The following is a 71,932-nucleotide window of genomic DNA, read 5'->3' as shown; positions in this document are numbered from 1 at the left end:
TTGGCTATGTCCACTGACTCACGGCAGACGGGCAGGCAGGGCGCAGTGCGGATCTGGCTGTGTCCAATCACCCACAGCAGACGGGCAGGCAGGGCGCAGTGCGGATCTGGCTGTCTCCACTCACCCACGGAAGACGGTCAGGCAGGGTGCAAGCGTATCTGGCTGTGTCCACTCACCCACGGGAGACGCGTATTCAAGGCGCAGTGTGGATATGGCTGTGTCCACTCACCCACGGGAGACGGGCAGAGAGGGTGCTGTGTGGATCTGGCTATGTCCACTGACCCACGGCAGACGGGCAGGCAGGGCGCAGTGCGGATCTGGCTGTGTCCACTCACCCACGGCAGACGGGCAGGCAGGGCGCAGTGCGGATCTGGCTGTGTCCAATCACCCAAGGCAGACGGGCAGGCAGGGCGCAGTGAGGATCTAGCTGTGTCCTCTCACCCACGGCAGACCGTCAGGCAGGGCGCAATGCGGATCTGGCTGTGTCCACTCACCCATGGGAGACGGGTAGGCAAGGCGCAGTGTGGATCTGGCTATGTCCACTGACCCACGCATACGGGCAGGCAGGGCGAAGTGCGGATCTGGCTGTGTTAACTCACCCACGGTAGACGGGCAGGTAGGGCGCAGTGCGGATCTGGCTGTGTCCACTCACCCACGGGAGACGGGCAAGGGGGTGCTGTGTGTATCTGGCTATGTACACTGACCTACGGCAGAAGGGAAGGCAGGGAGCACTGCGGATCTGGCTGTGTACACTCACCCACGGCAGACGTTCAGGAAGGGCGCAGTGCGGATCTGGCTCTGTCCACTGACTCACGGGAGAGGGGCAGGCAGGGCGCAGTGCGGGTCTGGCTGTGTCCAATCACCCACGGCACACGGGCAGTCAGGGCGCAGTGCGGATCTATCTGTGTCCACTCACCCACGGCAGACGGTCAGGCAGGGCGCAGTGCGGATCTGGCTGTGTCCACTCACCCATGGGAGACGGGTAGGCAAGGCGCAGTGTGGATCTGGCTGTGTCCACTGACCCACGCAGACGGGCAGGCATGGCGCAGTTCGGATCTGGCTGTGTTAACTCACCCACGGCAGACTGGCAGGCAGGGCGCAGTGCGGATCTGGCTTTGTCCACTCACCCACGGGAGATGGGTAGACAAAGCACAGTGTGGATCTGGCTGTGTCCACTCACCCACGGGATATGGACAGAGAGGGTGCCGTGTGGATCTGGCTATGTCCACTGACCCAAAACAGACAGGTATGCAGGGCGCAGTGCGGATCTGGCTGTGTCCCCTCACCCACGGCAGACGGTCAGGCAGGGCGCAGTGCAGAATTGGCTGTGTCCACTCACCCACGGGAGACGGGTAGGCAAGGCGCAGTGTGGATCTGGCTGTGTCCACTCACTCATGGGAGACGGGCAGAGAGAGTCCTGTGTGGATCTGGCTATGTACACTGACCCACGGCAGACGGGCAGGCAGGGAGCAGTGCGGATCTGGCTGTGTCCAATCACCCACGGGAGATGGGCAGGCAGGGCGCAGTGCGGATCTAGCTGTGTGCACTCACCCACGGGAGACGGGCAGGCAAGGCGAAGTGTGGATCTGGCTGTGTCCCCTCACCCACGGGAGACGGACAGAGAGGGTGCTGTGTGTATCTGGCTATGTCCACTGACCCAAGGCAGACGGGCAGGCAGGGCGCAGTGCGGATCTGGCTGTTTCCAACCACCCACGGCAGATGGGCAGGCAGGGCGCAGTGCGGATCTGGCTGTGTCCACTGACCCACGGAAGACGGGCAGGCAGGGCGCAGTGCGGATCTGGCTGTGTCCACTCACCCATGGGAGATGGGCCGAAAAGACGCTGTGTGGATCTGGCTATATACACTGACCCACGGCAGACGGGCAGGCAGGGCGCAGTGCGGATCTGGCTGTGTCCAATCACCCACGGGAGAAGTGCAGGCAGGGCGCAGTGCGGATCTGGCTGTGTCCACTCACCCATCGCAGACGGGCAGGCAGGGCACAGTGTGGATCTGGCTGTTTCCATTCACCCACGGGAGACGGGTAGGCAAGGTGCAGTGTGGATCTGGCTGTGTCCACTCACCCACGGGAGATGGGCAGAGAGGGTGCTGTGTGGATCTGGCTATGTCCACTGACCCACGGCAGACGGGCAGGCAGGGCGCAGTGCGGATCTGGCTGTGTCCACTCACCCATGGCAGACGGGCAGGCAGGGCGCAGTGCGGATCTGGCTGTGTCCACTCCCCCACGGGATACCGGTAGGCAATTCGCAGTGTGGATCTGGCTGTGTCCACTCACCCATGGGAGACGGGCAGAGAGGGTGCTGTGTGGATCTCTCTATGTCCACTGACCCACGGCAGACGGGCAGGCAGGGCGCAGTGCGGATCTGGCTGTGTCCAATCACCCCCGGCAGACGGGCAGGCAGGGCGCAGTGCGGATCTGGCTGTGTCCACTCACCCACGGCAGACGTGCAGGCAGGGCGCAGTGCGGATCTCGCAGTGTACACTCACCCATGGGAGACGGGTAGGCAAAGCGCAGTGTGGATCTGGCTGTGTCCACTCACCCTCGGGAGATGGGCAGAGAGGGTGCCGTGTGGATCTGGCTATGTCCACTGACCCACGGCAACGGGCATGCAGGGCGCAATGCAGATCTTGCAGTGTCCCCTCACCCACGGCAGACGGTCAGGCAGGGCGCAGTGCGGAATTGGCTGTGTCCACTCACCCATGGGAGACGGGCAGAGTGAGTTCTGTGTGGATCTGGCTATGTCCACTGACCCACGGCAGACGGGCATGCAGGGCGCAGTACGGATCTGGCTGTGTCCCCTCACTCACGGCAGACGGTAGGCAGGGCGTAGTGCGGAATTGGCTGTGTCCACTCACCCACGGGAGACGGGTAGGCAAGGCGCAGTGTGGAACTCGCTGTGTCCAATCACCCACGGGAAACGGGCAGAGAGGGTCCTGTGTGGATCTGGCTATGTCCACTGACCCCCGGCAGACGGGCAGGCAGGGCGCAGTGCGGATCTGGCTGTGTCCACTCACCCACGGCAGACGGGCAGGCAGGGCGCAGTGTGGATCTGGCTGTGTCCACTCACCCACGGGAGACGGACAGGCAAGGCGCAGTGTGGATCTGGCTCTGTCCACTCACCCACGGGAGACGGGCAGAGAGGGTGCTGTGTGGATCTGGCTATGTCCACTGACCCACGGCAGTCGGGCAGGCAGGGCGCAGTGCGGGTCTGGCTGTGCCCCCTCACCCATAGCAGACGTTCAGGCAGGGCGCAGTGCGGATCTGGCTGTGTCCATTCAACCACGGGAGACGGGCAGGCAGGGCGCAGTGCGGATCTGGCTGTGTCCACTCACCCACGGCAGACGGGCAGGCAAGGCGCAGTGTGGATATGGCTGTGTCCACTCACCCAAAAGAGACGGACAGAGAGGGTGCAGTGTGGATCTGGCTATGTCCACTGACCCACGGCAGACGGGCAGGCAGGGCGCAGTGCGGATCTGGCTATGCCCCCTCACCCACAGCAGACGGTCAGGCAGGGCGCAGTGCGGATCTGGCTGTGTGCACTCAACCACGGGAGACGGGCAGGCAGGGCGCAGTAAGGATCTGGCTATGTTCACTCACCCACGGCAGACGGGCAGGCAGGGCGCAGTGCATATCTGGCTGTGTCCACTCACCCACGGGAGACAGGCAGAGAGGGTGCTGTGTGGATCTGGCTATGTGAACTGACCCACGGCACACGGGCAGGCAGGGCGCAGTGCGGATCTGGCTGTGTCCAATCACCCACGGCAGACGAGCAGGCAGGGTGCAGTGCCGATCTGGCTGTGTCCACTCACCCACGGCAGACGGTCAGGCAGGGCGCAGTGCGGATCTGGCTGTGTCCAATCAACCACAGCAGACGGTCAGGCAGGGCGCAGTGCGGATCTGGCTGTGTTTACTCACCCACGGGAGACGGGCAGGCAAGGCACAGTGTGGATCTGGCTGTGTCCACTCACCCACGGCAGACGGGCAGAGAGTGTCTGTGTGGATCTGGCTATGTCCACTGACCCACGGCCGACGGGCAGGCAGGGCGCAGTGCAGATCTGGCTGTGTCCACTCACCCACGGCAGACGGTCAGGCAGGGCGCAGTGTGGATCTGGCTGTGTCCACTCACCCACGGGAGACGGGCAGGCAGGGCGCAGTGCGGATCTGGCTGTGTCCACTCACCCACGGGAGACGGGCAGGCAAGGCGCAGTGTGGATCTGGCTGTGTCCACTCACCTACGGGAGACGGGCAGAAAGGGCGCTGTGTGGATCTGCCTATGTCCACTGACCCACGGCAGACGGGCAGGCAGGGTGCAGTGCGGATCTGGCTGTGTCCACTCACTAACGGCATACGGTCAGGCAGGGCGCCGTGCGGATCTGGCTGTGTCCATTCACCCACGGCAGATGTTTAGGCAGGGCGCAGTGCGGATCTGGCTGTGTCCACTCACCCACGGGATCGGGTAGGCAAGGCACACTGTGGATCTGGCTCTGTCCACTCACCCACGGGAGACAGGCAGAGAGGGTGCTGTGTGAATCTGGCTATGTCCACTGACAAACGGCAGACGGGCAGGCAGGGCGCAGTGCGAATCTGGCTGTGTCCACTCACCCACGGGAGATGGTTGGGCAAGGCGCAGTGTTGATCTGGCTGTGTCCACTCACCCACGGGAGACGGGCAGAAAGGGCGCTGTGTGGATCTAGCTATGTCCACTGACCCACGGCAGACGGGCAGCCAGGGCGCAGTGCGGATCTGGCTGTGTCCAATCACCCACGGCAGAGGGGCAGGCAGGGCGCAGTGCGGATCTGGCTGTGTCCACTCACCCAAGGCAGACGGTCAGGCAGGGCACAGTGCGGATCTGGCTGTGTCCACTCACCCACGGGAGACGGGCAGTGAGGGTGCTTTGTGGATCTGGCTACGTCCACTGACCCACGGCAGACGGACAGGCAGGGCGCAGTGCGGATCTGGCTGTGTCCAATCACCCACGGCAGATGTTTAGGCAGGGCGCAGTGCGGATCTGGCTGTGTCCACTCACCCACGGGAGACGGGTAGGCAAGGCACACTGTGGATCTGGCTCTGTCCACTCACCCACAGGAGACAGGCAGAGAGGGTGCTGTGTGGATCTGGCTATGTCCACTTACCCATGGCAAATGGGCAGGCAGGGCGTAGTGCGGATCTGGCTGTGTCCACTCACCCACGGGAGACGGTCAGGCAGGGCGCAGTGCGGATATGGCTGTGTCCAATCACCCACGGGAGAAGTGCAGGCAGGGCGCAGTGCGGGTCTCGCTGTGTCCAATCACCCACGGCAGACGGGCAGTCAGGGCGCAGTGCGGATCTATCTGTGTCCACTCACCCACGGCAGACGGTCAGGCAGGGCGCAGTGCGGATCTGGCTGTGTCCACTCACCCATGGGAGACGGGTAGGCAAGGCGCAGTGTGGATCTGGCTGTGTCCACTGACCCACGCAGACGGGCAGGCATGGCGCAGTTCGGATCTAGCTGTGTTAACTCACCCACGGCAGACTGGCAGGCAGGGCGCAGTGCGGATCTGGCTTTGTCCACTCACCCACGGGAGATGGGTAGACAAAGCACAGTGTGGATCTGGCTGTGTCCACTCACCCACGGGATACGGACAGAGAGGGTGCCGTGTGGATCTGGCTATGTCCACTGACCCAAAACAGACAGGTATGCAGGGCGCAGTGCGGATCTGGCTGTGTCCCCTCACCCACGGCAGACGGTCAGGCAGGGCGCAGTGCAGAATTGGCTGTGTCCACTCACCCACGGGAGACGGGTAGGCAAGGCGCTGTGTGGATCTGGCTGTGTCCACTCACTCATGGGAGACGGGCAGAGAGAGTCCTGTGTGGATCTGGCTATGTACACTGACCCACGGCAGACGGGCAGGCAGGGAGCAGTGCGGATCTGGCTGTGTCCAATCACCCACGGGAGATGGACAGGCAGGGCGCAGTGCAGATCTGGCTGTGTCCACTCACCCACGGGAGACGGGCAGGCAAGGCGCAGTGTGGATCTGGCTGTGTCCCCTCACCCACGGGAGACGGGCAGAGAGGGTGCTGTGTGTATCTGGCTATGTCCACTGACCCACGGCAGACGGGCAGGCAGGGCGCAGTGCGGATCTGGCTGTTTCCAACCACCCACGGCAGATGGGCAGGCAGGGCACAGTGCGGATCTGGCTGTGTCCACTGACCCACGGCAGACGGGCAGGCAGGGCGCAGTGCGGATCTGGCTGTGTCCACTCACCCATGGGAGATGGGCCGAAAAGACGCTGTGTGGATCTGGCTATATACACTGACCCACGGCAGACGGGCAGGCAGGGCGCAGTGCGGATCTGGCTGTGTCCAATCACCCACGGGAGAAGTGCAGGCAGGGCGCAGTGCGGATCTGGCTGTGTCCACTAACCCATCGCAGACGGGCAGGCAGGGCACAGTGTGGATCTGGCTGTTTCCATTCACCCACGGGAGACGGGTAGGCAAGGTGCAATGTGGATCTGGCTGTGTCCACTCACCCACGGGAGACGGGCAGAGAGGGTGCTGTGTGGATCTGGCTATGTCCACTGACCCACGGCAGACGGGCAGGCAGGGCGCAGTGCGGATCTGGCTGTGTCCACTCACCCATGGCAGACGGGCAGGCAGGGCGCAGTGCGGATCTGGCTGTGTCCACTCACCCACGGGATACCGGTAGGCAAGGCGCAGTGTGGATCTGGCTGTGTCCACTCACCCAAGGGAGATGGGCAGAGAGGGTGCTGTGTGGATCTGTCTATGTCCACTGACCCACGGCAGACGGGCAGGCAGGGCGCAGTGCGGATCTGGCTGTGTCCAATCACCCCCGGCACACGGGCAGGCAGGGCGCAGTGCGGATCTGGCTGTGTCCACTCACCCACGGCAGACGTGCAGGCAGGGCGCAGTGCGGATCTCGCAGTGTCCACTCACCCAAGGGAGACGGGTAGGCAAAGCGCAGTGTGGATCTGGCTGTGTCCACTCACCCTCGGGAGACGGGCAGAGAGGGTGCCGTGTGGATCTGGCTATGTCCACTGACCCACGGCAACGGGCATGCAGGGTGCAATGCGGATCTTGCTGTGTCCCCTCACCCACGGCAGACGGTCAGGCAGGGCGCAGTGCGGAATTGGCTGTGTCCACTCACCCATGGGAGACGGGCAGAGTGAGTTCTGTGTGGATCTGGCTATGTCCACTGACCCACGGCAGACGGGCATGCAGGGCGCAGTACGGATCTGGCTGTGTCCCCTCACTCACGGCAGACGGTAGGCAGGGCGTAGTGCGGATTTGGCTGTGTCCACTCACCCACGGGAGACGGGTAGGCAAGGCGCAGTGTGGACCTCGCTGTGTCCAATCACCCACGGGAAACGGGCAGAGAGGGTCCTGTGTGGATCTGGCTATGTCCACTGACCCACGGCAGACGGGCAGGCAGGGCGCAGTGCGGATCTGGCTGTGTCCACTCACCCACGGCAGAAGGGCAGGCAGGGCGCAGTGCGGATCTGGCTGTGTCCACTCACCCACGGGAGACGGGCAGGCAAGGCGCAGTGTGCATCTGGCTCTGTCCACTCACCCATGGGAGACGGGCAGAGAGGGTGCTGTGTGGATCTGGCTATGTCCACTGACCCACGGCAGTCTGGCAGGCAGGGCGCAGTGCGGGTCTGGCTGTGCCCCCTCACCCATAGCAGACGGTCAGGCAGGGCGCAGTGCGGATCTGGCTGTGTCCATTCAACCACGGGAGACGGGCAGGCAGGGCGCAGTGCGGATCTGGCTGTGTCCACTCACCCACGGCAGACGGGCAGGCAAGGCGCAGTGTGGATATGGCTGTGTCCACTCACCCAAAAGAGACGGACAGAGAGGGTGCAGTGTGGATCTGGCTATGTCCACTGACCCACGGCAGACGGGCAGGCAGGGCGCAGTGCGGATCTGGCTATGCCCCCTCACCCACAGCAGACGGTCAGGCAGGGCGCAGTGCGGATCTGGCTGTGTGCACTCAACCACGGGAGACGGGCAGGCAGGGCGCAGTAAGGATCTGGCTATGTTCACTCACCCACGGCAGACGGGCAGGCAGGGCGCAGTGCATATCTGGCTGTGTCCACTCACCCAAGGGAGACAGGCAGAGAGGGTGCTGTGTGGATCTGGCTATGTGAACTGACCCACGGCACACGGGCAGGCAGGGCGCAATGCGGATCTGGCTGTGTCCAATCACCCACGGCTGACGAGCAGGCAGGGTGCAGTGCCGATCTGGCTGTGTCCACTCACCCACGGCAGACGGTCAGGCAGGGCGCAGTGCGGATCTGGCTGTGTCCAATCAACCACAGCAGACGGTCAGGCAGGGCGCAGTGCAGATCTGGCTGTGTTTACTCACCCATGGGAGATGGCAGGCAAGGCACAGTGTGGATCTGGCTGTGTCCACTCACCCACGGCAGACGGGCAGAGAGTGTCTGTGTGGATCTGGCTATGTACACTGACCCACGGCCGACCGGCAGGCAGGGCGCAGTGCGGATCTGGCTGTGACCACTCACCCACGGCGGACGGTCAGGCAGGGCGCAGTGTGGATCTGGCTGTGTCCACTCACCCACGGGAGACGGGCAGGCAGGGCGCAGTGAGGATCTGGCTGTGTCCACTCACCCACGGTAGACGGGCAGGCAGGGCACAGTGCGGATCTGGCTGTGTCCACTCACCCACGGGAGACGGGCAGGCAAGGCGCAGTGTGGATCTGGCTGTGTCCACTCACCTACGGGAGACGGGCAGAAAGGGCGCTGTGTGGATCTGGCTATGTCCACTGACCCACGGCAGACGGGCAGGCAGGGTGCAGTGCGGATCTGGCTGTGTCCACTCACTAACGGCATACGGTCAGGCAGGGCGCCGTGCGGATCTGGCTGTGTCCACTCACCAAAAGGAGACGGGCAGGCTGGGCACAGTGCTGATATGGCTGTTTCCACTCAAGCCACGGGAGACGGGCAGGCAGGGCGCAGTGCGGATCTTGCTGTGTCCACTCACCAACGGGAGACGGGCAGGCAAGGCGCAGTGTGGATCTTGCTGTGTCCACTCACCCACGGGGGACGGGGAGAGAGGGTGCTGTGTGGATATGGCTATGTCCACTGACCCACGGCAGACGGGCAGGCAGGGCGCAGTGCGGATTTGGCTGTGTCCACTCACCCACGGGAGACGGGTAGGCAAGGCCCAGTGTGGATCTGGCTATGTCCACTCACCCACGGGACACGGGCAGAGAGGGTGCTGTGTGGATCTGGCTATGTCCACTGACCCACGGCAGACGGGCAGGCAGGGCGCAGTGCGGATCTGGCTGTGTCCACTCACCCATGGGAGATGGGCCGAAAAGACGCTGTGTGGATCTGACTATATACACTGACCCACGGCTGACGGGCAGGCCGGGCACAGTGCGGATCTGGCTGTGTCCAATCACCCAAGGGAGAAGTGCAGGCATGGCGCAGTGCGGATCTGGCTGTGTCCACTCACCCATCGCAGACGGGCAGGCAGGGCACAGTGTGGATCTGGCTGTTTCCATTCACCCACGGGAGACGGGTAGGCAAGGTGCAGTGTGGATCTGGCTGTGTCCACTCACCCACGGGAGACGGGCAGAGAGGGTGCTGTGTGGATCTGGCTATGTCCAGTGACCCACGGCAGACGGGCAGGCAGGGCGCAGTGCGGATCTGGCTGTGTCCACTCACCCACGGCAGACGGGCAGGCAGGGCGCAGTGCGGATCTGGCTGTGTCCACTCACCCACGGGAGACGGGCAGGCAGGGCGCAGTGTGGATCTGGCTGTGTCCCCTCACCCACGGGAGACGGGCAGAGAGTGTGCTGTGTGGATCTGGCTATGCACACTGACCCACGGCAGACGGGCAGGCAGGGCGCAGTGCGGATCTGGGTGTGTCCAATCACCCCCGGCCGACCGGCAGGCAGGGCGCAGTGCGGATCTGGCTGTGTCCACTCACCCACGGCAGACGGGCAGGCAGGGCGCAGTGCGGATCTCGCTGTGTCCACTCAACAACGGGAGACGTGTAGGCAAAGCGCAGTGTGGATCTGGCTGTGTCCACTCACCCTCGGGAGACGGGCAGAGAGGGTGCCGTGTGGACCTGGCTATGTCCACTGACCCACGGCAACGGGCATGCAGGGCGCAATGCGGATCTTGCTGTGTCCCCTCACCCACGGAAGACCGTCAGGCATGGCGCAGTGCGGAATTGGCTGTGTCCACTCACCAATGGGAGAAGTGCAGAGTGAGTTCTGTGTGGATCTGGCTATGTCCACTGACCCACGGCAGACGGGCATGCAGGGCGGAGTACGGATCTGGCTGTGTCCCCTCACTCACGGCAGACGGTAGGCAGGGCGTAGTGCGGAATTGGCTGTGTCCTCTCACCCACGGGAGACGGGTAGGCAAGGCGCAGTGTGGATCTGGCTGTGTCCACTCACCCACGGCAGACGGGCAGGCAGGGCACAGAGCGGATCTGGCTGTGTCCACTCACCAACGGTAGACGGGCAGGCAAGGCGCAGTGTGGATCAGGATGTGTCCACTCACCCACGGGTGATGGGCAAGGGGGTGCTGTGTGGATCTGGCTATGTACAATGACCCACGAGAGACGGGCAGGCAGGTCGCAGTGCGGATCTGGCTGTGTCCACTCACCCACGGGGGACGGGCAGAGAGGGTGCTGTGTGGATCTAGCTATGTCCACTGACCCACGGCAGACGGGCAGGCAGGGCGCAGTGCGGATCTGGCTGTGTCCACTCACCCACGGGAGACGGGTAAGCAAGGCGCGGTGTGGACCTGGCTGTGTCCACTCACCCACGTGAGACGGGCAGAGAGGGTGCTGTGTGGATCTGGCTATGTCCACTGACCCACGGCAGACGGGCAGGCAGGGCGCAGAGCGGATCTGGCTGTGTCAAATCACCCACGGCAGACGGGCATGCAGGGTGCAAAGCGGATCTGGCTGTGTCCACTCACCCACGGGAGACGGGCAGAGAGGGTGCTGTGTGGATCTAGCTATGTCCACTGACCCACGGCAGACGGGCAGGCAGGGCGCAGTGCGTATCTGGCTGTGTCCACTCACCCACGGGAGACGGGCAGGCAGGGCGCAGTGTGGATCTGGCTATGTACACTGATCCACGGCAGACGGGCAGGCAGGGCGCAGTGCGGATCTGGCTGTGTCCACTCACCCACGTCAGACAGTCAGGCAGGGTGCAGTGCGGATCTGGCTGTGTCCACTCACCCACGGGATACGGGTAGGAAAGGCGCGGTGTGGATCTGGCTGTGTCCACTCACCCACGGGAGACGGGCAGAGAGGGTGCTGTGTGGATCTGGCTATGTCCACTGACCCACGGCAGAAGGGCAGGCAGGGCGCAGTGCGGATATGGCTGTGTCCCCTCACCCACGGCAGACGGTCAGGCATGGCGCAGTGCGAATCTGGCTGTGTCTACTCACCGACGGGAGACGAGTACGCAAGGCACAGTGTGGTTCTGGCTGTGTCCACTCACCCACGGAAGACGGGCAGAGAGGGTGCTGTGTGAATCTGGCTATGTCCACTGACAAACGGCAGACGGGCAGGCAGGGCGCAGTGCGAATCTGGCTGTGTCCACTCACCCACGGGAGATGGTTGGGCAAGGCGCAGTGTTGATCTGGCTGTGTCCACTCACCCACGGGAGACGGGCAGAAAGGGCGCTGTGTGGATCTAGCTATGTCCACTGACCCACGGCAGACGGGCAGCCAGGGCGCAGTGCGGATCTGGCTGTGTCCAATCACCCACGGCAGACGGGCAGGCAGGGCGCAGTGCGGATCTGGCTGTGTCCACTCACCCAAGGCAGACGGTCAGGCAGGGCACAGTGCGGATCTGGCTGTGTCCACTCACCCACGGGAGACGGGCATTGAGGGTGCTTTGTGGATCTGGCTACGTCCACTGACCCACGGCAGACGGGCAGGCAGGGCGCAGTGCGGATCTGGCTGTGTCCAATCACCCACGGCAGATGTTTAGGCAGGACCAGTGCGGATCTGGCTGTGTCCACTCACCCACGGGAGACGGGTAGGCAAGGCACACTGTGGATCTGGCTCTGTCCACTCACCCACGGGAGACAGGCAGAGAGGGTGCTGTGTGGATCTGGCTATGTCCACTTACCCATGGCAAATGGGCAGGCAGGGCGCAGTGCGGATCTGGCTGTGTCCACTCACCCACGGGAGACGGTCAGGCAGGGCGCAGTGCGGATCTGGACGTTTCCACTCACCCACGGGATACGGGCAGAGAGGGTGCTGCGTGGATCTGGCTATGTCCACTAACCCAATGGAGACGGGCAGGCAAGGCGCAGTGTGGATCAGGCTTTGTCCACTGACCCACGGGAGAGGGGCAGAAGGGGCGCTGTGTGGATCTGGCTGTGTCCCCTCACCCACGGCAGATGGTCAGGCAGGGCGCAGTGCGGATCTGGCTGTGTCAAATCATCCACGGCAGACGGGCATGCAGGGTGCAGTGCGGATCTGGCTGTGTCCACTCACCCACGGGAGACGGGCAGAGAGGGTGCTGTGTGGATCTAGCTATGTCCACTGACCCACGGCAGACAGGCAGGCAGGGCGCAGTGCGTATCTGTCTGTGTCCACTCACCCACGGCAACGAGCAGGCTGGGCGCAGTGCATATCAGGCTGTGTCCACTCACCCACGGGAGACGGGCAGGCAAGGCACAGTGTGGATCTGGCTGTGTCCACTCACCCATGGGAGACAGGCAGAGAGGGTGCTGTGTGGATCTGGCTAAGTACACTGACCCACGGCAGACGGGAAGGCAGGGCGAAGTGCGGATCTGGCTGTGTCCAGTCACCCACGGCATACGGTCAGGAAGGGTGCAGTGTAGATCTGGCTGTGTCCACTCACCCACGGGAGACGGGCAGGCAGGGCGCAGTGTGGATCTGGCTGTGTCCACTCACCCACGGCAGACGGGCAGGCAGTGTGCAGTGCGGACCTGGCTATGTGCACTCACCCTCGGCAGACGTTCAGGCAGGGCGCAGTGCGGATCTGGCTGTGTCCACTCACCCACGGGAGACGGGTTGGCATGGCGCAGTGTTGATCTGGCTGTGTCCACTCACCAACAGGAGACGGGCAGAGAGTGTGCTGTGTGGATCTGGCTATGTCCACTGACCCACGGCAGAAGGGCAGTCAGGGCGCAGTGCGGATCTGGCTGTGTCCACTCACCCACGGCAGACGGTCAGGCAGGGCGCAGTGCGGATCTGGCTTTGTCCACTCACCCACGGGAGACGGGTAGGCAGGGCACAGTGCTGATCTGGCTGTGTCCACTCACCCACGGCAGACGGGCAGGCAGGGCACAGTGCGGATCTGGCTGTGTCCACTCACCCATAGAGGACGGGCAGGCAAGGCGCAGTGTGGATCTGGCTGTGTCCACTCACCCACGTGAGACGGGCAGAGAGGGTGCTGTGTGGATCTGGCTATGTCCACTGACCCACGGCAGACGGGCAAGCAGGGCACAGTGCGGATCTGGCTGTGTCTTCTCACCCACGGCAGACGGGCAGGCAGGGCGCAGTGCGGATCTGGCTGTGTCCACTCACCCATGGGAGACGGGCAGGCAAGGCGCAGTGTGGATCTGGCTGTGTCCACTCACCAACGGGAGATGGGCAGAGAGGGTGCTGTGTGGATCTGGCTATATACACTGATCCTCGGCAGACGGGCATGCAGGGCGCAGTGCAGACCTGGCTGTGTCCACTCACCCACGGCAGACGGTCAGGCTGGGCGCAGTGCGGATCTGGCTGTGTCCACTCACCCACGGGAGACGGGTAGGCAAGGCGCGGTGTGGTCCTGGCTGTGTCCACTCACTCACGTCAGACGGGCAGAGCGGGTGCTGTGTGGATCTGGCTATGTCCACTGACCCACGGCAGAAGGGCAGGCAGGGCGCAGTGCAGATATGGCTGTGTCCCCTCACCCACGGCAGACGGTCAGGCATGGCGCAGTGCGTATCTGGCTGTGTCCACTCACCCACGGGAGACGGGTACGCAAGGCGCAGTGTGGATCTGGCTGTGTCCACTCACCGACGGAAGACGAGCAGAGAGGGTGCTGTGTGGATCTGGCTATGTCCACTGACAAACGGCAGACGGGCAGGCAGGGCGTAGTGCAGATCTGGCTGTGTCCACTCACCCACGGGAGACGGGTGGGCAAGGCGCAGTGTTGATCTGGCTGTGTCCACTCACCCACGGGAGACGGGCAGAGAGGGTGCTAGGTGGATCTTGCTATGTCCACTGACCCACAGCAGACGGGCAGGCAGGGCGCAGTGCGGATCTGGCTGTGTCCACTCACCCACGGCAGACGATCAGGCAAGGCGCAGTGCGGATCTGGCTGTGTCCACTCACCCACAGGAGACGGGCAGGCAGGGCGCAGTGCGGATCTGGCTGTGTCCACTCACCCACGCGTGACTGGCAGGCAGGGCACAGTGCGGATCTGGCTGTGTCCACTCACCCACGGCAGACGTGCAGGCAGGGCGCAGTGCGGATCTGGCTGTGTGCACTCACCCATGGGAGACAGGCAGGCAAGGCGCAGTGTGGATCTGGCTGTGTCCACTCACCCACGGGGGACGGGCAGAAAGGGCGCTGTGTGGAACTGGCTATGTCCACTGACCCACGGCAGACGGGCAGGAAGGGCGCAGTGCGGATCTGGCTGTGTCCACTCACCCACGGGAGACGGGTTGTCATGGCGCAGTGTTGATCTGGCTGTGTCCACTCACCCACGGGATACGAGCAGAGAGTGTGCTGTGTGGATCTGGCTATGTCCACTGACCCACGGCAGACGGGCAAGCAGGGCGCAGTTCGGATCTGGCTGTGTACACTCACCCACGGCAGACAGTCAGGCAGAGCTCAGTGCGGATTTGGCTGTGTCCACTCACCCCCGGGAGATGGGCAGAGAGGGTGTTGTGTGGATCTGGCTATGTACACTGACCCACGGCAGACGGGCAGGCAGGGCGCAGTGCGGATCTGGCTGTCTCAATTCACCCACGGCAGATGGTCAGCCAGGGCGCAGTGCGGATCTGGTTGTGTCCACTCACCCACGGGAGACGGGCAGGCAGGGCCAAGTGCCGATCTGGCTGTGTCCACTCACCAACGGGAGACGGACAGGCAAGGCGCAGTGTGGATCTGGCTGTGTCCACTGAACCACGGGAGACGGGCAGAAAGGACGCTGTGTGGATCTGGCTATGTCCACTGACCCACGGCAGACGGGCAGACAGGGCGCTGTGCAGATCTGGCTGTGTCCAATCACCCACGGCAGACGGTCAGGCAGGGCACAGTGCGGATCTGGCTGTGTCCACTCACCCAGGGGAGACAGGCAGGCAAGGCGCATTGTGGATCTGGCTGTGTCCACTCACCCACGGGAGACGGGCAGAGAGGGTGCTGTGTGGATCTGGCTATGTCCACTTACCCAAGGCAGACAGGCAGGCAGTGCGCAGTGCGGATCTGGCTGTGTCAAATCATCCACGGCAGACGGGCATGCAGGGTGCAGTGCGGATCTGGCTGTGTCCACTCACCCACGGGAGACGGGCAGAGAGGGTGCTGTGTGGATCTAGCTATGTCCACTGACCCACGGCAGACGGGCAGGCAGGGCGCAGTGCGTATCTCTCTGTGTCCACTCACCCACGGGAGACGGGCAGGCAGGGCACAGTGCGGATCTGGCTGTGTATTCTCACCCACGGCAGACGGTCAGGCAGGGCGCAGTGCGGATCTTGCTGTGTCCACGAACCCACGGGAGACGGGTAGGCAAAGCGCAGTGTGGATCTGGCTGTGTCCACTCATCCACGGGAGACGGGCAGAGAGGGTGCCGTGTGGATCTATCAATGTCCACTGACCCACGGCAGACGGGCAGGAAGGGCGCAGTGCGTATCTGGCTGTGTCCACTCACCCACGGCAACGGGCAGGTAGGGCGCAGTGCGGATCAGGCTGTGTCCACTCACCCACGGGAGATGGGCAGGCAAGGCACAGTGTGGATCTGGCTGTGTCCACTCACCCATGGGAGACAGGCAGAGAGGGTGCTGTGTGGATCTGGCTAAATACACTGACCCACGGCGGACGGGCAGGCAGGGCGCAGTGCGGATCTGGCTGTGTCCACTCACCCACAACAGACGGGCAGGTAGAGCGCAGTGCGGATCTGGCTGTGTCCACTCACCCACGGCAGACAGGCAGAAAGGGCGCTGTGTGGATCTGGCTGTGTCCACTCACCCACGGCAGACGGGCAGGCAGGGCGCAGTGCGGATCTGGCTGTGTCCACTCCCCCACGGCAGACGGTAAGGAAGGGCGCAGTGCGGATCTGGCTGTGTCCACTCACCCACGGGAGACGGGCAGGCACGGCGCAGTGCGGATTTATCTCTGTCCCCTCACCCACGACAGACGGGCAGGCAGGGCGCAGTTCGGACCTGGCTGTGTCCACTCACCCACGGGAGACGGGCAGGCAAGGCGCAGTGTGGATCTGGCTGTGTCCAATCACCCACGGGAGACGGGCAGAAAGGGCGCTGTGTGGATCTGGCTATGTCCACTGACCCACGGCAGACGGGCAGGCAGGGCGCAGTGCGGATCTGGCTGTGTCCACTCACCCACGGCAGACGGTCAGGCAGGGCGCAGTGCGGATCTGGCTGTGTCCACTCACCCACGGGAGACGGGCAGGCAGGGCGCAGTGCGGATCTGGCTGTGTCCACTCACCCACGGGAGACGGGCAGGCAAGGCGAACTGAGGATCTGGCTGTGTCCACTCACACACGGCAGATGGGCAGGCAGGGCGCAGTGCAGATCTGGCTCTGTCCACTCACCCACGGGAGACGGGCAGAGAGGGTGCCGTGTGAATCTGGCTATGTCCACTGACCCACGGCAGATGGGTAGGCAGGGCGCAGTGTGGATCTGGCTGTGTTCCCTCACCCACGGCAGACGGTCAGGAAGGGCGCAGTGCGGATCTGGCTGTGTCCAATCACCCACGGGAGACGGTCAGCCTGGGTGCAGTGCGGATCTGGCTGTGTCCATCACGCACAGGAGACGGGCAGGCAGGGCGCAGTGCGGATCTGGCTGTGTCCACTAACCCACGGGACATGGGCAACGGGGTGCTGTGTGGATCTGGCTATGTACACTGACCCACGGCGGACGGGCAGGCAGGGCGGTGTGCGGATCTGGCTGTGTCCACTCACCCACGGCAGACGGTCAGGAAGGGCGCAGTGCAGATCTGTCTGTGTCCACTCACGCATGGGAGACGGGCAGGCAGGGCGCAGTGCGGATCTGGCTGTGTCCAATCACCCACGACAGACGGGCATGCAGGGTGCAGTGCGGATCTGGCTGTGTACACTCACCCACGGGAGACGGGCAGGCAATGCGCACTTTGGATCTGGCTGTGACCACTCACAAACGGGAGACGGGCAGAGAGGGTGCTGTGTGGATCTAGCTATGTCCACTGACCCACGGCAGACGGGCAAGCAGGGCGCAGTGCCGATCTGGCTGTGTTAACTCACCCACGGCAGACGGGCAGGCAGGGCGCAGTGCGGATGTGGCTGTGTCCACTCACACACGGGAGACGGGTAGGCAAAGCGCAGTGTGGATCTGGCTGTGTCCACTCACCCACGGGAGACGGGAAGAGAGGGTGCTGTGTGGATCTGGCTATGTCCACTGACCCACGGCAGAAGGGCAGGCAGGGCGCATTGCGGATCTGGCTGTGTCAATTCACCCACGGCAGATGGTCAGCCAGGGCGCAGTGCGGATCTGGTTGTGTCCACTCACCCACGGGAGACGGGCACGCAGGGCCCAGTGCCGATCTGGCTGTGTCCACTCACCAACGGGAGACGGGCAGGCAAGCCGCAGTGTGGATATGGCTGTGTCCACTGAACCATGGGAGACGGGCAGAAAGGGCGCTGTGTGGATCTGGCTATGTCCACTGACCCACGGCAGATGGGCAGACAGGGCGCAGTGCGGATCTGGCTGTGTCCAATCACCCACGGCAGACGGGCTGGCAGGGCGCAGTGCGGATCTTGCTGTGTCCACTCACACACGGGAGACGGGCAGGCAGGGCGCAGTGCGGATCAGGCTGTGTCCACTCACCCACGGGAGACGGGCAGGCAAGGCACAGTGTGGATCTGGCTGTGTCCACTCACCCATGGGAGACAGGCAGAGAGGGTGCTGTGTGGATCTGGCTAAGTACACTGACCCACGGAAGACGGGCAGCCAGGGCGCAGTGCGGATCTGGCTGTGTCCACTCACCCACGGCATACGGTCAGGAAGGGTGCAGTGCAGATCTGGCTGTGTCCACTCACCCACGGGAGACGGGCAGGCAGGGCGCAGTGCGGATCTGGCTGTGTCCACTCACCCACGGCAGACGGGCAGGCAGTGCGCAGTGCGGATCTGGCTGTGTGCACTCACCCTCGGGAGACGGGCAGAAAGGGTGCTGTGTGGATATTGCTATGTCCACTGACCCACGGCAGACGGGCAGGCAGGGCGCAGTTCGGATCTGGCTATGTCCACTCACCCACGGGAGACGGGCAGGCAAGGCGCAGTGTGGATCTGGCTGTGTCCAATCACCCACGGGAGACGGGCAGAAAGGGCGCTGTGTGGATCTGGCTATGTCCACTGACCCACGGCAGACGGGCAGGCAGGGCGCAGTGCGGATCTGGCTGTGTCCACTCACCCACGGCAGACGGTCAGGCAGGGCGCAGTGCGGATCTGGCTGTGTCCACTCACCCACGGGAGACGGGCAGGCAGGGCGCAGTGCGGATCTGGCTGTGTCCACTCACCCACGGGAGACGGGCAGGCAAGGCGAACTGAGGATCTGGCTGTGTCCACTCACACACGGCAGATGGGCAGGCAGGGCGCAGTGCAGATCTGGCTCTGTCCACTCACCCACGGGAGACGGGCAGAGAGGGTGCCGTGTGAATCTGGCTATGTCCACTGACCCACGGCAGATGGGTAGGCAGGGCGCAGTGTGGATCTGGCTGTGTTCCCTCACCAACGGCAGACGGTCAGGAAGGGCGCAGTGCGGATCTGGCTGTGTCCAATCACCCACGGGAGACGGTCAGGCTGGGTGCAGTGCGGATCTGGCTGTGTCCATCACGCACAGGAGACGGGCAGGCAGGGCGCAGTGCGGATCTGGCTGTGTCCACTAACCCACGGGAGATGGGCAACGGGGTGCTGTGTGGATCTGGCTATGTACACTGACCCACGGCGGACGGGCAGGCAGGGCAGTGTGCGGATCTGGCTGTGTCCACTCACCCACGGCAGACGGTCAGGAAGGGCGCAGTGCGGATCTGTCTGTGTCACTCACGCATGGGAGACGGGCAGGCAGGGCGCAGTGCGGATCTGGCTGTGTCCAATCACCCACGGCAGACGGGCATGCAGGGTGCAGTGCGGATCTGGCTGTGTACACTCACCCACGGGAGACGGGCAGGCAATGCGCACTTTGGATCTGGCTGTGACCACTCACCCACGGGAGACGGGCAGGCAGGGCACAGTGCGGATCTGGCTGTGTCCACTCCCCCACGGGAGACGGGCAGAGAGGGTGCTGTGTGGATCTGGCTGTTTCCCCTCACCCACGGCAGACGGGCAGGCAGGGCGCAGTGCGGATCTGGCTGTGTCAATTCACCCACGGCAGATGGTCAGCCAGGGCGCAGTGCGGATCTGGTTGTGTCCACTCACCCACGGGAGACGGGCAGGCAGGGCCAAGTGCCGATCTGGCTGTGTACACTCACCAACGGGAGACGGACAGGCAAGGCGCAGTGTGGATCTGGCTGTGTCCACTGAACCACGGGAGACGGGCAGAAAGGGCGCTGTGTGGATCTGGCTATGTCCACTGACCCACGGCAGACGGGCAGACAGGGCGCTGTGCAGATCTGGCTGTGTCCAATCACCCACGGCAGACGGTCAGGCAGGGCACAGTGCGGATCTGGCTGTGTCCACTCACCCAGGGGAGACAGGCAGGCAAGGCGCATTGTGGATCTGGCTGTGTCCACTCACCCACGGGAGACGGGCAGAGAGGGTGCTGTGTGGATCTGGCTATGTCCACTGACCCACGGCAGACAGGCAGGCAGTGCGCAGTGCGGATCTGGCTGTGTCAAATCATCCACGGCAGACGGGCATGCAGGGTGCAGTGCGGATCTGGCTGTGTCCACTCACCCACGGGAGACGGGCAGAGAGGGTGCTGTGTGGATCTAGCTATGACCACTGACCCACGGCAGACGGGCAGGCAGGGCGCAGTGCGTATCTGTCTGTGTCCACTCACCCACGGGAGACGGGCAGGCAGGGCACAGTGCGGATCTGGCTGTGTCTTCTCACCCACGGCAGACGGTCAGGCAGGGCGCAGTGCGGATCTTGCTGTGTCCACGAACCCACGGGAGACGGGTAGGCAAAGCGCAGTTTGGATCTGGCTGTGTCCACTCACCCACGGGAGACGGGCAGAGAGGGTGCGGTGTGGATCTATCAATGTCCACTGACCCACGGCAGACGGGCAGGAAGGGCGCAGTGCGTATCTGGCTGTGTCCACTCACCCACGGCAACGGGCAGGTAGGGCGCAGTGCGGATCAGGCTGTGTCCACTCACCCACGGGAGACGGGCAGGCAAGGCACAGTGTGGATCTGGCTGTGTCCACTCACCCATGGGAGACAGGCAGAGAGGGTGCTGTGTGGATCTGGCTAAATACACTGACCCACGGCGGACGGGCAGGCAGGGCGCAGTGCGGATCTGGCTGTGTCCACTCACCCACAACAGACGGGCAGGTAGAGCGCAGTGCGGATCTGGCTGTGTCCACTCACCCACGGCAGACGGGCAGAAAGGGCGCTGTGTGGATCTGGCTGTGTCCCCTCACCCACGGCAGACGGGCAGGCAGGGCGCAGTGCGGATCTGGCTGTGTCCACTCCCCCACGGCAGACGGTAAGGAAGGGCGCAGTGCGGATCTGGCTGTGTCCACTCACCCACGGGAGACGGGCAGGCACGGCGCAGTGCGGATTTATCTCTGTCCCCTGACCCACGGCAGAAGGGCAGGCAGGGCGCAGTTCGGATCTGGCTGTGTCCACTCACCCACGGGAGACGGGCAGGCAAGGCGCAATGTGGATCTGGCTGTGTCCAATCACCCACGGGAGACGGGCAGAAAGGGCGCTGTGTGGATCTGGCTATGTCCACTGACCCACGGCAGACGGGCAGGCAGGGCGCAGTGCGGATCTGGCTGTGTCCACTCACCCACGGCAGACGGTCAGGCAGGGCGCAGTGCGGATCTGGCTGTGTCCACTCACCCACGGGAGACGGGCAGGCAGGGCGCAGTGCGGATCTGGCTGTGTCCACTCACCCACGGGAGACGGGCAGGCAAGGCGAACTGAGGATCTGGCTGTGTCCACTCACACACGGCAGATGGGCAGGCAGGGCGCAGTGCAGATCTGGCTCTGTCCACTCACCCACGGGAGACGGGCAGAGAGGGTGCCGTGTGAATCTGGCTATGTCCACTGACCCACGGCAGATGGGTAGGCAGGGCGCAGTGTGGATCTGGCTGTGTTCCCTCACCCACGGCAGACGGTCAGGAAGGGCGCAGTGCGGATCTGGCTGTGTCCAATCACCCACGGGAGACGGTCAGGCTGGGTGCAGTGCGGATCTGGCTGTGTCCATCACGCACAGGAGACGGGCAGGCAGGGCGCAGTGCGGATCTGGCTGTGTCCACTAACCCACGGGACATGGGCAACGGGGTGCTGTGTGGATCTGGCTATGTACACTGACCCACGGCGGACGGGCAGGCAGGGCGGTGTGCGGATCTGGCTGTGTCCACTCACCCACGGCAGACGGTCAGGAAGGGCGCAGTGCAGATCTGTCTGTGTCCACTCACGCATGGGAGACGGGCAGGCAGGGCGCAGTGCGGATCTGGCTGTGTCCAATCACCCACGGCAGACGGGCATGCAGGGTGCAGTGCGGATCTGGCTGTGTACACTCACCCACGGGAGACGGGCAGGCAATGCGCACTTTGGATCTGGCTGTGACCACTCACAAACGGGAGACGGGCAGAGAGGGTGCTGTGTGGATCTAGCTATGTCCACTGACCCACGGCAGACGGGCAAGCAGGGCGCAGTGCCGATCTGGCTGTGTTAACTCACCCACGGCAGACGGGCAGGCAGGGCGCAGTGCGGATCTGGCTGTGTCCACTCACACACGGGAGACGGGTAGGCAAAGCGCAGTGTGGATCTGGCTGTGTCCACTCACCCACGGGAGACGGGAAGAGAGGGTGCTGTGTGGATCTGGCTATGTCCACTGACCCACGGCAGAAGGGCAGGCAGGGCGCATTGCGGATCTGGCTGTGTCAATTCACCCACGGCAGATGGTCAGCCAGGGCGCAGTGCGGATCTGGTTGTGTCCACTCACCCACGGGAGACGGGCACGCAGGGCCCAGTGCCGATCTGGCTGTGTCCACTCACCAACGGGAGACGGGCAGGCAAGCCGCAGTGTGGATATGGCTGTGTCCACTGAACCATGGGAGACGGGCAGAAAGGGCGCTGTGTGGATCTGGCTATGTCCACTGACCCACGGCAGACGGGCAGACAGGGCGCAGTGCGGATCTGGCTGTGTCCAATCACCCACGGCAGACGGGCTGGCAGGGCGCAGTGCGGATCTTGCTGTGTCCACTCACACACGGGAGACGGGCAGGCAGGGCGCAGTGCGGATCAGGCTGTGTCCACTCACCCACGGGAGACGGGCAGGCAAGGCACAGTGTGGATCTGGCTGTGTCCACTCACCCATGGGAGACAGGCAGAGAGGGTGCTGTGTGGATCTGGCTAAGTACACTGACCCACGGAAGACGGGCAGGCAGGGCGCAGTGCGGATCTGGCTGTGTCCACTCACCCACGGCATACGGTCAGGAAGGGTGCAGTGCAGATCTGGCTGTGTCCACTCACCCACGGGAGACGGGCAGGCAGGGCGCAGTGCGGATCTGGCTGTGTCCACTCACCCACGGCAGACGGGCAGGCAGGGCGCAGTGCGGATCTGGCTGTGTGCACTCACCCACGGGAGACGGGCAGAAAGGGCGCTGTGTGGAACTGTCTATGTCCACTGACCCACGGCAGACGGGCAGGCAATGTGCAGTGCGGACCTGGCTATGTCCACTCACCCACGGCTGACGTTCAGGCAGGGCGCAGTGCGGATCTGGCTGTGTCCACTCACCCACGGGAGACGGGTTGGCATGGCGCAGTCTTGATCTGGCTGTGTCCACTCACCAACAGGAGACGGGCAGAGAGTGTGCTGTGTGGATCTAGCTATGTCCACTGACCCACGGCAGAAGGGCAGTCAGGGCGCAGTGCGGATCTGGGTTTGTCCACTCACCCACGGGAGACGGGTAGGCAGGGCACAGTGCAGATCTGGCTGTGTCCACTCACCCACGGCAGACGGGCAGGCAGGGCACAGTGCGGATCTGGCTGTGTAAACTCACCCATAGCAGACGGGCAGAAAGGGCGCTGTGTGGAACTGGCTATGTCCACTGACCCACGGCAGACGGGCAGGAAGGGCGCAGTGCGGATCTGGCTGTGTCCACTCACCCACGGGAGACGGGTTGTCATGGCGCAGTGTTGATCTGGCTGTGTCCACTCACCCACGGGATACGAGCAGAGAGTGTGCTGTGTGGATCTGGCTATGTCCACTGACCCACGGCAGACGGGCAACAGGGCGCAGTTCGGATCTGTCTGTGTACACTCACCCACGGCAGACAGTCAGGCAGAGCTCAGTGCGGAATTGGCTGTGTCCACTCACCCACGGGAGATGGGCAGAGAGGGTGTTGTGTGGATCTGGCTATGTACACTGACCCACGGCAGACGGGCAGGCAGGGCGCAGTGCGGATCTGGCTGTGTCCACTCACCCATGGGAGACGGGCAGGAAAGGCGCACTGAGGATCTGGCTGTGTCCACTCACCCACGGCAGATGGGCAGGCAGGGCGCAGTGCGGATCTGGCTGTGTCCACTCACCCACAGGAGATGGGCAGGAAAGGCGCACTGAGGATCTGGCTGTGTCCACTCACCCACGGCAGATGGGCAGGCAGGGCGCAGTTCGGATCTGGCTGTGTCCACTCACCCACGGGAGATGGGTTGGCAAGGGGCAGTGTTGAACTGGCTGTTTCCACTCACCCACGGGAGACGGGCAGAGAGTGTGCTGTGTGGATCTGGCTATGTCCACTGACCCACGGCAGACGGGCAGGCAGGGTACAGTGCGGATCTGGCTGTGTCCACTCACCCACGGGAGACGGGCAGGCAGGGCACAGTGCGGATCTGGCTGTGTCCACTCACCCACGGGAGACAGGCAGGCAGGGCACAGTGCGGATCTGGCTGTGTCCACTCCCCCACGGGAGACGGGCAGAGAGGGTGCTGTGTGGATCTGGCTGTGTCCCCTCACCCACGGCAGACGGGCAGGCAGGGCGCAGTGCGGATCTGGCTGTGTCAATTCACCCACGGCAGATGGTCAGCCAGGGCGCAGTGCGGATCTGGTTGTGTCCACTCACCCACGGGAGACGGGCAGGCAGGGCCAAGTGCCGATCTGGCTGTGTCCACTCACCAACGGGAGACGGACAGGCAAGGCGCAGTGTGGATCTGGCTGTGTCCACTGAACCACGGGAGACGGGCAGAAAGGGCGCTGTGTGGATCTGGCTATGTCCACTGACCCACGGCAGACGGGTAGACAGGGCGCTGTGCAGATCTGGCTGTGTCCAATCACCGACGGCAGACGGTCAGGCAGGGCACAGTGCGGATCTGGCTGTGTCCACTCACCCAGGGGAGACAGGCAGGCAAGTTGCATTGTGGATCTGGCTGTGTCCACTCACCCACGGGAGACGGGCAGAGAGGGTGCTGTGTGGATCTGGCTATGTCCACTGACCCACGGCAGACAGGCAGGCAGTGCGCAGTGCGGATCTGGCTGTGTCAAATCATCCACGGCAGACGGGCATGCAGGGTGCAGTGCGGAACTGGCTGTGTCCACTCACCCACGGGAGACGGGCAGAGAGGGTGCTGTGTGTATCTAGCTATGTCCACTGACCCACGGCAGACGGGCAGGCAGGGCGCAGTGCGTATCTGTCTGTGTCCACTCACCCACAGGAGACGGGCAGGCAGGGCACAGTGCGGATCTGGCTGTGTCTTCTCACCCACGGCAGACGGTCAGGCAGGGCGCAGTGCGGATCTTGCTGTGTCCACGAACCCACGGGAGACGGGTAGGCAAAGCGCAGTGTGGATCTGGCTGTGTCCACTCACCCACGGGAGACGGGCAGAGAGGGTGCCGTGTGGATCTATCAATGTCCACTGACCCACGGCAGACGGGCAGGAAGGGCGCAGTGCGTATCTGGCTGTGTCCACTCACCCACGGCAACGGGCAGGTAGGGCGCAGTGCGGATCAGGCTGTGTCCACTCACCCACGGGAGACGGGCAGGCAAGGCACAGTGTGGATCTGGCTGTGTCCACTCACCCATGGGAGACAGGCAGAGAGGGTGCTTTGTGGATCTGGCTAAATACACTGACCCACGGCGGACGGGCAGGCAGGGCGCAGTGCGGATCTGGCTGTGTCCACTCACCCACAACAGACGGGCAGGTAGAGCGCAGTGCGGATCTGGCTGTGTCCACTCACCCACGGCAGACGGGCAGAAAGGGCGCTGTGTGGATCTGGCTGTGTCCCCTCACCCACGGCAGACGGGCAGGCAGGGCGCAGTGCGGATCTGGCTGTGTCCACTCCCCCACGGCAGACGGTAAGGAAGGGCGCAGTGCGGATCTGGCTGTGTCCACTCACCCACGGGAGACGGGCAGGCACGGCGCAGTGCGGATTTATCTCTGTCCCCTCACCCACGACAGACGGGCAGGCAGGGCGCAGTTCGGATCTGGCTGTGTCCACTCACCCACGGGAGACGGGCAGGCAAGGCGCAGTGTGGATCTGGCTGTGTCCAATCACCCACGGGAGACGGGCAGAAAGGGCGCTGTGTGGATCTGGCTATGTCCACTGACCCACGGCAGACGGGCAGGCAGGGCGCAGTGCGGATCTGGCTGTGTCCACTCACCCACGGCAGACGGTCAGGCAGGGCGCAGTGCGGATCTGGCTGTGTCCACTCACCCACGGGAGACGGGCAGGCAGGGCGCAGTGCGGATCTGGCTGTGTCCACTCACCCACGGGAGACGGGCAGGCAAGGCGAACTGAGGATCTGGCTGTGTCCACTCACACACGGCAGATGGGCAGGCAGGGCGCAGTGCAGATCTGGCTCTGTCCACTCACCCACGGGAGACGGGCAGAGAGGGTGCCGTGTGAATCTGGCTATGTCCACTGACCCACGGCAGATGGGTAGGCAGGGCGCAGTGTGGATCTGGCTGTGTTCCCTCACCCACGGCAGACGGTCAGGAAGGGCGCAGCGCGGATCTGGCTGTGTCCAATCACCCACGGAGACGGTCAGGCTGGGTGCAGTGCGGATCTGGCTGTGTCCATCACGCACAGGAGACGGGCAGGCAGGGCGCAGTGCGGATCTGGCTGTGTCCACTAACCCACGGGAGATGGGCAACGGGGTGCTGTGTGGATCTGGCTATGTACACTGACCCACGGCGGACGGGCAGGCAGGGCGGTGTGCGGATCTGGCTGTGTCCACTCACCCACGGCAGACGGTCAGGAAGGGCGCAGTGCGGATCTGTCTGTGTCCACTCACGCATGGGAGACGGGCAGGCAGGGCGCAGTGCGGATCTGGCTGTGTCCAATCACCCACGGCAGACGGGCATGCAGGGTGCAGTGCGGATCTGGCTGTGTACACTCACCCACGGGAGACGGGCAGGCAATGCGCACTTTGGATCTGGCTGTGACCACTCACAAACGGGAGACGGGCAGGCAGGGCACAGTGCGGATCTGGCTGTGTCCACTCCCCCACGGGAGACGGGCAGAGAGGGTGCTGTGTGGATCTGGCTGTTTCCCCTCACCCACGGCAGACGGGCAGGCAGGGCGCAGTGCGGATCTGGCTGTGTCAATTCACCCACGGCAGATGGTCAGCCAGGGCGCAGTGCGGATCTGGTTGTGTCCACTCACCCACGGGAGACGGGCAGGCAGGGCCAAGTGCCGATCTGGCTGTGTCCACTCACCAACGGGAGACGGACAGGCAAGGCGCAGTGTGGATCTGGCTGTGTCCACTGAACCACGGGAGACGGGCAGAAAGGGCGCTGTGTGGATCTGGCTATGTCCACTGACCCACGGCAGACGGGCAGACAGGGCGCTGTGCAGATCTGGCTGTGTCCAATCACCCACGGCAGACGGTCAGGCAGGGCACAGTGCGGATCTGGCTGTGTCCACTCACCCAGGGGAGACAGGCAGGCAAGGCGCATTGTGGATCTGGCTGTGTCCACTCACCCACGGGAGACGGGCAGAGAGGGTGCTGTGTGGATCTGGCTATGTCCACTGACCCACGGCAGACAGGCAGGCAGTGCGCAGTGCGGATCTGGCTGTGTCAAATCATCCACGGCAGACGGGCATGCAGGGTGCAGTGCGGATCTGGCTGTGTCCACTCACCCAAGGGAGACGGGCAGAGAGTGTGCTGTGTGGATCTAGCTATGACCACTGACCCACGGCAGACGGGCAGGCAGGGCGCAGTGCGTATCTGTCTGTGTCCACTCACCCACGGGAGACGGGCAGGCAGGGCACAGTGCGGATCTGGCTGTGTCTTCTCACCCACGGCAGACGGTCAGGCAGGGCGCAGTGCGGATCTTGCTGTGTCCACGAACCCACGGGAGACCGGTAGGCAAAGCGCAGTGTGGATCTGGCTGTGTCCACTCACCCACGGGAGACGGGCAGAGAGGGTGCGGTGTGGATCTATCAATGTCCACTGACCCACGGCAGACGGGCAGGAAGGGCGCAGTGCGTATCTGGCTGTGTCCACTCACCCACGGCAACGGGCAGGTAGGGCGCAGTGCGGATCAGGCTGTGTCCACTCACCCACGGGAGACGGGCAGGCAAGGCACAGTGTGGATCTGGCTGTGTCCACTCACCCATGGGAGACAGGCAGAGAGGGTGCTGTGTGGATCTGGCTAAATACACTGACCCACGGCGGACGGGCAGGCAGGGTGCAGTGCGGATCTGGCTGTGTCCACTCACCCACAACAGACGGGCAGGTAGAGCGCAGTGCGGATCTGGCTGTGTCCACTCACCCACGGCAGACGGGCAGAAAGGGCGCTGTGTGGATCTGGCTGTGTCCCCTCACCCACGGGAGACGGGCAGGCAGGGCGCAGTGCGGATCTGGCTGTGTCCACTCCCCCACGGCAGACGGTAAGGAAGGGCGCAGTGCGGATCTGGCTGTGTCCACTCACCCACGGGAGACGGGCAGGCACGGCGCAGTGCGGATTTATCTCTGTCCCCTCACCCACGACAGACGGGCAGGCAGGGCGCAGTTCGGATCTGGCTGTGTCCACTCACCCACGGGAGACGGGCAGGCAAGGCGCAATGTGGATCTGGCTGTGTCCAATCACCCACGGGAGACGGGCAGAAAGGGCGCTGTGTGGATCTGGCTATGTCCACTGACCCACGGCAGACGGGCAGGCAGGGCGCAGTGCGGATCTGGCTGTGTCCACTCACCCACGGCAGACGGTCAGGCAGGGCGCAGTGCGGATCTGGCTGTGTCCACTCACCCACGGGAGACGGGCAGGCAGGGCGCAGTGCGGATCTGGCTGTGTCCACTCACCCACGGGAGACGGGCAGGCAAGGCGAACTGAGGATCTGGCTGTGTCCACTCACACACGGCAGATGGGCAGGCAGGGCGCAGTGCAGATCTGGCTCTGTCCACTCACCCACGGGAGACGGGCAGAGAGGGTGCCGTGTGAATCTGGCTATGTCCACTGACCCACGGCAGATGGGTAGGCAGGGCGCAGTGTGGATCTGGCTGTGTTCCCTCACCCACGGCAGACGGTCAGGAAGGGCGCAGTGCGGATCTGGCTGTGTCCAATCACCCACGGGAGACGGTCAGGCTGGGTGCAGTGCGGATCTGGCTGTGTCCATCACGCACAGGAGACGGGCAGGCAGGGCGCAGTGCGGATCTGGCTGTGTCCACTAACCCACGGGAGATGGGCAACGGGGTGCTGTGTGGATCTGGCTATGTACACTGACCCACGGCGGACGGGCAGGCAGGGCGGTGTGCGGATCTGGCTGTGTCCACCCACCCACGGCAGACGGTCAGGAAGGGCGCAGTGCGGATCTGTCTGTGTCCACTCACGCATGGGAGACGGGCAGGCAGGGCGCAGTGCGGATCTGGCTGTGTCCAATCACCCACGGCAGACGGGCATGCAGGGTGCAGTGCGGATCTGGCTGTGTCCACTCCCCCACGGGAGACGGGCAGAGAGGGTGCTGTGTGGATCTGGCTGTTTCCCCTCACCCACGGCAGACGGGCAGGCAGGGCGCATTGCGGATCTGGCTGTGTCAATTCACCCACGGCAGATGGTCAGCCAGGGCGCAGTGCGGATCTGGTTGTGTCCACTCACCCACGGGAGACGGGCAGGCAGGGCCAAGTGCCGATCTGGCTGTGTCCACTCACCAACGGGAGACGGACAGGCAAGGCGCAGTGTGGATCTGGCTGTGTCCACTGAACCACGGGAGACGGGCAGAAAGGGCGCTGTGTGGATCTGGCTATGTCCACTGACCCACGGCAGACGGGCAGACAGGGCGCTGTGCAGATCTGGCTGTGTCCAATCACCCACGGCAGACGGTCAGGCAGGGCACAGTGCGGATCTGGCTGTGTCCACTCACCCAGGGGAGACAGGCAGGCAAGGCGCATTGTGGATCTGGCTGTGTCCACTCACCCACGGGAGACGGGCAGAGAGGGTGCTGTGTGGATCTGGCTATGTCCACTGACCCACGGCAGACAGGCAGGCAGTGCGCAGTGCGGATCTGGCTGTGTCAAATCATCCACGGCAGACGGGCATGCAGGGTGCAGTGCGGATCTGGCTGTGTCCACTCACCCACGGGAGACGGGCAGAGAGGGTGGTGTGTGGATCTAGCTATGTCCACTGACCCACGGCAGACGGGCAAGCAGGGCGCAGTGCCGATCTGGCTGTGTTAACTCACCCACGGCAGACGGGCAGGCAGGGCGCAGTGCGGATCTGGCTGTGTCCACTCACACACGGGAGACGGGTAGGCAAAGCGCAGTGTGGATCTGGCTGTGTCCACTCACCCACGGGAGACGGGAAGAGAGGGTGCTGTGTGGATCTGGCTATGTCCACTGACCCACGGCAGAAGGGCAGGCAGGGCGCATTGCGGATCTGGCTGTGTCCACTCACCCACGGCAGATGGTCAGCCAGGGCGCAGTGCGGATCTGGTTGTGTCCACTCACCCACGGGAGACGGGCACGCAGGGCCCAGTGCCGTACTGGCTGTGTCCACTCACCAACGGGAGACGGGCAGGCAAGCCGCAGTGTGGATATGGCTGTGTCCACTGAACCATGGGAGACGGGCAGAAAGGGCGCTGTGTGGATCTGGCTATGTCCACTGACCCACGGCAGACGGGCAGGCAGGGCGCAGTGCGGATCTGGCTGTGTCCAATCACCCACGGCAGACGGGCAGGCAGGGCGCAGTGCGGATCTGGCTGTGTCCACTCACCCACGGGAGACGGGCAGGCAGGGCACAGTGCGGATCTGGCTGTGTCCACTCCCCCACGGGAGACGGGCAGAGAGGGTGCTGTGTGGATCTGGCTGTGTCCCCTCACCCACGGAAGACGGGCAGGCAGGGCGCAGTGCGGATCTGGCTGTGTCCACTCCCCCACGGCAGATGGTAAGGAAGGGCGCAGTGCGGATCTGGCTGTGTCCACTCACCCACGGGAGACGGGCAGGCACGGCGCAGTGCGGATTTATCTCTGTCCACTCACAGACGACAGACGGGCAGGCAGGGCGCAGTTCGGATCTGGCTGTGTCCACTCACCCACATGAGACGGGCAGGCAAGGCGCAGTGTGGATCTGGCTGTGTCCATTCACCCACGGGAGACGGGTAGAAAGGGCGCTGTGTGGATCTGGCTATGTCCACTGACCCACGGCAGACGTGCAGGCAGGGCGCAGTGCGGATCTGGCTGTGTCCACTCACCCACGGCAGACGGTCAGGCAGGGCGCAGTGCGGATCTGGCTGTGTCCACTCACCAACGGGAGACGGGCAGGCAGGGCGCAGTGCGGATCTGGCTGTGTCCACTCACCCACGGGAGACGGGCAGGCAAGGCGCACTGAGGATCTGGCTGTGTCCACTCACACACGGCAGATGGGCAGGCAGGGCGCAGTGCAGATCTGGCTCTGTCCACTCACCCACGGGAGACGGGCAGAGAGGGTGCCGTGTGAATCTGGCTATGTCCACTGACCCACGGCAGATGGGTAGGCAGGGCGCTGTGGATCTGGCTGTGTCCCCTCACCCACGGCAGACGATCAGGCAGGGCGCAGTGCGGATCTGGCTGTGTCCACTCACCCACGGGAGACGGGCAGGCAGGGCACAGTGCGGATCTGGCTGTGTCCACTCCCCCATGGGAGACGGGCAGAGAGGGTGCTGTGTGGATCTGGCTGTGTCCCCTCACCCACGGCAGACGGGCAGGCAGGGTGCAGTGCGGATCTGGCTGTGTCCACTCCCACACGGCAGACGGTAAGGAAGGGCGCAGTGCGGATCTGGCTGTGTCCACTCACCCACGGGAGACGGGCAGGCACGGCGCAATGCGGATTTATCTCTGTCCACTCACCCACGGCAGACGGTCACGCAGGGCGCAGTGCGGATATGGCTGTGTCCACTCACCCACGGGAGACGGGCAGGCAAGGCGCACTGAGGATCTGGCTGTGTCCACTCACCCACGGCAGATGGGCAGGCAGGGCGCAGTGCAGATCTGGCTCTGTCCACTCACCCATGGGAGACGGGCAGAGAGGGTGCTGTGTGGATCTGGCTATGTACACTGACCCACGGCAGAGGGCAGGCAGGGCGCAGTGCGGATCTGGCTGTGTCCACTCACCCACGGCAGACGGTCAGGCAGGGCGCAGTGCGGATCTGGCGGTGTCCACTCACACACGGGAGACGGACATTAAGGGTGCCGTGTGGATCTGGCTATGTCCACTGACCCACGGCAGATGGGTAGGCAGGGCGCAGTGCGGATCTGGCTTTGTCCCCTGACCCACGGCAGACGGTCAGGAAGGGCGCAGTGCGGATCTGGCTGTGTCCAATCACCCACGGGAGACGGTCAGGCTGGGTGCAGTGCGGATCTGGCTGTGTCAATCACGCACAGGAGACGGGCAGGCAGGGCGCAGTGCGGATCTGGCTGTGTCCACTCACCCACGGGAGATGGGCAACGGGGTGCTGTGTGGATCTGGCTATGTACACTGACCCACGGCGGACGGGCAGGCAGGGCGGTGTGCGGATCTGGCTGTGTCCACTCACCCACGGCAGACGGTCAGGAAGGGCGCAGTGCGGATCTGTCTGTGTCCACTCACGCATGGGAGACGGGCAGGCAGGGCGCAGTGCGGATCTGGCTGTGTCCACTCACCCACGGCAGACGGGCAGGCAATGCGCACTTTGGATCTGGCTGTGACCACTCACAAACGGGAGACGGGCAGAGAGGGTGCTGTGTGGATCTAGCTATGTCCACTGACCCACGGCAGAAGGGCAGGCAGGGCGCATTGCGGATCTGGCTGTGTCAATTCACCTACGGCAGATGGTCAGCCAGGGCGCAGTGCGGATCTGGTTGTGTCCACTCACCCACGGGAGACGGGCAGGCAGGGCCCACTGCCGATCTGGCTGTGTCCTCTCACCCACGGGAGACGGGCAGGCAAGGCGCAGTGTGGATCTGGCTGTGTCCATTCACCCACGGGAGATGGGCAATGGGGTGCTGTGTGTATCTGGCTATGTACACTGACCTACGGCAGATGGGAAGGCAGAGAGCAGTGCGGATCTGGCTGTGTCCACTCACCCACGGCAGACGTTCAGGAAGGGGGCAGTGCGGATCTGGCTCTGTCCACTCACTCACAGGAGACGGGCAGGCAGGGCGCAGTGCGGATCTGGCTGTGTCCACTCACCCACAGGATACGGGCAGAAAGGGCGCTGTGTGGATCTGGCTATGTCCACTGACCCACGTCAGACGGGAAGGCAGGGCTCAGTGCGGATCTGGCTGTGTCCAATCACCCACAGCAGACTGGCAGTCAGGGCTCAGTGCGGATCTGGCTGTGTCCACTCACCCAGGGCAGACGGTCAGGCAGGGCGCAGTGCAGATCTGGCTGTGTCCACTCACCCATGGGAGATGGGTAGGCAAGGCGGAGTGTGGATCTGGCTGTGTCCACTGACCCACGCAGACGGGCAGGCAGGGCGCAGAGCGGATCTGACTATGTTAACTCACCCACGGCAGACGGGCAGGCAGGGCGCAGTGCGGAATTGGCTGTATGCACTCACCCACGGGAGACGGGTACGCAAGGCGCAGTGTGGATCTGGCAGTGTCCACTCACTCATGGGAGACGGGAAGAGAGAGTCCTGTGTGTATCTGGGTATGTACACTGACCCATGGCAGACGGGCAGGCAGGGCGCAGTGCGGATCTGGCTGTGTCCAATAACCCACGGGAGACGGGCACGCAGGGCGCCATGCGAATATGGCTGTGTCCACTCACCCACGGGAGACGGGTAGGCAGGGATCAGTGCGGATCTGGCTGTGTCCACTCACCCACGGGAGACAGGCAGGCAAGGCGCAGTGTGGATCTGACTGTGTCCACTCACCCCCGGGGGACGGGCAGAGAGTGTGTTATGTGGATCTGGCTATGTCCACTGACCCACGGCAGTCGGGCAGGCAGGGCGCAGTTCGGATGTGGCTGTGTCCACTCACCCACGGGAGTCGGGCAGGCAAGGCGCAGTGTAGATCTGGCTGTGTCCACTCACCCACGGGAGACAGGCAGAAAGGGCGCTGTGTGGATCTGGCTATGTCCACTGACCCAAGGCAGACGGGCAGGCAGGACGCAGTGCGGATCTGGCTGTGTCCACTCACCCACGGGAGACGGGAATGCAAGGCGCCGTGTGGATCTGGCTGTGTCCACTCATCAACGGGAGACGGGCAGAGAGGGTGCCGTGTGGATCTGTCTATGTCCACTGACCCAAGGCAGACGGGCAGGCAGGGCGCAGTGCGGATCTGGCTGTGTCCCCTCACCCACGGCAGACGGTCAGGCAGGGCGCAGTGCGGATCTGGCTCTGTCCACTCACCCACGGGATACCGGTAGGCAAGGGGCAATGTGGATCTGGCTGTGTCCACTCACCCATGGGAGACGGGCAGAGAGGGTGCTGTGTGGATCTGGCTATGTCCACTGACCCACGGCAGACGATCAGGCAGGGAGCAGTGCGGATCTGGCTGTGTCCACTCACCCACGGCAGACGGTCAGGCAGGGCGCAGTGCGGATCTGGCTGTGTCCACTCACCCACGGGAGACGGGCAGGCAGGACGCAGTGCGGATCTGGCTGTGTCCACTCACCACGGCAGACGTGCATGCAGGGCGCAGTGCGGATCTGGCTGTGTCCACTCACCCACGGGAGACGGGTAGGCAAGGCGCAGTGTGGATCTGGCTGTGTCCACTCACCCACGGGAGACGGGCAGAGAGGGTGCTGTGTGGATCTGGCTATGTCCACTGACCCACGGCAGACGGGCAGGCAGGGCGCAGTGCGGATCTCTCTGTGTCCCCTCACACACGGCAGACGGTCAGGCAGGGCGCAGTGCGCATCTGGCTGTGTCCACTCACCCAGGTGAGACGGGTAGGCAAGGCGCAGTGTGGATCTGGCTGTGTCCACTCACCCACGGGAGACGGGCAGAGAGGGTGCTGTGTGGATCTGGCTATGTCCACTCACCCACTGCAGACGGGCAGGCAGGGCGCAGTGCGGATCTGGCTGTGTCCACTCACCCATGGCAGACGGGCAGGCAGGGCGCAGTGCGGATCTGGCTGTGTCCACTCACCAACGGGAGACGGGCAGGCAAAGCGCTGTGTGGATCTGGCTGTGTCCACTCACCCACGGGGGACTGGCAGAGAGGGTTCTGTGTGGATCTGGCTATGTCCACTGACCCACGGCAGACGGGCAGGCAGGGCGCAGTTCGGATCTGGCTGTGTCCACTAACCCAAGGGAGTCGGGCAGGCAAGGCGCAGTGTGGATCAGGCTGTGTCCACTCACCCACGGGAGACGGGCAGAAAGTGCACTGTGTGAATCTGGCTATGTCCACTGACCCACGGCAGACGGGCAGGCAGGGCGTAGTGCGGATCTGGCTGTGTCCTCTCACCCACGGGAGACGGGCAGGCCAGGCGCAGTGCGGATCTGGCTGTGTCCACTCACACATGGGAGACGGGCTAGGCAAGGCGCAGTGTGGATCTGGCTGTGTCCACTCACCCACGGGAGACGGGCAGAGAGGGTGCTCTGTGGATTTGTCTATGTCCACTGACCCACGGCTGACGGGCAGGCAGGGCGCAGTGCGGATCTGGCTGTGTCCAATGACCCACGGCCGACGGGCAGGCAGGGCGCAGTGCGGATCTGGCTGTGTCCACTCACCCACGTGAGACGGGCAGGCAAAACGCACTGTGGATCTGGCTTGTCCACTGACCCACGGCAGTCGGGCAGGCAGGGCGCAGTGCGGATCTGGCTGTGTCCAATCACCCCCGGGAGACGGGCAGGCAGGGCGCAGTGCGGATCTGGCTGTGTCCACTCACCCACGGGAGATGGGCAGGAAAGGCGCAGTGTGGATATGGCTGTGTCCACTCAACCACGGGAGACGTGCAGAGAGGGTGCTGTGTGGATCTGGCTATGTGCACTGACCCACGGCAGACGGGCAGGCAGGGCGCTCTGCGGATCTGGCTGTGTCCACTCACCCACGGCAGACGGGCATGCAGGGCAATGTGCGGATCTGGCGGTGTCCACTCACCCATCGGAGACGGGCAGGCAGGGCGCAGTGCGGATCTGGCTGTGTCCACTCTTCCACAGGAGACGTGCAGGTAGGGCGCAGTGCGGATCTGCCTGTGGCCACTCACCCATGGGAGACGACAGGCAAGGCGCAGTGTGAATCTGGTTGTGTCCACTCACCCATGGGAGACGACAGGCAAGGCGCAGTGTGGATCTGGCTGTGTCCACTCACCCACGGGAGAGGGCAGAGAGGGTGCTGTGTGGATCTGGCTATGTCCACTGACCCACGGTAGACGGGCAGGAAGGGCAAAGTGCGGATCTGGCTGTGTCCACTCACGCACGACAGACGGGCAGACAGGGCGCAGTGCGGATCTGGCTGTGTCCACTCACCCACGGGAGACGGGTAGGCAAGGTGCTGTGTGGATCTGGCTATGTCCACTGACCCACGGCAACGGGCACGCAGGGCGCAATGCGGATGTGGCTGTGTCCCCTCACCCTCGGCAGACGGGCAGGCAGGGCGCAGTGCGGATCTCGCTGTGTCCACTCACCCACGGGAAACGGGTAGGTAAAGCGCAGTTTGGATCTGGCTGTGTCCACTCACCCTCGGGAGACGGGCAGAGAGGGTGCCGTGTGGATCTGGCTATGTCCACTGACCCACGGCAACGGGCATGCAGGGCGCAATGCGGATCTGGCTGTGTCCCCTCACCCACGGCAGACGGTCAGGCAGGGCGCAGTGCGGAATTGGCTGTGTCCACTCACCCATGGGAGACGGGCAGAGAGAGTTCTGTGTGGATCTGGCTATGTACACTGAAACACGGCAGACGGGCAGGCAGGGCGCAGTGCGGATCTGGTTGTGTCCAATCACCCCCGGGAGACGGGCAGGCAGGGCGCAGTGCGGATCTGGCTGTGTCCACTCACCCACGGGAGAAGGGCAGGAAAGGCGCAGTGTGGATCTGGCTGTGTCCACTCACCCACGGGCGACGTGCAGACAGGGTGCTGTGTGGATCTGGCTATGTACACTGACCCACGGCAGACGGACAGGCAGGGTGCAGTGCGGATCTGGCTGTGTCCACTCACCCACGGGAGACGGGCAGAGATGGTGCTGTGTGGATCTGGCTATGTGCACTGACCCACGGCAGACGGGCAGGCAGGGCGCTGTGCGGATCTGGCTGTGTCCACTCACCCACGGCAGATGGGCATGCAGGGCGCTGTGCAGATCTGGCTGTGTCCACTCACGCAAGACAGACGGGCAGGCAGGGCACAGTGCGGATCTGGCTGTGTCCACTCACGCAAGACAGACGGGCAGGCAGGGCGCAGTGCGGATATGGCTGTGTCCACTCACCCAGGGGAGACCGGCAGGCAAGGTGCAGTGTGGATCTGGCTGTGTCCACTCACCCACGGGAGACGGGCAGAGAGGGTGCTGTGTGGATCTGGCTATGTCCACTGACCCACGGCAGACGGGCAGGCAGGGCGCAGTGCGTATCTGGCTTTGTCCACTCACCCACGGGAGACGGGAAGGCAGTACGCAGTGCGGATCTGGCTTTGTCCACTCACCCACGGGAGACGGGCAGGAAAGGCGCAGTAAGGATCTGGCTGTGTCCACTCACCAACGGCAGACGGGCAGGCAGAGCGCAGTGCGGATCTGGCTGTGTCCCCTCACCCACGGCAGACGGTCAGGTAGGGCGCAGTGGGGATCTGGCTGTTTCCACCCACCCACGGGAGACGGGTAGGCAAGGCGCACTGTGGATCTGGCTGTGTCCACTCACCCACGGGAGACGGGCAGAGAGGGTGCTGTGTGGATCTGGCTATGTCCACTGACCCACGGCAGACGGGCAGGCAGGGCGCAGTGCGGATCTGGCTGTGTCAACTCACCCATGGCTGACGGTCAGGCAGGGCGCAGTGCGGATCTGGCGGTGTCCACTCACCCACGGCTGACGGGCAGGCAGGGCGCAATGCGGATATGGCTGTGTCCACTCTTCCACGGGAGACGTGCAGGTAGGGCGCAGTGCGGATCTGCCTGTGTCCACTCACCCATGGGAGACGATAGGCAAGGCGCAGTGTGGATCTGGCTGTGTCCACTCACCCACGGGAGACGGGCAGAGAGGGTGCTGTGTGGATCTGGCTATGTCCACTGACCCACGGCAGACGGGCAGGCAGGGCACAGTGCGGATCTGGCTGTGTCCACTCACGCACGGGAGACCGGCAGGCAAGGCGAAGTGTGGATCTGCCTGTGTCCACTCACCCACGGGAGACGGGCAGAGAGGGTGCTGTGTGGATCTGGCTATGTCCACTGACCCACGGCAGACGGGCAGCCAGGGCGCAGTGTGGATCTGGCTTTGTCCACTCACCCACGGGAGACGGGCAGGCAGGACGCAGTGCGGATCTGGCTTTGTCCACTCACCCACGTGAGACGGGCAGGAAAGGCGCAGTATGGATCTGGATGTGTCCACTCACCCACGGGAGACGTGCAGAGAGTGTGCTGTGTGGATCTGGCTATGTACACTGACCCACGGCAGACGGGCAGGCAGGGCGAAGTGCGGATCTGGCTGTGTCCACTCACCCACGGGAGACGAGCAGAGAGGGTGCTGTGTGGATCTGGCTATATGCACTGACCCACGAGAGACGGGCAGGCAGGGCGCAGTGCGGATCTGGCTGTGTCCACTCACCCACGGCAGACGGGCAGGCAGGGCGCAGTGCGGATATGGCTGTGTCCACTCACCCACGGAGACGGGCAGAGACGGTGCTGTGTGGATCTGGCTATGTGCACTGACCCAAACAGACGAGAAGGCAGGGCGCAGTTCGGATCTGGCTGTGTCCAATCACCCATAGCAGACGGGCAGGCAGGGCGCAGTGCGGATCTGGCTGTGTCCAATCACCCACGGGAGACGGGCAGGCAAGGTGCAGTGTGGATCTGGCTGTGTCCACTCACCCACGGGAGACGGGCAGAGAGGGTGCTGTGTGGATCTGGCTATGACCACTGACCTATGGCAGACGGGCAGGCAGGGCGCAGTTCGGATCTGGCTGTGTCCACTAACCCAAGGGAGTCGGGCAGGCAAGGCGCAGTGTGGATCAGGCTGTGTCCACTCACCCACGGGAGACGGGCAGAAAGGGCGCTGTGTTAATCTGGGTATGTCCACTGACCCACGGCAGACAGGCAGGCAGGGCGTATTGCGGATCTGTCTGTGTCCTCTCACCCACGGGAGACGGGCAGGCAAGGCGCAGTGCGGATCTGGCTGTGTCCACTCACACATGGGAGAAGGGCTAGGCAAGGCGCAGTGTGGATCTGGCTGTGTCCACTCACCCACGGGAGACGGGCAGAGAGGGTGCTCTGTGGATTTTTCTATGTCCACTGACCCACGGCAGACGGGCAGGCAGGGCGCAGTGCGGATCTGGCTGTGTCCACTGACCCACGGCAGCCGGGCAGGCAGGGCGCAGTGCGGATCTGGCTGTGTCCAATCACCCCCGGGAGACGGGCAGGCAGGGCGCAGTGCGGATCTGGCTGTGTCCACTCACCCACGGGAGATGGGCAGGAAAGGCGCAGTGTGGATATGGCTGTGTCCACTCACCCACGGGAGACGTGCAGAGAGGGTGCTGTGTGGATCTGGCTATGTACACTGACCCACGGCAGACGGACAGGCAGGGCGCAGTGCGGATCTGGCTGTGTCCACTCACCCACGGGAGACGGGCAGAGAGGGTGCTGTGTTGATCTGGCTATGTGCACTGGCCCACGGCAGACGGGCAGGCAGGGCGCTCTGCGGATCTGGCTGTGTCCACTCACCCACGGCAGACGGGCATGCAGGGCAATGTGCGGATCTGGCGGTGTCCACTCACCCATGGGAGACGACAGGCAAGGCGCAGTGTGGATCTGGCTGTGTCCACTCACCCATGGGAGACGACAGGCAAGGCGCAGTGTGGATCTGGCTGTGTCCACTCACCCACGGGAGAGGGGCAGAGAGGGTGCTGTGTGGATCTGGCTATGTCCACTGACCCACAGCAGACGGGCAGGAAGGGCAAAGTGCGGATCTGGCTGTGTCCACTGACGCACGACAGACGGGCAGGCAGGGCGCAGTGCGGATCTGGCTGTGTCCACTCACCCACGGGAGACGGGTAGGCAAGGTGCAGTGTGGATCTGGCTATGTCCACTGACCCACGGCAACGGGCATGCAGGGCGCAATGCGGATGTGGCTGTGTCTCCTCACCCTCGGCAGACGGGCAGGCAGGGCGCAGTGCGGATCTCCTGTGTCCACTCACCCACGTGAAACGGGTAGGCAAAGCGCAGTTTGGATCTGGCTGTGTCCACTCACACTCGGGAGACGGGCAGAGAGGGTGCCGTGTGAATCTGGCTATGTCCACTGACCCACGGCAACGGGCATTCAGGGCGCAATGCGGATCTGGCTGTGTCCCCTCACCCACGGGAGACGGTCAGGCAGGGCGCAGTGCGGAATTGGCTGTGTCCACTCACCCATGGGAGACGGGCAGAGAGAGTTCTGTGTGGATCTGGCTATGTACACTGACCCACGGCAGACGGGCAGGCAGTGCGCAGTGCGGATCTGGCTGTGTCCACTCTTCCACGGGAGACGTGCAGGTAGGGCGCAGTGCGGATCTGCCTGTGTCCACTCACCCATGGGAGACGACAGGCAAGGCACAGTGTGGATCTGGCTGTGTCCACTCACCCACGGGAGACGGGCAGAGAGGGTGCTGTGTGGATCTGGCTATGTCCACTGACCCACGGCAGACGGGCAGGCAGGGCACAGTGCGGATCTGGCTGTGTCCACTCACGCACGACAGACGGGCAGGCAGGGCGCATTGCGGAACTGGCTGTGTCCACTCACCCACGGGAGACCGGCAGGCAAGGCGCAGTGTGGATCTGGCTGTGTCCACTCACCCACGGGAGACGGGCAGAGAGGGTGCTGTGTGGATCTGGCTATGTCCACTGACCCACGGCAGACGGGCAGGCAGGGCGCAGTGCGGATCTGGCTTTGTCCCCTCACCCACGGGAGACGGGCAGGCAGGACGCAGTGCGGATCTGGCTTTGTCCACTCACCCACGGGAGACGGGCAGGAAAGGCGCAGTATGGATCTGGCTGAGTCCACTCACCCACGGGAGACGTGCAGAGAGTGTGCTGTTTGGATCTGGCTATGTACACTGACCCACGGCAGACGGGCAGGCAGGGCGAAGTGCGGATCTGGCTGTGTCCACTCACCCACGGGAGACGAGCAGAGAGGGTGCTGTGTGGATCTGGCTATATGCACTGACCCACGAGAGACGGGCAGGCAGGGCGCAGTGCGGATCTGGCTGTGTCCACTCACCCACGGCAGACGGGCAGGCAGGGCGCAGTGCGGATATGGCTGTGTCCACTCACCCACGGAGACGGGCAGAGACGGTTCTGTGTGGATCTGGATATGACCACTGACCCACGGCAGACGGGCAGGCAGGGCGCAGTGCGGATCTGGCGGTGTCCAATCACCCACGGCAGACGGGCAGGCAAGGTGCAGTGTGGATCTGGCTGTGTCCACTCACCCACGGGAGACTGGCAGAGAGGGTGCTGTGTGGATCTGGCTATGTCCACTGACCCACGGCAGACGGGCAGGCAGGGCGCAGTGCGGATCTCTCTGTGTCCCCTCACACACGGCAGACGGTCAGGCAGGGCGCAGTGCGCATCTGGCTGTGTCCACTCACCCACGTGAGACGGGTAGGCAAGGCGCAGTGTGGATCTGGCTGTGTCCACTCACCCACGGGAGACGGGCAGAGAGGGTGCTGTGTGGATCTGGCTATGTCCACTCACCCACTGCAGACGGGCAGGCAGGGCGCAGTGCGGATCTGGCTGTGTCCACTCACCCATGGCAGACGGGCAGGCAGGGCGCAGTGCGGATCTGGCTGTGTCCACTCACCAACGGAAGACGGGCAGGCAAGGCGCTGTGTGGATCTGGCTGTGTCCACTCACCCACGGGGTACTGGCAGAGAGGGTTCTGTGTGGATCTGGCTATGTCCACTGACCCATGGCAGACGGGCAGGCAGGGCGTAGTGCGGATCTGGCTGTGTCCTCTCACCCACGGGAGACGGGCAGGCAAGGCGCAGTGCGGATCTGGCTGTGTCCACTCACACATGGGAGACGGGCTAGGCAAGGCGCAGTGTGGATCTGGCTGTGTCCACTCACCCACGGGAGACGGGCAGAGAGGGTGCTCTGTGGATTTGTCTATGTCCACTGACCCACGGCAGACGGGCAGGCAGGGCGCAGTGCGTATCTGGCTGTGTCCATGACCCACGGCCGACGGGCAGGCAGGGCGCAGTGCGGATCTGGCTGTGTCCACTCACCCACGTGAGACGGGCAGGCAAAACGCACTGTGGATCTGGCTTGTCCACTGACACACGGCAGTCGGGCAGGCAGGGCGCAGTGCGGATCTGGATGTGTCCAATCACCCCCGGGAGACGGGCAGGCAGGGCGCAGTGCGGATCTGGCTGTGTCCACTCACCCACGGGAGATGGGCAGGAAAGGCGCAGTGTGGATATGGCTGTGTCCACTCACCCACGGGAGACGAGCAGAGAGGGTGCTGTGTGGATCTGGCTATGTACACTGACCCAGGGCAGACGGGCAGAGAAGGTGCTGTGTGGATCTGGCTATGTGCACTGACCCACGGCAGACGGGCAGGCAGGGCGCTCTGCGGATCTGGCTGTGTCCACTCACACACGGCAGACGGGCATGCAGGGCAATGTGCGGATCTGGCGGTGTCCACTCACCCACGGGAGACGGGCAGGCAGGGCGCAGTGCGGATCTGGCTGTGTCCACTCTTCCACGGGAGACGTGCAGGTAGGGCGCAGTGCGGATCTGCCTGTGGCCACTCACCCATGGGAGACGACAGGCAAGGCGCAGTGTGAATCTGGCTGTGTACACTCACCCATGGGAGACGACAGGCAAGGCGCAGTGTGGATCTGGCTGTGTCCACTCACCCACGGGAGAGGGCAGAGAGGGTGCTGTGTGGATCTGGCTATGTCCACTGACCCACGGCAGACGGGCAGGAAGGGCAAAGTGCGGTTCTGGCTGTGTCCACTCACGCACGACAGACGGGCAGGCAGGGCGCAGTGCGGATCTGGCTGTGTCCACTCACCCACGGGAGACGGGTAGGCAAGGTGCAGTGTGGATCTGGCTATGTCCACTGACCCACGGCAACGGGCATGCAGGGCGCAATGCGGATGTGGCTGTGTCCCCTCACCCTCGGCAGACGGGCAGGCAGGGCGCAGTGCGGATCTCGCTGTGTCCACTCACCCACGGGAAACGGGTAGGTAAAGCGCAGTTTGGATCTGGCTGTGTCCACTCACCCTCGGGAAACGGGCAGAGAGGGTGCCGTGTGGATCTGGCTATGTCCACTGACCCACGGCAACGGGCATGCAGGGCGCAATGCGGATCTGGCTGTGTCCCCTCACCCACGGCAGACGGTCAGGCAGGGCGCAGTGCGGAATTGGCTTTGTCCACTCACCCATGGGAGACGGGCCGAGAGAGTTCTGTGTGGATCTGGCTATGTACACTGAAACACGGCAGACGGGCAGGCAGGGCGCAGTGCGGATCTGGTTGTGTCCAATCACCCCCGGGAGACGGGCAGGCAGGACGCAGTGCGGATCTGGCTGTGTCCACTCACCCACGGGAGACGGGCAGGAAAGGCGCAGTGTGGATCTGGCTGTGTCCACTCACCCACGCGAGACGTGCAGACAGGGTGCTGTGTGGATCTGGCTATGTACACTGACCCACGGCAGACGGAAGGCAGGGTGCAGTGCGGATCTGGCTGTGTCCACTCACCCACGGGAGACGGGCAGAGAGGGTGCTGTGTGGATCTGGCTATGTGCACTGACCCACGGCAGACGGGCAGGCAGGGCGCTGTGCGGATCTGGCTGTGTCCACTCACCCACGGCAGATGGGCATGCAGGGCGCTGTGCGGATCTGGCTGTGTCCACTCACCCACGGCAGACGGGCAGGCAAGGCGCAGTGTGGATCTGGCTGTGTCCACACACCCACGGGAGACGGGCAGAGAGGGTGCTGTGTGGATCTGTCTATGTACACTGACCCACGGCAGACGGGCAGGCAGGGCGCGGTGCGGATCTGGCTGTGTCAACTCACCCACGGCTGACGGTCAGGCAGGGCGCAGTGCGGATCTGGCGGTGTCCACTCACCCACGGGAGACGGGCAGGCAGGGCACAGTGCGGATCTGGCTGTGTCCACTCTTCCACGGGAGACGTGCAGGTAGGGCGCAGTGCGGATCTGCCTGTGTCCACTCACCCATGTTAGACGACAGGCAAGGCGCAGTGTGGATCTGGCTGTGTCCACTCACCCACGTGAGACGGGCAGAGAGGGTGCTGTGTGGATCTGGCTATGTCCACTGACCCACGGCAGACGGGCAGGCAGTGCACAGTGCGGATCTGGCTGTGTCCACTCACGCAAGACAGACGGGCAGGCAGGGCGCAGTGCGGATATGGCTGTGTCCACTCACCCACGGGAGACCGGCAGGCAAGGTGCAGTGTGGATCTGGCTGTGTCTACTCACCCACGGGAGACGGGCAGAGAGGGTGCTGTGTGGATCTGGCTATGTCCACTGACCCACGGCAGACGGGCAGGCAGGGCGCAGTGCGGATCTGGCTTTGTCCACTCACCCACGGGAGACGGGAAGGCAGTACGCAGTGCGGATCTGGCTTTGTCCACTCACCCACGGGAGACGGGCAGGAAAGGCGCAGTATGGATCTGGCTGTGTCCACTCACCAACGGCAGACGGGCAGGCAGGGCGCAGTGCGGATCTGGCTGTGTCCCCTCACCCACGGCAGACGGTCAGGTAGGGCGCAGTGTGGATCTGGCTGTTTCCACCCACCCATGGGAGACGGGTAGGCAAGGCGCACTGTGGATCTGGCTGTGTCCACTCACCAACGGGAGACGGGCAGAGAGGGTGCTGTGTGGATCTGGCTATGTCCACTGACCCACGGCAGACGGGCAGGCAGTGCGCAGTGCGGATCTGGCTGTGTCAACTCACCCACGGCTGACGGTCAGGCAGGGCGCAGTGCGGATCTGGCGGTGTCCACTCACCCACGGCTGACGGGCAGGCAGGGCGCAGTGCGGATATGGCTGTGTCCACTCTTCCACGGGAGACGTGCAGGTAGGGCGCAGTGCGGATCTGCCAGTGTCCACTCACCCATGGGAGACGACAGGCAAGGCGCAGTGTGGATCTGGCTGTGTCCACTCACCCACGGGAGACGGGCAGAGAGGGTGCTGTGTGGATCTGGCTATGTCCACTGACCCACGGCAGACGGGCAGGCAGGGCACAGTGCGGATCTGGCTGTGTCCACTCACGCACGACAGACGGGCAGGCAGGGCGCAGTGCGGATCTGGCTGTGTCCACTCACCCACGGGAGACCGGCAGGCAAGGCGAAGTGTGGATCTGGCTGTGTCCACTCACCCACGGGAGACGGGCAGAGAGGGTGCTGTGTGGATCTGGCTATGTCCACTGACCCACGGCAGACGGGCAGCCAGGGCGCAGTGCGGATCTGGCTTTGTCCACTCACCCACGGGAGACGGGCAGGCAGGACGCAGTGCGGATCTGGCTTTGTCCACTCACCCACGGGAGACGGGCAGGAAAGGCGCAGTATGGATCTGGCTGTGTCTACTCACCCACGGGAGACGTGCAGAGAGTGTGCTGTGTGGATCTGGCTATGTACACTGACCCACGGCAGACGGGCATGCAGGGCGATGTGCGGATCTGGCTGTGTCCACTCACCCACGGGAGACGAGCAGAGAGGGTGCTGTGTGGATCTGGCTATATGCACTGAACCACGAGAGACGGGCAGGCAGGGCGCAGTGCGGATCTGGCTGTGTCCACTCACCCACGGCAGACGGGCAGGCAGGGCGCAGTGCGGATATGGCTGTGTCCACTCACCCACGGAGACGGGCAGAGACGGTGCTGTGTGGATCTGGCTATGTGCACTGACCCACGACAGACGAGAAGGCAGGGCGCAGTGCGGATCTGGCTGTGTCCAATCACCCACAGCAGACGGGCAGGCAGGGCGCAGTGCGGATCTGGCTGTGTCCACTCACCCACGGGAGACGGGCAGGCAAGGTGCAGTGTGGATCTGGCTGTGTCCACTCACCCACGGGAGACGGGCAGAGAGGGTGCTGTGTGGATCTGGCTATGACCACTGACCCACGGCAGACGGGCAGGCAGGGCGCAGTGAGGATCTGGCTGTTTCCACTCACCCATGGCAGACGGGCAGGCAGGGTGCAGTGCGGATCTGGCTGTGTCCACTCACCCACGGGAGACGGGCAGGCAGGACGCAGTGCGGATCTGGCTGTGTCCACTCACCCACGGCAGACGGGCATGCAGGACGCAGTGCGGATCTGGCTGTGTCCACTCTCCCACGTGAGACGGGTAGGCAAGGCGCAGTGTGGATCTAGCTGTGTCCACTCACCCACGGGAGACGGGCAGAGAGGGTGCTGTGTGGATCTGGCTATGTCTACTCACCCACTGCAGACGGGCAGGCAGGGCGCAGTGCGGATCTGGCTGTGTCCACTCACCCATGGCAGACGGGCAGGCAGGGCGCAGTGCGGATCTGGCTGTGTCCACTCACCAACGGGAGACGGGAAGGCAAGGCGCTGTGTGGATCTGGCTGTGTCCACTCACCCAAGGGGGACTGGCAGAGAGGGTTCTGTGTGGATCTGGCTATGTCCACTGACCCACGGCAGACGGGCAGGCAGGGCGCAGTTCGGATCTGGCTGTGTCCACTAACCCAAGGGAGTCGGGCAGGCAAGGCGCAGTGTGGATCAGGCTGTGTCCACTCACCCACGGGAGACGGGCAGAAAGGGCGCTGTGTGAATCTGGGTATGTCCACTGACCCACGGCAGACGGGCAGGCAGGGCGTAGTGCGGATCTGTCTGTGTCCTCTCACCCACGGGAGACGGGCAGGCAAGGCGCAGTGCGGATCTGGCTGTGTACACTCACACATGGGAGACGGGCTAGGCAAGGCGCAGTGTGGATCTGGCTGTGTCCACTCACCCACGGGAGACGGGCAGAGAGGGTGCTGTGTGGATGTGGTATGTACACTGACCCACGGCAGACGGGCAGGCAGGGCGCAGTGCGGATGTGGCTGTGTCCACTAAACCACGGCAGACGGTCAGTCAGGGCGCAGTGCGGATCTGGCGGTGTCCACTCACCCACGGGAGACCGGCAGGCAGGGCGCAGTGCGTATCTGGCTGTGTCCACTCTTCCACGGGAGACGGGCAGGCAGGGCGCAGTGCGGATCTGGCTGTGTCCACTCACACACGGCAGACAGGCAGGCAGGGCGCAATGCGGATCTGGCTGTGTCCACTCACCCACGGAGGACGGTCAGGAAGGGCGCAGTGCGGATCTGGCTGTGTCCACTCACCCACGGGAGACGGGCAGGCAGGGCGCAGTGCGGATCTGGCTGTGTCCACTCACCCACGGCAGACGGGCAGGCAGGGCGAAGTGCGGATATGGCTGTGTCCACTCACCAACGGGAGACGGGCAGTTAAGGCGCAGTGTGAATCTGGCTGTGTCCACTCACCCAGGGAGACGGGCAGAAAGGGCGCTGTGTGGATCTGGCTGTGTCCACTGACCCACGGCAGACGGGCCGGCAGGGCGCAGTGCGGATCTGGCTGTGTCCAATCATCCACGGCAGACGGGCAGGCAGGGCGCAGTGCGGATCTGGCTGTGTCCACTCACCCACGGCAGACGGTCAGGCAGGGTGTAGTGCGGATTTGGCTGTGTACACTCACCAAGGGGAGACGGGTAGGCAAGGCGCAGTGTGGATCTTTCTGTGTCCACTCACCCACGGAAGACGGGCAGAGAGGGTGCTGTGTGAATCTGGCTATGTCCACTGACCCAAGGCAGACGGGCAGGCAGGTCGCAGTGCGGCTCTGGCTGTGTCCACTCACCCACGGGAGACGGTCAGAGAGGGTGCTGTGTGGATCTGGCTATGTCCACTCACCCACGGGAGACGGGCAGAGAGGGTGCTGTGTGGATCTGGCTATGTCCACTGACCCACGGCAGACGGGCAGGCAGGGCGCAGTGCGGATCTGGCTGTGTCCACTCACCCACGGGAGACGGGCAGGCAAGGCGCATTGTGGATCTGGCTGTGTCCACTCACCCACGGGAGACGGGCAGGCAGGGCGCAGTGCGGATCTGGCTGTGTCCACTCACCCAAGGGGGACGGGTAGGCAAGGCGCAGTGTGGATCTGGCTGTGTGCACTCACCCACGGGAGACGGGCAGAGAGTGTCCTTTGTGGATCTGGCTATGTCCACAGACCCACGGCAGATGGGCTGGCAGGGCGCAGTTTGGATCTGGCTGTGTCCAATTACCCACGGCAAACGGGCAGGCAGGGCGCAGTGCGGATATGGCTGTGTCCACTCACCCATGGGAGATGGGTAGGCAAGGCGCAGTGTGGATCTGGCTGTGTCCACTGACCCACGCAGACGGACAGGCAGGGCGCAGTGCGGATCTGGCTGTGTGAAGTCACCCACGGAAGACGGGCAGGCAGGGTGCAGTGCGGATCTGGCTGTGTCCACTCACTCACGGGAGACAGGTAGACAAAGCGCAGTGTGGATCTGGCTGTGTCCACTCACCCACGGGAGACGGGCAGAGAGGGTGCCGTGTGGATCTGGCTATTTCCACTGACCCACAACAGAGAGGCATGCAGGGCACAGTGCGGATCTGGCTGTGTCCCCTCACCCACGGCAGACGGTCAGGCAGGGCGCAGTGCGGAATTTGCTGTGTCCACTCACCCACGGGAGACGGGCAGGCAAGGCGCAGTGTCGATTTGGCTGTGTCCACTCACCCACGGGAGACGGACAGAGAGGGTGCTGTGTGGATCTGGCTATGTCCACTGACCCACGGCAGATGGGCAGGCAGGGCACAGTGCGGATCTGGCTGTGTCCACGCACCCACGGCAGACGGACAGGAAGGGTGCAGTGCGGATCTGGCTGTGTCCACTCACCCATGGGAGACGACAGGCAAGGCGCAGTGTGGATCTGGCTGTGTCCTCTCACCCACGGGAGACGGGCAGAGAGGTTGCTGTGTGGATCTGCCTATGTCCATTGACCCACGGCAGACGGGCAGGCAGGGCGCACTGCGGATCTGGCTGTGTCCAATCACCCACAGCAGACGGGCAGGCAGGGCGCAGTGCGGATCTGGCTATGTCCCCTCACTCACGGCAGACGGTCAGGCAGGGCGCAGTGCGGATCTAGCTGTGTCCACTCACCCAAGGGTGACGGGCAGAGAGGGTGCCGTGTGGATCTGGCTGTGTTCCCTCACCCACGGCAGACGGTCAGGCAGGGCGCAGTGCGGATCTGGCTGTGTTCACTCACCCATGGGAGACGGGTAGGCAAGGCGCACTGTGGTTCTGGCTGTGTGCACTCACCCACGGGAGACGGGCAGAGAGGGTGCTGTGTGGATCTGGCTATGTCCACTGACCCACGACAGACGGGCAGGCAGGGCGCAATGCGGATCTGGCTGTGTCCAATCACCCACGGCAGACAGTCAGGCAGGGCGCAGTGCGGATCTGGCTGTGTCCACTCACCCACAGCAGACGGTCAGGCAGGGCGCAGTGCGGATCTGGCTGTGTCCACTCACCCACGGAGACGGGTAGGCAAGGCGCAGTGTTGATCTGGCTGTGTCCACTCACCCACGGGAGACGGGCAGAGAGGGTGCTGTGTGGATCTGGCTATGTCCACTGACCCACGGCAGACGGGCAGGCAGGGCGCAGTGCGGATCTGGCTGTGTCCACTCACCCACGGCAGACGGGCAGGCAGGGCGATGTGCGGATCTGGCTGTGTCCACTCACCCACGGTAGTCGGACAGGCAAGGCGTACTGTGGATCTGGCTGTGTCCACTCACCCACGGGAGACGGGCAGAAAGGGTGCTGTGTGGATCTGGCTATGTCCACTGACCCACGGAAGACGGACAGGCAGGGCGCAGGGCGGATCTGGCTGTGTCCACTCACCCACGGGAGAGGGGCAGGCAGGGCACAGTGCGGATCCTGCTGTGTCCACTCACCCACGGCAGATGGGCAGGCAATGCGCAGTGTGGATCTGGCTGTGTCCACTCACCCATGGGAGATGGGCCGAAAGGACGCTGTGTGGATCTGGCTATGTCCACTGACCCACGGCTGACGGGCAGGCAGGGCGCAGTGCGGATCTGGCTGTGTCCAATCACCCACGGGAGAAGTGCAGGCAGGGCGCAGTGCGGATCTGGCTGTGTCCACTCACCCATCGCAGACGGGCAGGCAGGGCACAGTGTGGATCTGGCTGTTTCCATTCACCCACGGGAGACGGGTAGGCAAGGCGCAGTGTGGATCTGGCTGTGTGCACTCACCCACGGGAGACGGGCAGAGAGGGTGCTGTGTGGATCTGGCTATGTCCACTGACCCACGGCAGACGGGCAGGCAGGGCGCAGTGCGGATCTGGCTGTGTCCACTCACCCACGGCAGACTGGCAGGCAGGGCGCAGTGCGAATCTGGCTGTGTCCACTCACCCACGGGAGACGGGCAGGCAATGCGCAGTGTGGATCTGGCTGTGTCCACTCACCCACGGGAGACGGGCAGAGAGGGTGCTATGTGGATCTAGCCATGTCCACTGACCGACGGCAGACGGGCAGGCAGGGCGCAGTGCGGATCTGGCTGTGTCCCCTCACCCACGGCAGACGGTCAGGCAGGGCGCAGTGCGGAATTGGCTGTGTCCACTCACCTATGGGAGACGGGCAGAGTGAGTTCTGTTTGGATCTGGCTAGGTACACTGACCCACGGCAGACAGGCAAGCAGGGCGCAGTGCGGATCTGGCTGTGTCCAAACACCCCCGGGAGACGGGCAGGCAGGGCGCAGTGCGGATCTGGCTGTGTCCACTCACCCACGGGAGACGGGCAGGATAGGCGCAGTGTGGATCTGGCTGAGTCGACTCACCCACAGGAGACGTGCAGAGAGTGTTCTGTGTGGATCTGGCTATGTACACTGACCCACGGCTGACAGACAGGCAGGGCGCAGTGCGGATCTGGCTGTGTCCACTCACCCACGGGAGACGGGCAGAGAGGGTGCTGTGTGGATCTGGCTATGTGCACTGACCCACGGCAGACGGGCAGGCAAGGCGCAGTGCAGATCTGGCTGTGTCCACTCACCCACGACAGACGGGCATGCAGGGCGCCGTCCGGATCTGGCTGTGTCCACTCACCCACGGCAGACGGGAAGGCAAGGCGCAGTGTGGATCTGGCTGTGTCCACTCACACACGGGAGACGGGCAGAGAGGGTGCTTTGTGGATCTGTCTATGTAAACTGACCCACGGCAGACGGGCAGGCAGGGCGCGGTGCGGATCTGGCTGTGTCCACTCACCCACGGCTGACGGTCAGGCAGGGCGCAGTGCGGATCTGGCGGTGTCCACTCACCCACGGGAGACGGGCAGGCAGGGCGCAGTGCGGATCTGGCTGTGTCCACCCATCCACGGCAGACGGTCAGGCAGGGCACAGTGCGGATCTGACTGTGTCAATCACCCACGGGAGACGGGTAGGCAAGGCGCCGTTTGGATCTGGCTGTGTCCACTCACCCACCGGAGACGGGCAGGCAAGGCGCAGTGTGGATCTGGCTGTGTCCACTCACCCACGGGAGACGGGCAGAGAGGGTGCTGTGTGGATCTGGCTATGTCCACTGACCCACGGCAGACGGGCAGGCAGGGCGCAGTGCGTATCTGGCTGTGTCCACTCACCCACGGCAGACGGTCAGGCAGGGGGCAGTGCGGATCTGGCTGTGTCCACTCACCCACAGGAGTGGGCAGGCAGGGCGCAGTGCGAATCTGGCTGTGTCCACTAATCCACGGGAGACGGGCAGGCAGGGCGCATTGCGGATCTGGCTGTATCCACTCACCCACGGGAGACGGGCAGGCAAGGCACAGTGTGGATCTGGCTTTGTCCACTAACACACGGGAGACGGGCAGAGAGGGTGCTGTGTGGATCTGGCTATGTCCACTGACCCACGGCAGACGGGCAGGCAGGGCGCAGTGCGGATCTGGCTGTGCCCACTCTCCCACGGGAGACGGGTAGAGTGGGTGCTGTTTGGATCTGGTTATGTCCACTGACCCACGGCAGACGGGCAGGCAGGGCGCAGTGCGGATCTGGCTGTGTCCACTCACCCACGGGAGACACGCAGAGAGGGTGCTGTGTGGATCTGGCTATGTCCACTGTCCCACGGCAGACGGGCAGGCAGGGCGCAGTGCGTATCTGGCTGTGTCCACTCACCCACGGCAGACGGTAAGGCAGGGCAGAGTGCGGATCTTGCTGTGTCCCCTCACCCTCGGGAGACGGGCATGCAGGGCGCAGTGTGGATCTGGCTGTGTCCACTCACTCACGGGAGACGGGCAGAGGGGTTGCTGTGTGGATCTGGCTATGTCCAGTGACCCACGGCAGACGGGCAGGCAGGGCGCAGTGTGGATCTGGCTGTGTCCACTCACCCACGGCAGACGGTCACGCAGGGCGCAGTGCGGATCTGGCTGTGTCCACTAACCCTGAGGAGACAGGCAGGCAAGGCGCAGTGAGGATTTGGCTGTGTCCACTCACCCACGGGAGCCGGGCAGAGAGGGTGCTGTGTGGATCTGGCTATGTCCACTGACCCACGGCAGACGGGCAGGCAGGGCGCAGTGCAGATCTGGCTGTGTCCACTCACCCACGGCAGACGGGCCGGCAGGGCGCAGTGCAGATCTGGCTGTGTCCACTCACCCACTTGATACGGGCAGGCAAAGCGCAGTGTGGATCTGGCTGTGTCCACTCACCCACGGGAGACAGGCAGAGAGGGTGCTGTGTGGATCTGGCTATGTCCCCTGACCCACGGCAGACAGGCAGGCAGGGTGCAGTGCGGATCTGGCTGTGTCCAATCACCCACGGCATACAGGCAGGCAGGGCGCAGTGCAGATCTGGCTGTGTCCACTCACACACGGCAGACGGTCAGGCAAGGCACAGTGCGGATCTGGCTGTGTCCACTCACCCAGGGGAGACGGGTAGACAAGGCGCAGTGTGGATCTGGCTGTGTCTACTCACCCACGGGAGACGGGCAGAGAGGGTGCTGTGTGGATCTGGCTATATCCACTGACCCACGGAAGACGGGCAGGCAGGGCGCAGTGCGGATCTGGCTGTGTCCACTCACCCACGGCAGACAGTCAGGCAGGGCACAGTGCGGATCTGGCTGTGTCCACTCATCCACAGGAGTCGGGCAGGCAGGGCGCAGTGCGGATCTGGCTGTGTCCACTCACCCACGAGAGACGGGCAGGCAGGGCGCAGTGCGGATCTGGCTGTGTCCACTCACCCACGGGAGACTGGTAGGCAGGGCGCAGTGTGGATCTGGCTGTGTCCACTCACCCATGCGAGACGTGCAGAGAGGGTGCTGTGTGGATCTGGCTATGTCCACTGACCCACGGCAGACTGGCAGGCAGGGCGCAGAGTGGATCTGGCTGTGTCCACTCACCCATGCGAGATGGGCAGAGAGGGTGCTGTGTGGATCTGGCTGTGTCCAATCACCCACGGCAGACGGGCAGGCAGGGCGCAGTGCGGATCTGGCTGTGTCCACTCACCCATGGGAGACGGGCAGGCAAGGCGCAGTGTATATCTGGCTGTGTCCACTCACCCATGGGAGACGGGTAGAGAGGGTGCTGTGTGGATCTGGCTATGTCTACTGACCTATGGCAGACGAGCAGGCAGAGCGCATTGCGGATCTGGCTGTGTACACTCACCCACGGCAAACGGTCAGGCAGGGGGCAGTGCGGATATGGCTGTGTCCACTCACACACGGCACACGGGTAGGCAGGGCGCAGTGCGGATCTGGCTGTGTCCACCCATCCACGGCAGACGGTCAGGCAGGGCACAGTGCGGATCTGACTGTGTCAATCACCCACGGGAGACGGGTAGGCAAGGCGCCGTTTGGATCTGGCTGTGTCCACTCACCCACCGGAGACGGGCAGGCAAGGCGCATTGTGGATCTGGCTGTGTCCACTCACCCACGGGAGACGGGCAGAGAGGGTGCTGTGTGGATCTGGCTATGTCCACTGACCCACGGCAGACGGGCAGGCAGGGCGCAGTGCGTATCTGGCTGTGTCCACTCACACACGGCAGACGGTCAGGCAGGGGGCAGTGCGGATCTGGCTGTGTCCACTCACCCACAGGAGTGGGCAGGCAGGGCGCAGTGCGAATCTGGCTGTGTCCACTAATCCACGGGAGACGGGCAGGCAGGGCGCATTGCGGATCTGGCTGTATCCACTCACCCACGGGAGACGGGCAGGCAAGGCACAGTGTGGATCTGGCTTTGTCCACTAACACACGGGAGACGGGCAGAGAGGGTGCTGTGTGGATCTGGCTATGTCCACTGACCCACGGCAGACGGGCAGGCAGGGCGCAGTGCGGATCTGGCTGTGCCCACTCTCCCACGGGAGACGGGTAGAGTGGGTGCTGTTTGGATCTGGTTATGTCCACTGACCCACGGCAGATGGGCAGGCAGGGCGCAGTGCGGATCTGGCTGTGTCCAATCACCCATGCGAGACGGACAGAGAGGGTGCTGTGTGGATCTGGCTGTGTCTACTCACCGACGGCAGACGGGCAGACAGGGCGCAGTGCGGATCTGGCTATGTCCACTCACCCACGGCAGACGGTCAGGCAGGGTGCAGTGCGGATCTGGCTGTGTCCACTCACCCACGGCAGACGGGCAGGCAGTGCGCAGTGTGGTCTGGCTGTGTCCAATCACCCACAAGAGACGGGCAGACAGGGCGCAGTGCGGATCTGGCTGTGTCCACTCACCCATGGGAGACGGGCAGGCAAGGTGCAGTGTGGATCTGGCTGTGTGCACTCACCCACGGGAGACGGGTAAAGAGGGTGCTGTGCGTATCTGGCTATGTCCACTGACCACGGCAGACGGGCAGGCAGGGCGCAGTGCGGATCTGGCTGTGCCCACTCACCCACGGCAGACGGGCCGGCAGGGCGCAGTGCGGATCTGGATGTGTCCACTCACCCACGGGAGACGGGCAGGCAAAGCGCAGTGTGGATCTGGCTGTGTCTACTCACCCATGGAAGACGGGCAGAGAGGGTGCTGTGTGGATCTGGCTATGTCCACTGACCCACGGCAGACGGGCAGGCAGGGCGCAGTGCGGATCTGGCTGTGTCCACTCACCCACGGGAGACAGGCAGAGAGGGTGCTGTGTGGATCTGGCTATGTCCACTGACCCACGGCAGACGGGCAGGAAGGGCGCAGTGCGTATCTGGCTGTGTCCACTCACCCACGGCAGACGGTAAGGCAGGGCAGAGTGCGGATCTTGCTGTGTCCCCTCACCCTCGGGAGACGGGCATGCAGGGCGCAGTGTGGATCTGGCTGTGTCCACTCACCCACGGGAGACGGGCAGAGGGGTTGCTGTGTGGATCTGGCTATGTCCAGTGACCCACGGCAGACGGGCAGGCAGGGCGCAGTGTGGATCTGGCTGTGTCCACTCACCCAGGGCAGACGGTCACGCAGGGCGCAGTGCAGATCTGGCTGTGTCCACTAACCCTGAGGAGACAGGCAGGCAAGGCGCAGTGAGGATTTGGCTGTGTCCACTCACCCACGGGAGCCGGGCAGAGAGGGTGCTGTGTGGATCTGGCTATGTCCACTGACCCACGGCAGACGGGCAGGCAGGGCGCAGTGCAGATCTGGCTGTGTCCACTCACCCACGGCAGACGGGCCGGCAGGGCGCAGTGCAGATCTGGCTGTGTCCACTCACCCACTTGAGACGGGCAGGCAAAGCGCAGTGTGGATCTGGCTGTGTCCACTCACCCACAGGAGACAGGCAGAGAGGGTGCTGTGTGGATCTGGCTATGTCCCCTGACCCACGGCAGACAGGAAGGCAGGGTGCAGTGCGGATCTGGCTGTGTCCAATCACCCACGGCATACAGGCAGGCAGGGCGCAGTGCAGATCTGGCTGTGTCCACTCACACACGGCAGACGGTCAGGCAAGGCGCAGTGCGGATCTGGCTGTGTCCACTCACCCAGGGGAGACGGGCAGGCAGCGCGCAGTGCGGATCTGGCTGTGTCCACTCACACACGGCAGACAGGCAGGCACGGCGCAGTGCGGATCTGGCTGTGTCCACTTACACATGGGACAGGGGCAGGCAAGGCACAGTGCGGATCTGGCTGTGGCCAATTACCCACGGCAGACGGGCAGGCAGGGCGCAGTGCGGATCTGGCTGTGTGCACTCACCCACGGGAGACGGGTAGGCAAGGCACAGTGTGGATCTGGCTGTGTCCACTCACCCACGGGAGACGGGCAGAGAGGGTGCTGTGTGGATCTGGCAATATCCACTGACCCACGGCAGACGGGCAGGCAGGGCGCAGTGCGGATCTGGCTGTGTCCACTCACCCACGGCAGACGGTCTGGCAGGGTGCAATGCGGATCTGGCTGTGTCCAAACATCCACGGCAGATGGGCAGGCAGGGCGCAGTGCGGATCTGGCTGTGTCCACCCATCCACGGCAGACGGTCAGGCAGGGCACAGTGCGGATCTGACTGTGTCAATCACCCACGGGAGACGGGTAGGCAAGGCGCCGTTTGGATCTGGCTGTGTCCACTCACCCACCGGAGACGGGCAGGCAAGGCGCAGTGTGGATCTGGCTGTGTCCACTCACCCACGGGAGACGGGCAGAGAGGGTGCTGTGTGGATCTGGCTATGTCCACTGACCCACGGCAGACGGGCAGGCAGGGCGCAGTGCGTATCTGGCTGTGTCCACTCACCCACGGCAGACGGTCAGGCAGGGGGCAGTGCGGATCTGGCTGTGTCCACTCACCCACAGGAGTGGGCAGGCAGGGCGCAGTGCGAATCTGGCTGTGTCCACTAATCCACGGGAGACGGGCAGGCAGGGCGCATTGCGGATCTGGCTGTATCCACTCACCCACGGGAGACGGGCAGGCAAGGCACAGTGTGGATCTGGCTTTGTCCACTAACACACGGGAGACGGGCAGAGAGGGTGCTGTGTGGATCTGGCTATGTCCACTGACCCACGGCAGACGGGCAGGCAGGGCGCAGTGCGGATCTGGCTGTGCCCACTCTCCCACGGGAGACGGGTAGAGTGGGTGCTGTTTGGATCTGGTTATGTCCACTGACCCACGGCAGACGGGCAGGCAGGGCGCAGTGCGGATCTGGCTGTGTCCACTCACCCACGGGAGACACGCAGAGAGGGTGCTGTGTGGATCTGGCTATGTCCACTGTCCCACGGCAGACGGGCAGGCAGGGCGCAGTGCGTATCTGGCTGTGTCCACTCACCCACGGCAGACGGTAAGGCAGGGCAGAGTGCGGATCTTGCTGTGTCCCCTCACCCTCGGGAGACGGGCATGCAGGGCGCAGTGTGGATCTGGCTGTGTCCACTCACCCACGGGAGACGGGCAGAGGGGTTGCTGTGTGGATCTGGCTATGTCCAGTGACCCACGGCAGACGGGCAGGCAGGGCGCAGTGTGGATCTGGCTGTGTCCACTCACCCACGGCAGACGGTCACGCAGCGCGCAGTGCGGATCTGGCTGTGTCCACTAACCCTGAGGAGACAGGCAGGCAAGGCGCAGTGAGGATTTGGCTGTGTCCACTCACCCACGGGAGCCGGGCAGAGAGGGTGCTGTGTGGATCTGGCTATGTCCACTGACCCACGGCAGACGGGCAGGCAGGGCGCAGTGCAGATCTGGCTGTGTCCACTCACCCACGGCAGACGGGCCGGCAGGGCGCAGTGCAGATCTGGCTGTGTCCACTCACCCACTTGATACGGGCAGGCAAAGCGCAGTGTGGATCTGGCTGTGTCCACTCACCCACGGGAGACAGGCAGAGAGGGTGCTGTGTGGATCTGGCTATGTCCCCTGACCCACGGCAGACAGGCAGGCAGGGTGCAGTGCGGATCTGGCTGTGTCCAATCACCCACGGCATACAGGCAGGCAGGGCGCAGTGCAGATCTGGCTGTGTCCACTCACACACGGCAGACGGTCAGGCAAGGCGCAGTGCGGATCTGGCTGTGTCCACTCACCCAGGGGAGACGGGTAGACAAGGCGCAGTGTGGATCTGGCTGTGTCTACTCACCCACGGGAGACGGGCAGAGAGGGTGCTGTGTGGATCTGGCTATATCCACTGACCCACGGAAGACGGACAGGCAGGGCGCAGTGCGGATCTGGCTGTGTCCACTCACCCACGGCAGACAGTCAGGCAGGGCACAGTGCGGATCTGGCTGTGTCCACTCATCCACAGGAGTCGGGCAGGCAGGGCGCAGTGCGGATCTGGCTGTGTCCACTCACCCACGGGAGACGGGCAGGCAGGGCGCAGTGCGGATCTGGCTGTGTCCACTCACCCACGGGAGACTGGTAGGCAGGGCGCAGTGTGGATCTGGCTGTGTCCACTCACCCATGCGAGACGTGCAGAGAGGGTGCTGTGTGGATCTGGCTATGTCCACTGACCCACGGCAGACTGGCAGGCAGGGCGCAGAGTGGATCTGGCTGTGTCCACTCACCCATGCGAGATGGGCAGAGAGGGTGCTGTGTGGATCTGGCTGTGTCCAATCACCCACGGCAGACGGGCAGGCAGGGCGCAGTGTATATCTGGCTGTGTCCACTCACCCATGGGAGACGGGTAGAGAGGGTGCTGTGTGGATCTGGCTATGTCTACTGACCTATGGCAGACGAGCAGGCAGGGCGCATTGCGGATCTGGCTGTGTACACTCACCCACGGCAAACGGTCAGGCAGGGGGCAGTGCGGATATGGCTGTGTCCACTCACACACGGCACACGGGTAGGCAGGGCGCAGTGCGGATCGGGCTGTGTACACTCACCCACGGAAAACGGGCAGTCAGGGCGCAGTGCGGATCTGGTGGTGTCCACTCACCCACGGCAGACGGGCAGGCAGGGCGCAGTGCGGATCTGGCTATGTCCACTCTCCCACGGGAGACGGGCAGGCAGCGCGCAGTGCGGATCTGGCTGTGTCCACTCACACACGGCAGACAGGCAGGCACGGCGCAGTGCGGATCTGGCTGTGTCCACTTACACATGGGACAGGGGCAGGCAAGGCACAGTGCGGATCTGGCTGTGGCCAATTACCCACGGCAGACGGGCAGGCAGGGCGCAGTGCGGATCTGGCTGTGTGCACTCACCCACGGGAGACGGGTAGGCAAGGCACAGTGTGGATCTGGCTGTGTCCACTCACCCACGGGAGACGGGCAGAGAGGGTGCTGTGTGGATCTGGCAATATCCACTGACCCACGGCAGACGGGCAGGCAGGGCGCAGTGCGGATCTGGCTGTGTCCACTCACCCACGGCAGACGGTCTGGCAGGGTGCAATGCGGATCTGGCTGTGTCCAAACACCCACGGCAGATGGGCAGGCAGGGCGCAGTGCGGATCTGGCTGTGTCCACCCATCCACGGCAGACGGTCAGGCAGGGCACAGTGCGGATCTGACTGTGTCAATCACCCACGGGAGACGGGTAGGCAAGGCGCCGTTTGGATCTGGCTGTGTCCACTCACCCACCGGAGACGGGCAGGCAAGGCGCAGTGTGGATCTGGCTGTGTCCACTCACCCACGGGAGACGGGCAGAGAGGGTGCTGTGTGGATCTGGCTATGTCCACTGACCCACGGCAGACGGGCAGGCAGGGCGCAGTGCGTATCTGGCTGTGTCCACTCACCCACGGCAGACGGTCAGGCAGGGGGCAGTGCGGATCTGGCTGTGTCCACTCACCCACAGGAGTGGGCAGGCAGGGCGCAGTGCGAATCTGGCTGTGTCCACTAATCCACGGGAGACGGGCAGGCAGGGCGCATTGCGGATCTGGCTGTATCCACTCACCCACGGGAGACGGGCAGGCAAGGCACAGTGTGGATCTGGCTTTGTCCACTAACACACGGGAGACGGGCAGAGAGGGTGCTGTGTGGATCTGGCTATGTCCACTGACCCACGGCAGACGGGCAGGCAGGGCGCAGTGCGGATCTGGCTGTGCCCACTCTCCCACGGGAGACGGGTAGAGTGGGTGCTGTTTGGATCTGGTTATGTCCACTGACCCACGGCAGATGGGCAGGCAGGGCGCAGTGCGGATCTGGCTGTGTCCAATCACCCATGCGAGACGGACAGAGAGGGTGCTGTGTGGATCTGGCTGTGTCTACTCACCGACGGCAGACGGGCAGACAGGGCGCAGTGCGGATCTGGCTATGTCCACTCACCCACGGCAGACGGTCAGGCAGGGTGCAGTGCGGATCTGGCTGTGTCCACTCACCCACGGCAGACGGGCAGGCAGTGCGCAGTGTGGTCTGGCTGTGTCCAATCACCCACAAGAGACGGGCAGACAGGGCGCAGTGCGGATCTGGCTGTGTCCACTCACCCATGGGAGACGGGCAGGCAAGGTGCAGTGTGGATCTGGCTGTGTGCACTCACCCACGGGAGACGGGTAAAGAGGGTGCTGTGCGTATCTGGCTATGTCCACTGACCACGGCAGACGGGCAGGCAGGGCGCAGTGCGGATCTGGCTGTGCCCACTCACCCACGGCAGACGGGCCGGCAGGGCGCAGTGCGGATCTGGATGTGTCCACTCACCCACGGGAGACGGGCAGGCAAAGCGCAGTGTGGATCTGGCTGTGTCTACTCACCCATGGAAGACGGGCAGAGAGGGTGCTGTGTGGATCTTGCTATGTCCACTGACCCACGGCAGACGGGCAGGCAGGGCGCAGTGCGGATCTGGCTGTGTCCACTCACCCACGGGAGACAGGCAGAGAGGGTGCTGTGTGGATCTGGCTATGTCCACTGACCCACGGCAGACGGGCAGGCAGGGCGCAGTGCGTATCTGGCTGTGTCCACTCACCCACGGCAGACGGTAAGGCAGGGCAGAGTGCGGATCTTGCTGTGTCCCCTCACCCTCGGGAGACGGGCATGCAGGGCGCAGTGTGGATCTGGCTGTGTCCACTCACCCACGGGAGACGGGCAGAGGGGTTGCTGTGTGGATCTGGCTATGTCCAGTGACCCACGGCAGACGGGCAGGCAGGGCGCAGTGTGGATCTGGCTGTGTCCACTCACCCACGGCAGACGGTCACGCAGGGCGCAGTGCGGATCTGGCTGTGTCCACTAACCCTGAGGAGACAGGCAGGCAAGGCGCAGTGAGGATTTGGCTGTGTCCACTCACCCACGGGAGCCGGGCAGAGAGGGTGCTGTGTGGATCTGGCTATGTCCACTGACCCACGGCAGACGGGCAGGCAGGGCGCAGTGCAGATCTGGCTGTGTCCACTCACCCACGGCAGACGGGCCGGCAGGGCGCAGTGCAGATCTGGCTGTGTCCACTCACCCACTTGAGACGGGCAGGCAAAGCGCAGTGTGGATCTGGCTGTGTCCACTCACCCACGGGAGACAGGCAGAGAGGGTGCTGTGTGGATCTGGCTATGTCCCCTGACCCACGGCAGACAGGCAGGCAGGGTGCAGTGCGGATCTGGCTGTGTTCACTCACCCACGGGAGACGGGCAGGCAAACCGCAGTGCGGATCTGGCTGTGTCCACTCACCCACGAAAGAAGATCAGGCAGGGCGCAGTGCGGATCTGGCTGTGTCCACTCACCCAGGGGAGACGGGTAGACAAGGCGCAGTGTGGATCTGGCTGTGTCTACTCACCCACGGGAGACGGGCAGAGAGGGTGCTGTGTGGATCTGGCTATATCCACTGACCCACGGAAGACGGGCAGGCAGGGCGCAGTGCGGATCTGGCTGTGTCCACTCACCCACGGCAGACAGTCAGGCAGGGCACAGTGCGGATCTGGCTGTGTCCACTCATCCATGGGAGACGGGCAGGCAAGGCGCAGTGTATATCTGGCTGTGTCCACTCACCCATGGGAGACGGGTAGAGAGGGTGCTGTGTGGATCTGGCTATGTCTACTGACCTATGGCAGACGAGCAGGCAGGGCGCATTGCGGATCTGGCTGTGTACACTCACCCACGGCAAACGGTCAGGCAGGGGGCAGTGCGGATATGGCTGTGTCCACTCACCCACGGCACACGGGTAGGCAGGGCGCAGTGCGGATCTGGCTGTGTACACTCACCCTCGGAAAACGGGCAGGCAGGGCGCAGTGCGGATCTCGCTGTGTCCACTCACCCACGGGAGACGGGCAGGCAGGTGGCAGTGCGGATCTGGCTGTGTCAATCACCCACGGCAATTGGGCAGGAAGGGCGCAGTGCGGATCTGGCTGTGTCCACTCACCCACGGCAGACGGTGAGGAAGGGCCCAGTGCCGATCTGGCTGTGTCCACTCACCACGGGAGACGGGTAGGCAAGGCGCAGTGTGGATCTGGCTGTGTCCACTCACCCACGGGTGACGGGCAGAGAGGGTGCTGTGGGGATCTGGCTATGTCCACTGACCTACGGCAGACTTGCAGGCAGGGCGCAGTGCAAATCTCCTGTGTCCACTCACCCACGGCAGACGGGCAGGCAGGGCGCAGTACGGATCTGGCTGTGTCCAATCACCCACGGCAGACGGGCAGGCAGGGTGCATTGCGGATCTGGCTGTGTCCACTCACCCACGGGAGACGGGCAGGCAGGGCGCAGTGCGGATCTGGCTGTGTCCAATTACCCACGGCAATTGGGCAGGCAGGACGCAGTGCCGATCTGGCTGTGTCCACTCACCATCGGGAGACGGGCAGGCAAGGCGCAGTGTGGATTTGGCTGTGTCCACTCACCCACGGGTGACGGGCAGAGAGTGCTGTGTGGATCTGGCTATGTCCACTGACCCACGGCAGACGGGCAGGCAGGGCGCAGTGCGGATCTGGCTGTGTTCACTCACCCACGGGAGACGGGCAGGCAAACCGCAGTGTGGATCTGGCTGTGTCCACTCACCCACGAAAGAAGATCAGGCAGGGCGCAGTGCGGATCTGGCTGTGTCCACTCACCCAGGGGAGACGGGTAGACAAGGCGCAGTGTGGATCTGGCTGTGTCTACTCACCCACGGGAGACGGGCAGAGAGGGTGCTGTGTGGATCTGGCTATATCCACTGACCCACGGAAGACGGGCAGGCAGGGCGCAGTGCGGATCTGGCTGTGTCCACTCACCCACGGCAGACAGTCAGGCAGGGCACAGTGCGGATCTGGCTGTGTCCACTCATCCATGGGAGACGGGCAGGCAAGGCGCAGTGTATATCTGGCTGTGTCCACTCACCCATGGGAGACGGGTAGAGAGGGTGCTGTGTGGATCTGGCTATGTCTACTGACCTATGGCAGACGAGCAGGCAGGGCGCATTGCGGATCTGGCTGTGTACACTCACCCACGGCAAACGGTCAGGCAGGGGGCAGTGCGGATATGGCTGTGTCCACTCACCCACGGCACACGGGTAGGCAGGGCGCAGTGCGGATCTGGCTGTGTACACTCACCCACGGAAAACGGGCAGGCAGGGCGCAGTGCGGATCTCGCTGTGTCCACTCACCCACGGGAGACGGGCAGGCAGGTGGCAGTGCGGATCTGGCTGTGTCAATCACCCACGGCAATTGGGCAGGAAGGGCGCAGTGCGGATCTGGCTGTGTCCACTCACCCACGGCAGACGGTGAGGAAGGGCCCAGTGCCGATCTGGCTGTGTCCACTCACCACGGGAGACGGGTAGGCAAGGCGCAGTGTGGATCTGGCTGTGTCCACTCACCCACGGGTGACGGGCAGAGAGGGTGCTGTGGGGATCTGGCTATGTCCACTGACCTACGGCAGACTTGCAGGCAGGGCGCAGTGCAAATCTCCTGTGTCCACTCACCCACGGCAGACGGGCAGGCAGGGCGCAGTGCGGATCTGGCTGTGTCCAATCACCCACGGCAGACGGGGAGGCAGGGTGCATTGCGGATCTGGCTGTGTCCACTCACCCACGGGAGACGGGCAGGCAGGGCGCAGTGCGGATCTGGCTGTGTCCAATTACCCACGGCAATTGGGCAGGCAGGACGCAGTGCCGATCTGGCTGTGTCCACTCACCATCGGGAGACGGGCAGGCAAGGCGCAGTGTGGATTTGGCTGTGTCCACTCACCCACGGGTGACGGGCAGAGAGTGCTGTGTGGATCTGGCTATGTCCACTGACCCACGGCAGACGGGCAGGCAGGGCGCAGTGCGGATCTGGCTGTGTTCACTCACCCACGGGAGACGGGCAGGCAAACCGCAGTGTGGATTTGGCTGTGTCCACTCACCCACGAAAGAAGATCAGGCAGGGCGCAGTGCGGATCTGGCTGTGTCCACTCACCCACGGGAGTCGGCAGGCAGGGCGCAGTGTGGATCTTGCTGTGTCCATTCACCCCCGGGAGACGGGCAGAGAGGGTGCTGTGTGGATCTGGCTATGTCCACTGACCCACGGCAGACGGGCAGGCAGGTCGCAGTGCGTATCTGGCTGTGTCCACTCACCCACGGCAGACGGTCAGGCAGGGCGCAGTGCGGATCTGGTTGTGTCCACTCACCCACAGGGGTAGGCAGGCAGGGCGCAGTGTGGATCTGGCTGTGTCCACTCATCCACGGGAGACGGGCACGCAGGGCGCAGTGCGGATCTGGCCTTGTCCACTCACCCACGGGAGACGGGCAGGCAGGGCGCAGTGCGGATCTGGCTGTGTCCACTCACCCACGGCAGACGGGCTGGCAGGGCGCAGTGCAGATCTGGCTGTGTCCACTCACCCACGGGAGACGGGCAGGCAAGGCGCAGTGTGGATTTGGCTGTGTCCACTCACCCACGGAGACGGGCAGAAAGGGCGCTGTGTGAATCTGGGTATGTCCACTGACCCACGGCAGACGGTCAGGCAGGGTGCAGTGCGGATCTGGCTGTGTCCACTCACCCACGGGTGACGGGCAGGCAAGGCGCAGTGTGGATCTGGCTATGTCCACTGACCCACGGCAGACGGGCAGTCAGGGCGCAGTGCGGATCTGGCTGTGTCCACTCACCCACGGGAGACGGGCAGAGAGGGTGCTGTGTGGATCTGGCTATGTCCACTGACCCACGGCAGACGGGCAAGCAGGGCGCAGTGCAGATCTGGCTGTGTCCACTCACCCACGGGAGACGGGCAGGCAAGGCACAGTGCGGATCTGGCTGTGTCCACTCACCCACGGCAGACAGGCAGGCAAGGCACAGTGGGGATCTGGCTGTGTCCACTCACCCACGGGAGACGGGCAGGCAAGGCGCAGTGCGGATCTGGCTGTGTCCACTCACGCACGGGAGATGGGCAGGCAGGGCGCAGTGCGGATCTGGCTGTGTCCACTCACCCACGGGAGACGGGCAGGAGAGGCACAGTATGGATCTAGCTGTGTCCACTCATCGACGGGAGACAGTCAAAGAGGGTGCTGTGTGGATCTGGCTATGTCCACTGACCCACGGCAGATGGGCAGGCTGGGACCAGTGCGGATCTGGCTGTGTCCACTCACCCACGGCAAACGGGCAGGCAGGGCGCAGTGCGGATTTGCTGTGTCCACTCATCCACGGGAGACGGGCAGGCAAGGTGTAGTGTGGACCTGGCTGTGTCCCCTCACCCAAGGGACACGGGGAGAGAGGTTGCTGTGTGGATATGGCTATGTCCACTGATCCACGGCAGACGGGCAGGGAGGGCGCAGTGCAGATCTCGCTGTGTCCACTCACCCACGGCAGACGGGCAGGCTGGCGCAATGCGGATCTGACTGTGTCCACTCACCCACGGCACACGGTCAGGAAGGGCGCAGTGCGGATCTGGCTGTGTCCACTCACCCACGGAAGACAGGCAGGCAGGGCGCAGTGCGGATCTGGCTGTGTCTACTCACCCACGGCAGACGATTAGGCAGGGCGCAGTGCTGATCTGGCAGTGTCCACTCACCCACGGGAGACGGGCAGGCAAGGCGTAGTGTGGATCTGGCTGTGTCCACTCACCCACGGGAGACGGGCAGAGAGGGTGCTGTGTGGATCTGGCTATGTACACTGATCCACGGCAGACGGGAAGGCAGGGCGCAGTGCGGATCTGGGTATGTCCACTCACCCACGGGAGACGGGCAAAGAGGGTGCTGTGTGGATCTCCCTATGTACACTGACCGACGGCAGACTGGCAGGCAGGGCATAGTGCTGATCTGGCTGTGTCCACTCACCCACGGCAGACGGGCAGGCAGGGCGCAATGCGGATCTGGCTGTGTCCACTCAACCACGGCAGACGGTCAGGCAGGGCGCAGTGCGGATCTGGCTGTGTCCACTCACCCACGGGAGACAGGTAGGCAAGGCGCAGTGTGTATCTGGCTGTGTCCACTCACCCACGAGAGACGGACAGAAAGGGCGCTGTGTGGATCTGGCTATGTCCAGTGACCCACGGCAGACTGGAAGGCAGGGCACAGTGCGGATCTGGCTGTGTCCACTCACCCACGGCAGACGGGCAGGCAGGGCGCAATGCGAATCTGGCTGTGTCCACTCACCCACGGGATACGGGCAGGCAGGGCGCCGTGCGGATCTGGCTTTGTCCACTCACCTATGGGAGATGGGCAGGCAAGGCGCAGTGTGGATCTGGCTATGTCCACTCACCCACGGGAGACGGGCAGAGAGGTTGCTGTGTGGATCTGTCTATGTCCACAGACCCACGGCAGACGGGCAGGGAGGGCGCAGTGCGGATCTCGCTTTGTCCACTCACCCATGGCAGACGGGCAGGCAGGGCGCAGTGCGGATCTGGCTGTGTCCACTCACCCACGGCAGACGGGCAGGCAGGGCGCAGTGCGGATCTGGCTGTGTCCACTCACCCACGACAGACGGTAAGGCAAGGCGCAGTGTGGATCTGGCTGTGTCCACTCACCCACGGGAGACGGGCAGAAATGGCGCTGTGTGGATCTGGCTATGTCCACTGACCCACGGCAGACTGGCAGGCAGGGCACAGTTCGTATCTGGCTGTCTCCACTCACCCACGGCAAACGGGCAGGCAGGGCGCAGTGCGGATCTGGCTGTGTCCAGTAGCCAAAGGGAGATAGGATGGCAAGGCGCAGTGTGGATCTGGCTGTGTCCACTCACCCACGGGAGACGGGCAGAGAGGGTGCTGTGTGGATCTGGCTATATCCACTGACACACGGCAGACGGGAAGGCAGGGCGCAGTGCGGATCTGGCTGTGTCCACTCCCACACGGCAGACGGGCCGGCAGGGCGCAGTGCGGATATGGCTGTCTCCACTCACCCACGGGAGACAGGCAGGCAAGGCGCAGTGTGGATCTGGCTGTGTCCACTCACCCACGGGAGATTGACAGAGATGGTGCTGTGTGGATCTGGCCCTGTCCACTGACCCACGACACACGGGCAGGCAGGGCGCAGTGCGGATCTGGCTGTGTGCACTCACACATGGCAGACGGGCAGGCAGGGCGCAGTGCGGATCTGGCTGTGTCCACTCACCCACGGCAGACGGACAGGCAGGGTGCAGTTCGGATCGGGCTGTGTCCACTCATCCACGGGAGACGGGCAGGCAATGCGCAGTGCGGATCTGGCTGTCTCCACTCACCCACAGGAGACGGGCAGGCAGGGCGCATTGCGGATCTGGCTGTGTCCTTCATCCACGGGAGACGGGCAGGCAAGGTGCAGTGCGGATCTGGCTGTGTCCACTCACCCACGGGAGACGGGCAGAGAGGGTGCTGTGTGGATCTGGCTATGTCCACTGACCCACGGCACACGGGCAGGCAGGGCGCAGTGCGGATCTGGCTGTGTCCACAAACCCACGGGAGTCGGGTAGGCAAGGCGCAGTGTGGATCTGGCTGTGTCCACTCACCAACGGGAGACAGGCAGAGAGGGTGCTGTGTGGATCTGGCTATGTCCACTGACCCACGGCAGACGGGCAGGCAGGGCGCAGTGCGGATCAGGCTGTGTCCACTCACTCACGGTAGACGGGCAGGCAGGGCGCAGTACGGATCTGGTTAAGTTCACTCACCCACGGGAGACGGGCAGGCAAGGCGCAGTGTGCATCTGGCTGTGTCTACTCACCCACGGGAGACGGACAGAGAGGGTGATGTGTGGATCTGGCCCTGTCCACTGACCCACGGCAGACGGGCCGGCAGGGCGCAGTGCGGATCTGGCTATGTCCACTCACCCACGGCAGACGGGCAGGCAGGGCGCAGTGAGGATCTGCTGTGTCCACTCACCCACGGGAGATGGGAAGGAAAGGCGCAGTGTGGATCTGGCTAGGCCACTCACCCACGGGAGACGGGCAGGCAAGGCACAGTGTGGATCTGGCTGTGTCCACTCACCCACGGGAGATGGACAGAGATGGTGCTGTGTGGATCTGGCCCTGTCCACTGACCCACGACACACGGGCAGGCAGGGCGCAGTGGGGATCTGGCTATGTCCACTGACCCATGGCAGACCGGCAGGCAGGACACAGTGCGGATCTGGCTTGGCCACTCACCCACGGGAGACGGGCAGGCAAGGCGCAGTGTGGATCTGGCTGTGTGGACTCACCCACGGGAGACGGGCAGAGAGGGTGCTGTGTGGATCTTGCAATGTCCCCTGACCCACGGCAGACGGGCAGGCAGGTCGCACTGCGGATGTGGCTGTGTCTACTCACCCACGGGATACGGGCAGGCAGGGCGCAGTGCGGATCTGGCTGTGTCCACTCACCCACGGGAGACGGGCAGGCAAGGCGCAGTGTGGATCTGGCTGTGTCCACTCACACACGGGAGACGGGCAGGCAGGGCGCAGTGCGGATCTGGCTGTGTCCACTCACCCACGGGAGACGGGCAGGCAGGGCGCAGTGCGGATCTGGCTGTGTCCACTCACCCATTGCAGACGGGCAGGCAAGGCGCATTGTGGATCTGGCTGTGTCCACTCATTCACGGGAGAAGGGCAGAGAGGGTGCTGTGTGGATCTGGCTATGTCCGCTGAAACACGGCAGACGGGCAGGCAGGGCGCAGTGTGGATCTGGCTGTGTCCACTCACCCACGGCAAACGGTCAGGCAGGGTGCAGTGCGGATCTGGCTGTGTCCACTCACCCACGGGAGACGGGTAGGCAATTCGCAGTTTGGATCTGGCTGTGTCCATTCACCCACGGGAGACGGGCACAGATGGTTATTTGTGGATCTGGCTATGTCCACAGGCCCACGGCAGACGGGCAGGGAGGACGCAGTGTGGATCTGGCTGTGTTCACTCACCCACGGCAGACCGGCCGGCAAGGCGCAGTGCGGATCTGGCAGTGTCCACTCACCCACGGGAGACGGGCAGGCAGGGCGCAGTGCGGAGCTGGCTGTGTCCACTCACCCACGGGAGACGGGCAGGCAGGGCGCAGTGCGGATATGGCTGTGTCCACTCACACACGGGAGACGGGCAGGCAGGGCGCAGTGTGGATCGGGCTGTGTTCACTCACCCACGGGACACGGGCAGAGAGTGTGCTGTGTGGATCTGGCTATGTCCACTGACCCACAGCAGACGGGCAGGCAGGCCGCAGTGCGCATCTGGCTGTGTCCACTCACCCATGGCAGACGGGCAGGAAGGGCGCAGTGCGGATCTGGCTGTGTCAACTCACCCACGGGAGACTGGCAGGCAAGGCACAGTGTGGATCTGGCTGTGTCCACTCACCCACGGGAGACGGGCAGAGAGGGTGCCGTGTGGATCTGGCTATGTCCACTGACCCACGGCAGACGGGCAGGCAGGGCGCAGTGCGGTTCTGGCTGTGTCCCCTCACTCATGGCAGACGGTCAGGCAGGGCGCAGTACGGATCTGGCTGTGTCCACTCACCCACGGGGGACGGGTAGGCAAGGCGCAGTGTGGATCTGGCTGTGTCAACTCACGCGCGGGAGACGGGAAGAGAGGGTGCTGTGTGGATCTGGCTATGTACACTGACCCACGGTAGACGGGCAGGCAGGGCGCAGTGCGGATCTGGCTGTGTTCACTCACCCACGGCAGACGGTCAGGCAGGGCGCAGTGCTGTTCTGGCTGTGTCCACTCACCCACGGGAGACGGGTAGGCAAGGGGCAGTGTGGATCTGGCTGTGTCCACTCACCCACGGGAGACGGGCAGAGAGGGTGCTGGGTGGATCTGGCTATGTCAACTGACCCACGACAGACGGGCAGGCAGGGCGCAGTGCGGATCTGTCTGTGTCCCCGCACATACGGCAGATGGTCAGGCAGGGCACATTTCGGATCTGGCTGTCACCACTCACCCACGGGAGACGGGTAGGCAAGGCGCAGTGTGGATCTGGCTGTGCCCACTCACCCATGGGAGACGGGCAGAGAGGGTGCTGTGTGGATCTGGCTATGTCCACTCACCCACGGCAGACGGGCAGGCAGGGCGCAGTGCGGATCTGGCTGTGTCCACTCACGCACGGCAGACGGGCAGGCAGTGCGCAGTGCGGATCGGGCTGTGTCCACTCACCCACGGGAGACGGGCAGAGAGGTTGCCGTGTGGATCTGGCTATGTCCACTGACCCACGGCAGACGGGCAGGCAGGGCGCAGTGCGGATCTGGCTGTGTCCCCTGACTTATGGCAGACGGTCAGGCAGGGCGCAGTGCGGATCTGGCTGTGTCCACTCACCCACGTGAGACGGGCAGAGAGGGTGCTCTGTGGATCTGGCTATGTCCACTGACCCACGGCAGACGGGCAGGCAGGGCGCAGTACGGATCTTCCTGTGTCCACTCACCAATGGCAGACGGGCAGATAGGGCGCAGTGTGGATCTGGCTGTGTCCACTCACCCACGGGAGACGGGCAGGCAAGGCGCAGTGTGGATCTGGCTGTGTCTACTCACCCTCGGGAGATGGGCAGAGAGGGTGCTGTGTGGATCTGGCTATGTCCACTGACCCACGGCAGAAGGGCAGGCAGGGCGCAGTGCGGATCTGGCTGTGTCCACTCACCCACGGGAGACGGGCAGCCCGGGGGCAGTGCGGATCTGGCTGTGTCCACTTACCCACGGTAGTCGAGCAGGCAAGGCGCAGTGTGGATCTAGCTGTGTCCACTCACCCACGGGAGACGGGCAGAGAGGTGATGTGTGGATCTGGCTATGTCCACTGACCCACGGCAGACGGGCAGGCAGGGCGCAGTGCGTATCTTGGTGTGTCCACTCACCCAAGGCAGACGGGCAGGCAGGGCGCAGTGCGAATCTGCCTGTGTCCACTCACAAACGGGATACGGGCAGGCAAGGCGCAGTGTGGATCTGGCTGTGTCCACTCACCCACGAGAGACGGGCAGAGAGGGTGCCGTGTGGATATGGCTATGTACACTGACCCACGGCAGACGGGCAGGCAGAGCGCAGTGCGGATCTGGCTGTGTCCCCTCACTCATGGCAGTCGGTCAGGCAGGGCGCAGTGCGGATCTGGCTGTGTCCACTCACCCACGGAGGACGGGTAGGCAAGTCGCAGTGTGGATCTGGCTGTGTCCACTCACCCACGGGATATGGGCAGAGAGAGTGCTGTGTGGATCCTGCTATGTCCACTGACCCACGGCAGACTGGCAGGCAGGGCGCAGTGCTGATCTGGCTGTGTCCACTCACCCACGGGAGACCGGCATACAGGGCGCAGTGCGGATCTGGCTGTGTCCAATCACCCACGGCAGACGGGCAGGCAGGGCACAGTGCGGATCTGGCTGTGTCCACTCACCCACGGGTGACGGGAAGGCAAGGCGCAGTGTGGATCTGGCTGTGTCCACTCACCCAAGGGACACGGAGAGAGAGGTTGCTGTGTGGATCTGGCTATGTCCACTGATCCACGGCAGACGGGCAGGGAGGGCGCAGTGCAGATCTCGCTGTGTCCACTCACCCACGGCAGACGGGCAGGCTGGCGCAATGCGGATCTGACTGTGTCCACTCACCCACGGCAGACGGTCAGGAAGGGCGCAGTGCGGATCTGGCTGTGTCCACTCACCCACGGGAGACGGGCAGGCAGGGCACAGTGCGGATCTGGCTGTCTCTACTCACCCACGGCAGACGATTAGGCAGGGCGCAGTGCTGATCTGGCTGTGTCCACTCACCCACGGGAGACGGGCAGGCAAGGCGTAGTGTGGATCTGGCTGTGTCCACTCACCCACGGGAGACGGGCAGAGGGGGTGCTGTGTGGATCTGGCTAGGTACACTGACCCACGGCAGACGGGCAGGCAGGGCGCAGTGCGGATCTGGGTGTGTCCACTCACCCACGGGAGACGGGAAAAGAGGGTGCTGTGTGGATCTCCCTAT

The sequence above is a fragment of the Microcebus murinus genome, chromosome 22 (assembly GCF_040939455.1).
Source record: "Microcebus murinus isolate Inina chromosome 22, M.murinus_Inina_mat1.0, whole genome shotgun sequence".
Lineage (NCBI taxonomy): Eukaryota > Metazoa > Chordata > Mammalia > Primates > Cheirogaleidae > Microcebus > Microcebus murinus.
Note: the sequence above shows the minus strand (reverse complement) of the source record.